The sequence below is a fragment of the Loxodonta africana genome, unplaced genomic scaffold (genome assembly GCF_030014295.1).
Source record: "Loxodonta africana isolate mLoxAfr1 unplaced genomic scaffold, mLoxAfr1.hap2 scaffold_55, whole genome shotgun sequence".
NCBI classification, from domain to species: Eukaryota; Metazoa; Chordata; class Mammalia; order Proboscidea; family Elephantidae; genus Loxodonta; species Loxodonta africana.
Genome location: NW_026975272.1, coordinates 533,117 through 605,205, shown reverse-complemented (window position 1 = coordinate 605,205; position 72,089 = coordinate 533,117). Strand labels below are relative to the sequence as shown.

At 39.2% G+C, this 72,089-nt stretch overlaps 1 protein-coding gene and 1 pseudogene across 1 annotated transcript in view; one reads left to right on the top strand and one right to left on the bottom strand.

Annotated features, from left to right (window-relative positions):
• Positions 1 to 5,135, top strand: part of LOC100660829 (olfactory receptor 2G3-like) — a 5,146-nt gene extending 11 nt beyond the window's left edge. The window contains exon 1 of the mRNA XM_064279095.1: positions 1 to 5,135. This exon is cut by the window's left edge and continues 11 nt beyond it. Within this exon, the coding sequence (XP_064135165.1) occupies positions 4,040 to 4,960 (921 nt within the window). The 5' untranslated portion in view covers positions 1 to 4,039 and the 3' untranslated portion in view covers positions 4,961 to 5,135.
• Positions 5,136 to 18,828: 13,693 nt separating this feature from the next.
• LOC100661116 (olfactory receptor 2B11-like) lies at positions 18,829 to 26,876 on the bottom strand (annotated as a pseudogene).
• Positions 26,877 to 72,089: the final 45,213 nt, after the last annotated feature.

Genomic DNA, 72,089 nt, shown 5'->3' with positions numbered 1-72,089 from the left:
CAAATGTGCTATTTTTTAAAACATTTTATTAGAATTAACCTACATTTGCACCTACCGATCACACTTGCTCAACGTGTTGACAAACCAATTGTTTAACAATGTTCTCAAGGTTTTCCCACTGTTGATCATCAGGTTCAGCAATATTTAATCCCAGGATTCTGCTTTCTCTCCTTCTGAAAATTGGCATAATGTTTGCCCCTGTTACTCGGTGGTACTTCTTTGTTCCACAATAGCTGTCCGTAAGGGTAATCGTTTGCAAGTTAATTCAACACGTCATGTTGTAATTTCTATGGATCTAAAGAATTAAAAAATGCAAGGTGCTCATTCTTAGAGTGGCTTAACAGTATGGCACTGAAATGTCCTCTGGGAAATCTCCCAGTTTAAAACTGCTCTCTTTTCTGAAGAAGATTGACTGTATTTAGCAAAAAATTTTGTTCCATATTTTTCTATCTTTCACTTCAAGCTTAAGTAAAATTGATACTGTTTTTTATTTTTCCAAAACCTTGGATCATGTTGTTTTTCCCAAGCTCCCTGAAATTATTTTTCCAAGTATATGGTATTTGTTTTATTGAATTTAGGTCATGTATTTTTATATCATGTACACACTTCCCATTTGTGGAATAAAATGTTCTTCAAAATTTGGGGCATATGAAAATACTTTCTGTGTAGCCAGGTTTTGTGGTGTATAGTAAAAGACAAAAGATTGAGATTAAAAGGATAGAAGAATGAATCAGAAAATAGAGAAATCAGACAATAAAGGTAATCATTGAGGTATTTAGAAAAAGTCAACCTGCTGGTTATATCAGAATGATTTTCATGTGGAAACCCAGAAGAACATGGGCAATATCAAACAATAGTGAAAACAGTACTATGGTGAAATAGCGACACTGATAATCTCTATAAAACATTGTCTAGCTATGTCTATGGAAAATCGATTTTGTTCAAGCAGTCTTTGTTTCTAAACATGGAAGGTAAAAGCTTCTTTGAGACATTGTCTTAGTTAATGTCCACGGAAATGTAAGAAGCAAAGAAATTAAAAAACCAAGATTATATTTAGTTACTCTGTCAGTCCGTTAGGTTTTAAATGAAAAAATTATGTGTGGAGATGAAGGGGCATTTATAATCCATCTCAGATATGACTCAACAGTTCAACAGGAAAAAATAAAAGAATACATTTATAGTACCTAAAATAAAACCTAAGGCTGGGAGAATGAAAAAACTAGTAAACAAAATCATGCAGTTGCTTTTGTTGGTTTTAATGTTGTTCACTAAGATTGAAGAGCAACACTGGGTAGATAGATGTTTTCCTCTTAAATATAAAGTCTGGAACTGCAATTAAAAGAAGGTGAATTCTTCAAAGGTCAGCAGAGCGAGGGCGGGGATTTGGGGACCATGTTTTGAGGGGACTTCTAAGTCAATTGGCAAAATAATTCTATTATGAAAACATTCTGCATCCCACTTTGAAATGTGGCATCTGGGGTCTTAAATGCTAACAAGCGGCCATCTAAGATGCATCAATTGGTCTCAACCCACCTGGAGCAAAGGAGAATAAAGAACACCAAGGTCACACGATAACTATGAGCCGAAGAGACAGAAAGGGCCACATGAACCAGAGACCTACATCATCCTGAGACCAGAAGAACTAGATGGTGCCCAGCCACAACCGATGACTGCCCTGACAGGCAGCACAACAGAGAACCCCTGAGGGAGCAGGAGATCAGTGGGATGCAGACCCCAAATTCTCACAAAAAGACCATACTTAATGGTCTGACTGAGACTAGAGGAATCCCGGCCATCATGGTCCCCAAACCTTCTGTTGGCCCAGGACAGGAACCATTCCTGAAGATAACTCATCAGACATGAAACGGACTGGACAGTGGGTAGGAGAGAGGTGCTGATGAAGAGTGAGCTACTTGTATCAGGTGGACACTTGAGACTGTTGACATCTCCTGTCTGGAGGGGGGATGGGAGGATAGAGTTGGAAGCTGGCAAAAATGTCACGAAAGAAGAGACTGGAAGGGCTAACTCATTAGGGGGAGAGCAAGTGGGAGTACAGAGTAAGGTGTATATAATGTGACAGTTTGACTTGATTTGTAAACGTTCACTTGAAGCTCAATAAAAGTTAATAAAAAAAAAAAAAGAAGGTGAATTCAGGTTGTAAGTAATGACGGTCAACATGACTTTGACGTCTGGAAAGGCAATCTTTTCAGCTACCCAAAATCTGTCCCTCTGAACAGTCAACTTTCCAAAAAAGTCAGTATTTTTTTTCTAAAAAGCCATTAGTCTGATAAACATCCACAAAACTGTAGCACTTACAGTTGTTATGAGTTGTTATAAGACAACTCCTTTGTTATCACCCACCATGAGTAAAATTTTGCAAGACAATAAAAATGAGCTAATATGAGAATAACAAACAGACTAATAAGGGAGATGAAATCAAGCAGTGTGGTATTCATGGCTTTTAAATTATAGCACAACTGTAAACTGCATTTCTGGCTTATTCAGGGGATAACACAATAAAGGAATTGGTGGAAAGTGCTTACCTTTTCACTAAGTGGTGGTAAGCTAAGTTTGGGATGTGCTAAGTTTGAGATATTGACGGGGCCCTAAGGAAGAAATCTCCTGTATGAGGTAGGAAATTTGAGATTTGAAATTTATACATCTTGAAAATCAAGAACCTAAGGATAAGAAATAATGCTGTTTTGGAAAGAATGTGGACAAATGCACAGGAAAATAAAATATGAAATGAACAGGCAAGGGGGAGTGAAATAAGGGATAAAGAGGTAAAAGAATAAAAGCAAATGAGTAAGGAGAAAAAAGCGCCATTGAAAAACTTGGAAGATAGGAGTTACATGAAAAATGAAGCAAGACAGGATTGCATAGAACAATCTAACATTTGCTGGTCTCTTCCCCACAGATAGAGTTCAGACCTTTACATTGCTGTGAGAGCACTGCCAACCTCTAATGTGTTTATCTGAGCATACAAATATCCTTCACCTAACTAGAGTGAAAGGAAACATTGAGTAATATTTCATTTAAGAATTCTGTAAAGGAGAGTGCCAGATGCAAAGAACCCCATGTTCCTTTCATCATGACATGAGAACAATATATTTTATGAATGAAGGGATAGATGAAAGAGAGCTGGGGAGAGGATGATGGAGGGAGTAAGAGAGACAACTAGGTAGATATAGATACAGTGGTAGATTAGATATAGATGACTTAACACTTACATGGAAGCCTTGATGGCACAGTGGCTATGCACTTGGCTGCTAACCAAAAGGTCAGGGGTTCAAACTCACCAGCTGCTCCATGGAAGAAATATGTGGCAGATTGCTTCTGTAAAGATTACAGCCTTATTAACCCTCTGGGGCATTGCTACTCTGTTCTATAGGGTCACTAGGAGTTGGAATCAATTCAACAGCAACACGTTTGTTTGGTTTTCTAACACTTAAACAGAGCTCACCATGTGATACATGATTGCTAGATAGGTAGGTGGATAAAATTAATTTAAAATTTTCAAACATTTGTACAAATCCATATAAGACTATTCTTAATTTTAAAATGAGGAAATTGAAACACAGAGAAGTTCAATGACTTGGCCAAGAATGAAGTGATGGAGCCATAAACTCGGCAGACCACTCCTGATTTTTCACGCTTAACACTCCACTATATGGCAGACAGATTTGAGAAGCTAGGTAGATAAAGAAGAGGGAGGGAGGAAGGGAGAGAGAAATAGAGATGAGATAGAGAGAGAGAGAGATCTTCATATAAACAGATACTTAAATGATTAGGTTTCATATAGAAGATCTCATCATATCTAGGGTATTCCAGCTCAATGGCCACTGCTGGGGCAGTGTTTATATAAATCAGTCTTCTTTTGTGAAAATTTCTAATGATTTTGAAAATTATCTCAACAGCATATTGAAGGTTGGAAATGTTGCCATGGAGTGACTGAAGCAAAAAAGTCAGGCTTATCCTTCACATCTTGTCTCTTTCATTGCAGCTGTACATAAGATAGCAGCCATGGAAGGAGAAAAATATGAGTTCCCCAAATGCGTACATCTTGTTGGGCTTCTCAGATCATCCGTGGCTAGAGATGCCCCTCTTTGGAGTGGTCTTAGTCTCCTACATCCTGACTCCGATGGGAAACAGCTCCATCATCCTTCTCACCCTGCTGGATCCTAGACTCCATACTCCTATGTACTTCTTCCTAGACAATCTCTCTGCGCTGGACCTCTGTGTCACCACCACCATTGTACCCCAGCTGCTGGTCAACCTCTGGGGAACAAAAAAGATGATTACTTACTGGAGCTGCTTCTCACAGGCCTACCTCATCCACTGGACAGGAAGCACTGAATGCATCCTGCTGGCAGCAATGGCCTTTGATCGCTACGTGGCTCTCTGCCAGCCACTCCACCACACTGTCATCATGCATCCCCAGATGTGTGTGAAGCTGGCATTTGCCACCTGGTCCAGTGGCTTAGCCAATTCTCTGCTCCAAGCCACCCTTACCTTTCAACTTCACTGCTGCGGTCACCACACCGTAGACCACTTCTTCTGTGAGGTGCCTGTTCTGATCAAGCTAGCCTGTGAAGACACCACTGCTAATGACCTGTCCTTAGCCATGGGAGCTATCCCCGTTGCACTGGTAGCTCCATTTCTTGTGCTGGTCTCCTATACCTTCCTTGCTAGGGCTGTGCTAAAGTTATCTTTGGCTGAAGGAAGGCACAAGTTTTTCAGCACCTGCAATTCCCACGTGGTCGTCGTCACCATGTATTATGGGCCTGCCACCTACCTGTACCTCCAGCCCCCAGCCAAGAGCACCCAGGCCAAATTCATGTCCTTCATCTACTGTATTATCACCCCACTTCTGAATCCACTTATCTACACCTTAAGAAACAAGGATGTGAAGAGGGCATTGAAGAGGATTCTACAATTCCATGGAGGGATAAAATCCTAAAAAGTGTAAAAGTCATAAAAATCCTGCCTCTTGGAACAGCCACATGCAAACTTTCAATGAGTACTGCTGCTTCTGTGCTTCCAAAGGAATGTCCAAGAACTTCAGGGAAAGATGCCCCTATCTCATCAACCATCCTGATGTTTGGGGAAACTCATCTTATCAGAAAATGCTATCTTCTAAAAGCTCAGATAGAGCCATTGTATCCCAGCTGTTACCAAATGCCCTGTTTTCAGTGGACAGAACAATCAGGAATGTTCACGCCTCTGTGGGAGGATGAATGACACCATCTTTTTCAAGTTTCCTCCTACAACAGCTCCTATTTGCCTGGCACTCTCCAAGTAAATGTGATTTTAAAAAACAAGATTTTTAAAGGACACTTGCATTGGATTTATCACATCTCCTACACAAGTTTCTTTTAGACCTCTCCTGGTTTATCTGCTCTTGGTCACTCGCAAACTCTTCCCTTCCTCAAACACCAGGCTACCCCACATTTTACCACAGTCTTACTTCATCAATTCCCCCTACTCCTTTTTGATCATTTGTTTAAGACAATAATTTCACCTTCAAGACAAAAATAATTTAATTTTCTTTCAATTAATGTAGGATGGATAAAATATGATTCAACATGCATTCATATTGCATACATGTGTATGAATCATCACCTGCATTTGTCTAGTTTCTACATTTCACTGTAAGCTTTTAAACATTCAGGGAATCTCTCTTCCTTGGGATACTAATCAATAAATATTAAGCTCTAAATACTTAAAACTATAATGTGGATCTGTGATTAAATAGAGGTTTAAACTAAGGGTTAACTAAGTACAAAGGTGGTGTGAACAAGAAGCACAGAATGTTCCTTTTGGATTTGTTTTACACACCGGGTAAAACTATGGGTGACCCTCTTTGCTAGATGATGTCTACTTTTGATCTCTGGTTACAAAGAAAGAGGTAGAGATTTTAGTTAATAAAGAAATGTGAACCAGGCTTTTTTTTTTAATTAATTTTTATTAAGCTTGAAGTGAACGTTTACCATTCCAATCAGTCTGTCATATGTAAGTTTACATACATCTTACTCCCTTCTTCCACTTGCTCTCCCCCTGTTGAGTCAGCCCTTTCAGTCTCTCGTTTCGTGCCAATTTTGCCGTCTTCCCTCTCTCTCTATCTTCCCATCCCCCCTCCAGTCAAGAGTTGCCAACACACTCTTCAGTGTCCACCTGATTTAATTAGCTCACTCTTCATCAGCATCTCTCTCCCCCCCGCTGACCAGTCCTTTTCATGCCTGATGAGTTGTCTTCGGGGATGGTCCCTGTCCTGTGCCATCAGAGGGTCTGGGGAGCATTGCCTCCAGGATTCCTCTGGTCGCAGTCATACCATTAAGTATGGTCTTTTTATGAGAATTTGGGGTCTGTATCCCATTGGTCTCCTGATCCCTCAGGAGTTGTCTGTTGTGCTCCCTGACAGGGCAGACATCGATTGTGGCCGGGCACCAACTAGTTCTTCTGGTCTCAGGATAATGTAGGTCTCTGGTTCTTGTGGCCCTTTCTGTCTCTTGGGTTCTTAGTTGTCGTGTGACCTTGGTGTTCTTCATTCTCCTTTGATCCAGGTGGGTTGAGACCAATTGATGTATCTTAGATGGCCACTTGTTGGCATTTAGGACCCCAGACACCACATTTCAAAGTGGGATGCAGAATGTTTTCATAATAGAGTTATTTTGCCCATTGACTTAGAAGTCCCCTCAAACCATGTTCCCCAGACCCCAGCCCCTGCTCCGCTGACCTTTGAAGCTTTCATTTTATCCCAAAAACCTCTTTGCTTTTAGTCCGGTGCAATTAGGCTGACCTTCCTTGTATTGAGTGTTGTCTTTCTCTTCACCCAAAGCAGTTCTTATCTAGTGATTGATCAATAAAAAACCCTCTCCCTCCCTCCCTCCCTCCCTCCCTCCCCCCTTTGTAACCACAAAAGTATGTGTTCTTCTCCGTTTTTTCTATTTCTCAAGATCTTATAATAGTGGTCTTATACAATATTTGTCCTTTTGCCTCTGACTCATTTCGCTCAGCATAATGCCTTCCAGATTCCTCCATGTTATGAAATGTTTCAGAGATTCGTCACTGTTCTTTATTGATGCGTAGTATTCCATTGTGTGAATATACCACAATTTATTTACCCATTCATCCATTGACGGACATCTTGGCTGCTTCCAGCTTTTTGCTATTGTAGACAGAGCTGCAATAAACATGGGTGTGCATATATCTGTTTGTGTGAAGGCTCTTGTATCTCTAGGGTATATTCCGAGGAGTGGGATTTCTGGGTTGTATGGTAGTTCTATTTCTAACTGTTTGAGATAACGCCAGATGGATTTCCAAAGTGGTTGTACCCTTTTACAATCCCACCAGCAGTGTATGAGAGTTCCAATCTCTCCGCAGCCTGTCCAACATTTTTTATTTTGTGTTTTTTGGATTAATGCCAGTCTAGGAATCTCATCGTAGTTTTAATTTGCATTTCTCTAATGGCTAATCATCGGGAGCATTTTCTCATGTGTCTGTTGGCTGCCTGAATATCTTCTTTAGTGAAATGTGTGTTCATATCCTTTGCCCACTTGTCTGAGATGTCATAGCTGAATATTCTTTCCCAGTCTGTAGGTGGTCTTTTTACTCTTTTGGTGAAGTATTTTATCTTCTTGGGGGCTACTGTGAATGGTAATGATTTGGTTTTTTCCTCTTCGGTGTTCTTTTTGTTGATGTAGAGGAATCCAAGTGATTTTTGTATGTTTATTTTATAACCTGAGACTCTTCCAAACTCTTCACCTTTTTGATAGGATTCTTCTATAGAATCTTTGATTAAAAAGTTTAGTAATGGCAGCTGGGGCACCTTCCAGTTCTTCTGTCTCATGACAAAGGGGCGATGTTCTAGAGGAAATTAGCAAAGCATTTCATATTCTCCTCCTATTCCTGAGTCCCCTTCTTCCTCTGTTGCTGTAGGTGAATAGAGATCAATTGTCATGCATGGGATGGCTGCTTGCAAGCTTTTAAGACCCCAAGCACTACACAGCCAACTAGGAGGTAGAATAGAAGCACTAAACACATTCTTAGGACAATTAGCTGGGATGTCCTGTGAATCACTAAACCTCCAAACCAAGGAGCCAGATTCCAGGAGAATTTTAGTTGTACATAAGCAGCCTCAGGACTTACTCTTTGTGTGTGTGTGTGTGTGTGTGTCATTGTTGTAAATATAGCTAGTACACAATTTTTGCCAATTCAACTTTAAATGGGCATACAACTTATTGACATCAATTACAGTAACTAGATGTGCAACCTTACCCTTAATCAATGCTATTTTTCCATCACCATTAATCCCAGTTCTTCCTACTTCTCATTCTGGTAGTTGCTGTTAGGTGCCGTTGAGTTAGTTCTGACTCATGGCAACTCTATGCACAATAGAACAAAAGAGTGCCTGATCCTGCACCATCCTCACAGTCATTATGTTTGACCCCGTTATTGCAGCCACTTTTCAGTCCATCTTATTGAGGGTCTTCCTCTTATTCACTGACCCTCTATTTTACCAAGCATGATGTCCTTCTCCAGTTACTGGTCCATCCTGATAACATGTCCAAAGGACATGAGATGATGTCTTGCCATCCTTCCTTCTAAGGATCATTATGGCTACGCTACTTTCCAGATAGATTTGTTTTTTGTTCTGGAAACCCATGGTATATTCATTACTCTTTGCCAGCACCATCATTCAAAGGCATCATTTTTTTCCTTTGGTCTTCCTTATTCATTGTCCAGTTTTTGCATGTATATGAGGAGACTGAAAATACCCTGACTTCGGTCAGGCACACCTTAGCCCTCAAAGTGACATCTTTGCTTTTTAACACTGTATTTATTTTTTTCTTTAACTTTTATTGAGCTTCAAGTAAACTTTTACAAATCAAGTCAGACTGTCACATATAAGTTTATATACACCTTACTCCATACTCCCACTTGCTCTCCCCCTAATGAGTCAGCCCTTTCAGCCTCTCCTTTTGTGACAATTTTGCCAGCTTCCAACTCTCTCTATCCTCCCATCCCCCCTCCAGACAAGAGATGCCAACACAGTCTCAAGTGTCCACCATCACAAATAGCTCACTCTTCATCAGCATCTCTCTCCTGCCCACTGTCCAGTCCCTTCCATGTCTGATGAGTTGTCTTCGGGAATGGTTTCTGTCCTGGGCCAATAGAAGGTTTGGGGACCATGACCGCCAGGATTCCTCTAGTCTCAGTCAGACCATTAAGTATGGTCTTTTTATGAGAATTTGGGGTCTGCATCCCACTGATCTCCTGTTCCCTTAGGGGTTCTCTGTTGTGCTCCCTGTCAGGGCAGTCATCGATTGTGGCCGGGCACCAACTGGTTCTTCTGGTCTCAGGATGATGTAAGTCTCTGGTTCCTGAGGCCCTTTCTGTCTCTTGGGCTCATAGTTATCATGTGACCTTGGTGTTCTTCCTTCTTTGATCCAGGTGGGTTGAGACCAATTGATGCATCTTAGATGGCCGCTTGTTAGCATTAAGACCCCAGACGCCACATTTCAAAGTGGGATGCAGAATGTTTTCATAATAGAATTATTTTGCCAATTGACTTAGAAGTCCCCTTAACCCATGGTCCCCAAACCCCGCCCTTGCTCCGCTGACCTTTGAAACATTCAGTTTATCCCAGAAACTTCTTTGGTTTTGGTCCAGTCCAGTTGAGCTCACCTTCCATGTACTGAGTATTATCCTTCCCTTCGCCTAAAGCAGTTCTTATCTACTAACTAATCAGTAAAAAAACCCTCTCCCACCCTCCCTCCCTCGTAACCACAAAAGTATGTGTTCTTCTCAGTTTATACTATTTCTCAAGATCTTCTAATAGTGGGCTTATACAATATTTGTCCTTTTGCATCTGACTAATTTCACTCAGCATAATGCCTTCCAGGTTCCTCCATGTTATGAAATGTTTCACAGATTCTTCACTGTTCTTTATTGATGCGTAATATTCCATTGTGTGAATATACCATAATTTATTCATCCATTCATCCGTTGATGGACACCTTGGTTGCTTCCATCTTTTTGCTATCGTAAACAGAGCTGCCATAAACATGGGTGTGCATATATCTGTTTGTGTGAAGGCTCTTATTTCTCTAGGATATATTCCGAGGAGTGGGATTTCTGGGTTGTATGGTAGTTCTATTCTAACTGTTTAAGATAACATCAGATAGATTTCCAAAGTGGTTGTACCATTTTACATTCCCACCGGGAGTGTATAAGAGTTCCAATCTCTCCGCAGCCTCTCCAACATTTATTATTTTGTATTTTTTGGATTAATGCCAGCCTTGCTGGAGTGAGATGGAATCTCATCGTAGTTTTAATTTGCATTTCTCTAATGGCTAAAAATCGACAGCATTTTCTCATGTATCTGTTAGCTGCCTGAATATCTTCTTTAGTGAAGTGCGTGTTCATATCCTTTGCCCACTTCTTGATTGGGTTGTTTGTCTTTTTGTGGTTGAGTTTTAACAGAATCGTATAGGTTTTAGAGATCAGGCACTGGTCGGAGATGTCATAGCTGAAAACTCTTTCCCAATCTGTAGGTGGTCTTTTTACTCTTTTGGTGAAGTCTTTAGATGAGCATAGCTGTTTGATTTTTAGGAGCTCCCAGTCATCTGGTTTCTCTTCGATATTTTTGGTAATGTTTTGTATTCTGTTTATGCCTTGTATTAGGGCTCCTAAGGTTGTCCCTATTTTTTCTTCCATGATCTTTATCGTTTTAGTCTTTATGTTTAGGTCTTTGATCCACTTGGAGTTAGTTTTTGTGCATGGTGTGAGGTATGGGTCCTGTTTCATTTTTTTGCAAATGGATGTCCAGTTATGGCAGCACCATTTGTTAAAGACTATCTTTTCCCCAATTAACTGACACTGGGCCTTTGTCAAATATCTGCTGCTCATATGTGGATGGATTTATATCTGGGTTCTCAATTCTGTTCCATTGGTCTATGTGCCTGTTCTTCTCCCAGTACCAGGCTGTTTTGACTACTGTGGCTGTATAATAGCTTCTGAAATCAGGTAGAGTGAGGCCTCCCACTTTCTTCTTCTTTTTCAGTAACGCTTTACGTATCCGAGGCTTCTTTCCCTTCCATAGGAAGTTGGTGATTTGTTTCTCCATCACATTAAAAAATGACATTGGAATATGGATCGGAAGTGCATTGTATGTGTAGATGGCTTTTGGTAGAATAGACATTTTTACTATGTTAAGTCTTCCCATCCATGAGCAAGGTATGTTTTTCCACTTAAGTAGGTTCTTTTTAGTTTCTTGTAGTAGTACTTTGTAGTTTTCTTTGTATAGGTCTTTTACATCTTTGGTAAGATTTATTCCTAAGTATTTTATCGTCTTGGGGGCTACTGTGAATGGTACTGGTTTGGTTGTTTCCTCTTCGATGTTCTTTTTGTTGATGCAGAGGAATCCAAGTGATTTTTGTATGTTTATCTTATAACCTGAGACTCTGCCAAACTCTTAGTTTCAGTAGTTTTCTGGAGGGTTCCTTAGGGTTTTCTGTGTATAAGATCATGTCATCTGCAAATAGAGATAATTTGACTTCCTCCTTGCCAATCCGGATGCCCTTTATTTCTTTGTCTAGCCTAATTGCTCTGGCTAGTACCTCTAGCACAATGTTGAATAAGAGTGTTGATAAAGGGCATCCTTGACTGGTTCCCGTTCTCAAGTAAAATGCTTTCAGGCTCTCTCCATTTAGAGTGATGTTGGCTGTTGGCTTTGTATAGATGCCCTTTATTATGTTGAGGAATTTTCCTTCAATTCCTATTTTGCTGAGAGTTTTTACCATAAATGGGTGTTGGACTTTGTGAAATGCCTTTTCTGCATCAATTGATAAGATCATGTGGTTTTTGTCTTTTGTTTTATTTATATGGTAGATTACATTAATGCTTTTTCTAATATTAAACCAGCCTTGCATACCTGGTATAAATCCCACTTGGTCAGGGTGGATTAATTTTTTGATATGTTGTTGAATTCTATTGGCTAGAATTTTGTTGAGGATTTTTGCATCTATGTTCATGAGGGATATAGGTCTACAATTTTCTTTTTTTGTGATGTCTTTACCTGGTTTTGGTATTAGGGAAATGGTGGCTTCATAGAATGAGTTAGGTAGTATTCCGTCATTTTCTATGCTTTGAAATACCTTTAGTAGTAGTGGTGTTAACTCTTCTGTGAAAGTTTGGTAGAACTCTGCAGTGAAGCCGTCCGGGCCAGGGCTTTTTTTTGTTGGGAGTTTTTTGATTACCATTTCAATCTCTTTTTTTGTTATGGGTCTATGTAGTTGTTCTACTTCTGAATGTGTTAGTTTAGGTAGGTAGTGTTTTTCCAGGAATTCATCCATTTCTTCTAGGTTTGCAAATTTGTTAGAGTACACTTTTTCGTAATAATCTGATGTGATTCTTTTAATTTCAGTTGGGTCTGTTGTGATGTGACCCATCTCGTTTCTTATTCGGGTTTTTTGTTTCCTTTTCTGTATTTCTTCAGTCAGTCTAGCCAATGGTTTATCAATTTTGTTAATTTTTTCAAAGAACCAGCTTTTGGCTTTGTTAAATTCTTTCAATTGTTTTTCTGTTCTTAATTCATTTAGTTCAGCTCTAATTTTTATTATTTGTTTTCTTCTGGTGCCTGATGGATTCTTTTGTTGCTCACTTTCTATTTGTTCAAGTTGTAGGGACAGTTCTCTGATTTTGGCTCTTTCTTCTTTTTGTATGTGTGCATTTATCGATATAAATTGGCCTCTGAGCACTGGTTTTGCTGTGTCCCATAGGTTTTGATAGGAAGTATTTTCATTCTCGTTGCATTCTATGAATTTCGTTATTCCCTCCTTAATGTCTTCTATAACCCAGTCTTTTTTGAGCAGGGTATTGTTCAGTTTCCAAGTATTTGATTTCTGTTCCCTAATTTTTCTGTTATTGATTTCCCCTTTTATGGCCTTGTGGTCTGAGAAGATGCTTTGTAATATTTCAATGTTTTGGATTCTGCAAAGGTTTGTTTTATGACCCAATATGTGGTCCATTCTAGAGAATGTTCCATGTGCGCTAGAAAAAAAAGTATACTTTGCAGCAGTTGGGTGGAGAGTTCTGTATAAGTCAATGAGGTCAAGTTGGTTTATTGTAGTAATTAGGTCTTCTGTGTCTCTGTTGAGCTTCTTACTGGGTGTCCTGTCCTTCTCCAAAATTGGTGTGTTGAAGTCTCCTACTATAATTGTGGAGGTGTCTATCTCCCTTTTCAGTTCTGTTAAAATTTAATTTATGTATCTTGCAGCCCTATCATTGGGTGCATAAATATTTAATATGGTTATTTCTTTCTGGTCAATTGTCCCTTTAATCATTATGTAGTGTCCTTCTTTATCCTTTGTGGTGGATTTAACTTTGAAGTCTATTTTGTCAGAAGTTAATATTGTTTCTCCTGTGGTTTTTTGATTGTTCTTTCCTTAATACATATTTTTCCATCCTTTGAGTTTTAGTTTGTTTGTGTCTCTAAGTCTAAGGTGTGTCTCTTGTAGGCAGCATATAGATGGATCGTGTTTCTTTATCCAGTCTGAGACTCTCTGTCTCTTTATTGGTGCATTTAATCCATTTACATTCAGCATAATTATAGAAAAGTATGTGTTTAGTGTTGTCATTTTGATGCCTTTTTATGTGTGTTGTTGACAATTTCATTTTTCCACTTGCTTTTTTGTGCTGAGAAGTTTTTCTTTGTGAATTGTGTGTTTCTCATTTTCATAGTATTTGACTTTATGTTTGCTGAGTCGTTACGTTTTTCTTGGTTTTTGTTTTGAGTTATGGAATTGTTAGACCTCTTTGTGGTTACCTTAATATTTACCCCTATTTTTCTAAGTAAAAACCTAACTTGTATTGTCCTATATCGCCTTGTATCCCTCTCCATATGGCAGTTCTATGCCACCTGTATTTAGTCCCTCTTTTGGATTATTGTGATCTTTTACATATTGACTTCAATGATTCCCTGTTTGAGCTTTTTTTTTTAATTAATCTTAATTTTTTTTTTATTTCCCTATTTGAGTTGATATCAGGATGTCCTGTCTGTGACCTTGTTTTTTGCTCGTATCTGAAATTATTGGTTTTCTGGCCAAACTATTTCCTTTAGTATTTCTTGTAGCTTTGGTTTGGTTTTTGCAAATTCTCTAAGCTTGTGCTTATCTGTAAATATCTTAATTTCGCCTTCATATTTCAGAGAGAGTTTTGCTGGATATATGATCCTTGGCTGCCAGTTTTTCTCCTTCAGTGCTCTGTATATGTCATCCCATTGCCTTCGTGCCTGCATGGTTTCTGCTGAGTAGTCTGAACTTATTGATTCTCCCTTGAAGGAAACCTTTCTTTTCTCCCTGGCTGCTTTTAAAATTTTCTCTTTATCTTTGGTTTTGGCGACTTTGATGATAATATGTCTTGGTGTTTTTCTTTTTGGATCAATCTTAAATGGGGTTCGATGAGCATCTTGGATAGATATCCTTTCGTTTTTCATGATGTCAGGGAAGTTTTCTGTCAGGAGTTCTTCAACTATTTTGTCTGTGTTTTCTGTCCTCCCTCCCTGTTCTGGGACTCCAATCACATGCAAGTTATCCTTCTTGATAGAGTCCCACATGATTCTTAGGGTTTCTTCATTTTTTTTAATACTTTTATCTGATTTTTTTTTTCAGCTATGTTGGTGTTAATTCCCTGGTCCTCCAGATTTCCCACTCTGCATTCCAATTGCTCGAGTCTGCTCCTCTGACTTCCTATTGCGTTGTCTAATTCTGTAATTTTATTGTTAATCTTTTGGATTTCTGAATGCTGTCTCTCTATGGATTCGTGCAACTTCTTAATTTTTCCACTATGTTCTTGAATAATCTTTTTGAGTTCTTCAACTGTTTTATCAGTGTGTTCCTTGGCTTTTTCTGCAGATTGCCTTATTTCATTTCTGAGGTCATCCCTGATGTCTTGAAGCATTCTGTAAGTTAGTTTTTTATATTCTGTATCTGATAATTCCAGGATTGTATCATCATTTGGGAAAGATTTTGATTCTTTTGTTTGGGGGGTTGTAGAAGCAGTCATGGTCTGCTTCTTTATGTGGTTTGATTTCAACTGCTGTCTCTGAGCCATCACTAAGATATTGTGGTGATTTATTCTATATTTGCTCACTGAGTCTTATCTTGTTTTGTTTTCTTTCAACATACGTGGATGGGCTATTAGATTGCGCTGTCTTGATTGTTGTAGCCCTTGACTTACTTATGACCTATTACCAGCTGGTTTGGGCTGTTACCAGACATATATGCCTGAGTCCATTCACTATTCTTGAGTAGACTCTGATTTTGGGTCATCAAGTGTGTGATGCACCCTGTCACCTATCCACCTTCAGAAGTAGTGGTGATAGTTGTGTGCACCAGATTCTAGTAGCAGATGGGGTTCACACTCCAGGGGGGGCAGGATGCTGACAGGCTTCCCCCAAGTGTCAGTGAGGTAGGTGTGTCTCTATTCCTAAAGCACCTTGGTGGGTGGGCTCTGCCTCTGTACCTTAGTCCCCCAATGCAAGTACCTCTACAGATTGGTAGGTGTCACCCTCTTTAGACCCCTAAGGCGGGAGGCTAGGTGGTCTGGGGGAGCTTCAGCCCTCAGTTCCCTGTTGTGGGTCAGTGAGGGCTTTGTTGAATACGCAGAGATATCAGACCTGGAAAACTTGTCTTTCCAGTAAATCCGCTGACTGGGACGCTGGTTCCAGGATCCGAAAACAGCCGCTGCTTCCCCGTAGTTGTTCACTCTTGGTCTCTGTCACTCAGATCAACTCTTTAAATCTGTGTTTGTTGGTCAGGGTTCATAGATTGTTATGTGTGTGATCGATTCACTTGTTTTTCCGAGTCTTTGTTGCAAGAGGGATCCGAGGTAGCATCTACCTAGTCAGCCACCTTGGCCCCCCTCCACTCTTTAACACTTTAAAGAGGTCTTTTGTAGGAGATATGCCGAATATAATATGTCATTTGATTTCTTGACTGCTGTTTCCATGGGTGTTGATTATAAATCCAAGTAAAACGAAATCCTTGACAACTTCAACATTTTGTCTCTTTATCATGATGTTGCTTATTGGTCCAGCTGTGAGAATTTTTGTTTTCTTTATGTTGAGGTGTAATCCGTACAGAAGGCTGTAGTTTTTGATCTTCATTATTAACTGCTTCAAGTCCTCTTCGCTTTCAGCAAGCAAGGTTATGTCAGCCACATATTGCAGGTTGTTAATGAGTCTTCCTCCAATTCTGAAGCCACATTCTTCTTCATATAGCCCAGCTTCTCAGATTATTTGCTCAGCTTACAGATTGTAAAAGTATAATGAATGATATAACCCTGATACATTGGAATATCTAGGACATCATTTTCACTTCATCTAATGGTCAATCAAGTCACTAAGGCCAGCCCTGATTTAAAGGAAGGGTTATTAGTTTTCACTTCTTACTGCAAGGAATAGAAATAAATTTGAGGCTGTCTTTCATCTGACACATCTATTTTGAGAAACATAGTCCTAACAATCTCAAATGTGTCCTAGTATTAAATCATACCATTATACATAGCTGCATGTATGGATCAACTTTCTTTGCATCAATGTGAAATTGCTTTTATCAACCTGCATCTGAGACCTATACTATTAAGAACATTTATAATAATAATAAAACTCTTTTAGATCTTTCTGTATGTTTAGTAAGGTTGTTCTAAGGACTTTGTGTTATTACACAGTGTCTGCTCTATGGCATCCATGGGAAAAATTCCTAAGAGGTCTTGATATCAGAAATATCGTTCTTTTACTTTTCTTAGAGAAACTCCTGTAATTCCTATTGCCTTTGTGCGTTGACTTTCAGAAAACCTTCCTTCATTTTTCTTTGTCTTAATTTTTATATGTTCAATATTTCAATTTTATATTTGGCTATGTCAATGTTTGGCATATACAAGACAGGGAGACAAAAACAAACAACTGAAGTGTAAATGAATCTAGAAAATGTAAAAAATATGTATGTATTTTATATGGTATTAGTATCATGGCTCCATTCTACTCAAGTACCGAACTTGGTGCTAGTCTACATGTCCTCATTTACTAGATGGATGACCTTGGTCAAGTTATTGTAATCTTTCTAACGATCAAATTCTTATATAAAACGGGGAAATAATATATGCAATTACATTGTGGGATTATTTTTAGATTGCATGAGGTGATGCATCTGCATCTGGTAAACCGTTAACAAATATTAGCTATTTCAATTACCTTAGACTTGTTATTTAAAGTTTTATTGTCTTTAACTCTGATCGTATTTATTTTTCGTTTTCCCATCTAAAATAAAATTTTGGGGGGAAAATAAGAAACGTTGCTATTTTTATTTGTGCCCATGTGTCTTAGTTATCTATTGCTGCTGTAACACACATACTACAAGTGGTGGCTTTAAAGAACAGGAATTTATTATCTCACAGATTTGGAGGCTAGAATTCCAAATCAGGGCATTGGCTCTAAGGGAGGGTCTTTCCTTGTTGGTAGCCCTCGGAGTTCTTTGGCTTTCCTTGATGTTTCTTGGTATTGCTTGGTATTCCTTGTTCTCTATCTTCCCTCTCTGTGCAGCTCTATGTTTATTCTGCTTTTTTCATAAGACACTGATTAGATGTGATTAGATTTAGGACCCAACCTACTCTGGTATGACCTAATTAAATTGACAAAAGAAAACCATTTCCAAATAGGGTAATATTTACAGGTACAGGAATTAAGATTGCACTTTTTTTTTTGGTGGGGGGAGGAGACACAATTCGGTCCATAGCACCATGAAACCTGGTATTAAAAAAAACCGTTGCCATTGAGTTAATTCTGACTCATAGCAACCCTATATGACACAGTAGAACTACCCCCATAGGGTTTCCAAGGAGCAACTGGTGGATTTGAACTGCTGACCTTTTGCTTAACAGCTGAGCTCTCATCACTGTGCCACCAGGGCTCCAAACTTAATATAGCCTTGCACATTTTAGCCATCTGTGATAGATGTAAGAAGTCTTGGTGACTCAATAAGGGCCATGGTGGTGCAGTGGTCAAAGCATTTGGCTGCTAACCAAAACGTTGGTGGCTCGAATCCACTAACCACTCCGTGGGAGACAGATGTGGTAGTCTGCTTATGTAAAGATTTACAGCGTTAAAAATCCTATGGGGCAATTCTCCTGTGTCCTGTAGGGTTGGTATGAGTCAGAATTGACTCGAAGGCAGTGTTTTGTTTGTGTGTGTGTGTGTGTGTGTGTGGCTCATGGTTCAGTGCTTGGCTACTAATGAAAAGTCAGTGGTTTGAACCCACCAGTGGCTCCATGGGAGAAAGACCTGGTGATCTGCTCCTGTAAAGATTACAGCATAGGAAACCCTATGGAGCAGTTCTACCCTGTCCTATAGAGCTGGTATGAGTTGGAATTGACTCAACAGCAGTGGATTTGGGGTATGATACATATGCTTGTACTTTTTGGTGTTAGGTGCTGTTGAGTGGGTTCTGACTCAGCAACCCATGTACAACAGACCAAAGCACAGCCCGGTTATGTGCCATCCTCAATAGTTGCTGTGCTTGAGCCCATTGTTGCAGCCACTATGTCAATCCATCTCATTGAGGGTCTTCCTCTTTTTTTGCTGACATTCTACCTTACCAAGCATGATGTCTGTGTCCAGGGACTGGTCCATATCCAAAATACAGAAGTCTCACCATCCTCGCTTCCAAAAAGCATGCTGGCTGTACTTCTTCCAAGACAGACTTCTTTGTTCTTCTGGAAATTCATGGTTTTTTCAATATCTTTTGCCAACACCATAATTCAAAGACATCAATTTTTCTTTAGTCTTCCTTATTCATTGTCTAGTTTTTGTATGCATATGAGAAAATTGAAAATACCATGGCTTGGGTCAGGTGCATCTTAGTCCTCAAGGTGACGTCTGCTTTTTAATACTTTGAAGACATCTTTTGCAGCAGATTTGCTTAATGCTTGTACTAGTTCCCAATTAATGGGGGAAATTTTCTATAGAAAGAAATTTGAACTACAGGAAAAGGCATCGTCTAAAGTCAAAGTAAGAAGAAAGCATACATCACATTCCTGAAAGTTTTTGAGAGTCATATAATTCATGGAGAGGAATATAAATTCATTTTAAGTGATATATGTTTCAATTTCATAACATGCATACAAAGTAGTAAGAGGGAAACTATGAGAGAAGATTTGAAAGAGACAAATGGAAGAAAAATAGGGAGATGAGAAGGGAGAAGGATAAGGAAATTAGAAATCAAGTAATTTGACAAATACTTATTAAACTCCAAGTCTATATAAACAATTCTGAAAACATATGGCATTTTAGAAGTAAAGAATTAATTGCAGAGGTGGAATTTTAGGCACTCTTATCACCTAGGAGGTAAAATGTTTTGGATGGGGTTTTGGGGCTCTCAGATCTCTCAAAAACCTACACTGTTTCATTATTAACTCATTAAGTGAAAGGTGTTTTAAGCACACAATACACCTATTAAGTGTACTTCAACAAATGGAAATGGCCACATCTCAGTTCATCTACAGATCCCCCAGATCCTTTCCAGGAGTCTTCTGAGGGCTCCTTTCACATCCTTATTCCTCAGGGTGTAGATGAAGGGATTGAGAGTGGGGGTGACTATGGAATAGCAGAGGGAGATAAACTTGCCCTGCTCTTGGGAGTAACTGGAAGGTGGCTGCAGATACATGTAAATGGCAGATAGGTAGAAGAGTGAGACCACCACCAGGTGGGAAGAACAGGTTCCAAAAGCCTTGTGCCATCTCTTGGAGGACTGGATCCTGAGCACTGCATGGGCAATGAAGGCATAGGAGAGAAGGATGAGAGCTAGGGGGACTAGCACAAAGAAGGCCACTAGTACAGCCAATGTCGCATCATTCATAGTCGTGTCAGCACGTGACAGCTTGATCATGGCTGGCACCTCACAGAAAAAGTTGTTTAGTACCTGCTGGCCACAGAAAAGCAACTGCACTGTCAAGACCACCTGAACTAGAGAGTTGCAGAAACCACAAACCGAGACCACAGCCACAAGCTGCTGGCAGAGAGGGCAGTGCATGATAACAGCATACCGGAAGGGCTCACAGATGGTCACATAACAGTCTAGGGCCATGGCGGCTAAGATGATGCACTCAGTGCAGCCCAACCAGTGGAAGATAGCATACTGCACTGTGCAGCCACCATAGCTGATGGTCTTCCTGGAGCTGCCCATGTTGAACAGCATCTATGGGACTGCGGTGGTGGTGTAGCAGAGATACAGGAAGGACAAGTGGCTGAGAAAGATGTGCATGGGGCTATGGAACAGGGCTTCTAGCTGGGACACCAAGACGATGGCAATTTTGTCCAAAATGGCCAGAATGTAGGAAACTAGAAGGACCACAGAAAGAGGAAGTTCCAGCCATGGTCTGTCAGAGACATCCAGCAGGATAAAGTTCTTAGGGGAATTCCCCAAGAAACTCTGGTTGCCACTTCTCATGCTGATGCATTATGCGACACCTGTAAAGAATTGAGAACATAGGAATGAAGCAAACCTGAGAGGAGGAATTAATGCTGGTCTTCATTCCTGCATCCATGTTTTCTTACTAAGGCGAGACCCTGTCTGATCTTCTTTACCTCTGTAGAGACTTGAATGTAGAAGTCAGACCAAGAGCCAGAACACCTGCAAATGTGTCCTTTCTCTACCTTCTACTCTGTGACTTTGAAAATGCTGTTTAATCTTTGTGAACCACAATTTTTCCATCTGTAAAATGGGGAGAAAATTCCTACTTTAACTACAAAGACTTGGGAAGGATAAAAGACATTATGTATGTGATAAGAGGAACATTATCATCTGGATAACAAGTTTCTTTCAATTCGGTCAAAGCCTGACATAGCTCCCATCATCATCAGGATGTCTGACTTCTCCCTGAAAACACATGGCACGAATTGTCCACTTTCTCAGGCTTTCTCATTTTGTCTTTTTGAGGCAGCGGTGGGAAGAAGGTGGGAGGTGGCATAAAGTAAGTGTAAGGGCTTTGTGAACAGTTAGAAGCTTTATTGATGTCAATACACCTTACTCACCTCCTAAGCTTTCATCTGGTTTCATCACCTCAAGGAGCTGCACCCTGGCTCTCTGGATCACACTGACTTCTCCCGTATGTAACTTATCTCACACAGGCATTCCTAGGTCTTGCTTTGGCAGTGACATTAGCACAAGTCAAGATTTTCTGAATCCCTTGAGTGGAGCAGCCAAGTCGTGTGTCTCTTCACCCCTGACTTGGTTATGGAGCTGAACTAGACCCTAAAACATAGAATTTTGACCACCAGAAGAAAGGCCTTGATTGGTATAAGAAATGTAGCTCCTAGAGTTGTTCACTAAAGGACCAGACTGCCTCTTGTTGTTAGATGCAGTCAAGTCAATTTCGATTTATAGAGACCTCATGTGACAGAGTAGAAGTGCCCCACAGGGATTTCTTGGCTGTGATTTTTATGGGAGCAGATCATTAGGTTTTCTCTCAAAGAGAAACCTGCTGGGTAGATTCCAACAGGCAACCTTGTGCTTAACAGCCAAGCACTTAACTGTTGTGCCACCAGGGCTCCTTAAACTGTCTCTAGAGCTAATGTTTGTCTGTCAGTTTGAGTGACATTTGAATTTCCTGAGCAACTTCTTTGCAATGAAACCGTCCCCTCTCAGTGATAGAAAACACAGTCAGCTTCATTTTTGGATGCCCTTATTGTTAGTGGGTATTGGTTTGCCAACAACTGACTCGCATGGCCTTTCACTGTGCTCTGTTGGCCTCCAACTCATACTGTTTCCCAACACTCTCTGCCCTGCTGAGAATTTATGGGTGTGGTTTCAAGGTTATGATGGGGATGATACGGTTTACGAAAGAATTGAAAAGAAATTAAATCCTGTATGCAGATAATTCATGATATTTTGTGCTTTATGCATAAACTGTGATCTGTTCAGCTTAGACGCTGTGACAAATACATTCCCTCTCTCTCTGGTCCTATATTTTAAAGCACTCTGCTACTTTTTGAAGGAAGAAAAGAAAATTACTCAAATCCAGGCTTTAAATCAATAAACTAGTGCAAATCTGCTTTCTTCCTTCTATTGTTTCAAAATTACATACTGTTTGTTATAAAGTTTCTGATATTCTGTGTTGTTGTTGCTGTTAGGTGCCGTTGAGTCGGTTCCGACTCATAGCGACCCTATGCACAACAGAACGAAACACTGCTGGGTCATGCATCATCCTTACAATCGTTGTTATGCTTGAGCTCATTGTTGCAGCCACTGTGTCAATCCACCTCATTGAGGGTCTTCCTCTTTTCCGCTGACCCTGTACTCTGCCAAGCATGATGTCCTTCTCCAGGGACTGATCCCTCATGAAAACATGTCCAAAGTAGGTAAGGCACAGTCTCACCATCCTTGCCTCTAAGGAGCATTCTGGCTGCACTTCTTTCAAGACAGATTTGTTCATTCTTTTGGCAGTCCATTCAATATTCTTTGCCAACACCACAGTTCAAAGACATCAACTGTTCTTCAGTCTTCCTTATTCATTGTCCAGCTTTCACATGCATACGATGCGATTCAAAATACCATGGCTTGGGTGAGGCACACCTTAGTCTTTGGGGTGACATCTTTGCACTTCAACACTTTGAAGAGGTCCTTTGCAGCAGATTTATCCAATGCAAAGCGTCTTTTGATTTCTTGACTGCTGCTTCCATGGCTGTTGATTGTGGATCCAAGGAAAATGAAATCCTTGACAACTTCAATCTTTTCTCTGTTTATCATGATGTTGCTCATTGGTCCAGTTGTGAGGATTTTTGTTTTCTTTAGGTGGAGGTACAGTCCATACTGAAGGCCGTGGTCTTTGATCTTCTTTAGTAAGTGCTTCAAGTCCTCTTCACTTTCAGCAAGCAACATTGTGTCTGCATAACACAGGTTGTTAACGAGTCTTCCCCCAAGCCTGATGCCCTGTTCTTTTTCATATAGTCCAGCTTCTCGGATTATTTGTTCAGCATACAGATTAAATAGGTAAGGTGAAAGAATACAACCGTGATGCACACCTTTCCTGACTTTAAACCAATCAGTATCCCCTTGTTCTGTCTGAACAACTGCCTCTTGATCTATGTAAAGGTTCCTCATGAGCACAATTAAGTGTTCTGGAATTCCCGTTCCTTGCAATGTTATCCATAATGTGTTATGATCCACACAGTCGAATGCCTTTGCATAGTCAATAAAACACAGGTAAACATCCTTCTGGTATTCTCTGCTTTCAGCCAGGATCCATCTGACATCAGCAATGATATCCCTGGTTTCATGTCCTCTTCTGAATCCAGCCTGAATTTCTGGCAGTTCCCTGTCGATATACTGCTGCTGCTGTTTTTGAATGATTCTGTGTATCACCCAATTATTGCACTTCTTCCCACTATTCTACCGGAAATATTTCTGGGATAAGCCTCATACAATACAGTTTTCCTTCTAACGAGAACTCATGATTCTCATTTTGACTCAATGAGCTATGGCAGGGAAAAGTCAGTCTAGACTACTTTTGAAGTTCAAAAGGCATAGTGTAGAGGCGGGGCCAAGATGGCAGACTAGGTAGACGCTACCTCGGATCCCTCTTGCAACAAAGACTCGGAAAAACAAGTGAATCAATCAAGTACATAACAATCTACGAACCCTGAATAACAAACACAGATTTAGAGATGGAAAACGAACAAATATGGGGAAGCAGCGATTGTTTTCAGAGCCTGGAGCCAGCGTCCGAGTCAGCGGATTTTCTGGAAAAACTAGTTTCCCAGTGATGGCTCGGAGACAGCAGTCCATATCAAACCACATAAAGAAGCAGACCATGACAGCTTCTACAACCCCCCAAACAAAAGAATCAAAATCTTTCCCAAATGAAGATACAATCCTGGAATTACCAGATACAGAATATAAAGAAACTAATTTACAGAATGCTTCAAGACATCAGAAATGAAATAAGGCAAACTGCAGAAAAAGCCAAGGAACACACTGATAAAACTGTTGAAGAACTCAAAAAGATTATTCAAGAACATAGTGGAAAAATTAATAAGTTGCAAGAATCCATAGAGACACACCATGTAGAAATCCAAAAGATTAACAATAAAATTACAGAATTAGACAACGCAATAGGAAGTCAGAGGAGCAGACTCGAGCAATTGGAATGCAGACTGGGACATCTGGAGGACCAGGGAATCAACACCAACATAGCTGAAAAAAATCAGATAAAAGAATTAAAAAAAATGAAGAAACCCTAAGAATCATGTGGGACTCTATCAAGAAGGATAACTTGCGTGTGATTGGAGTCCCAGAACAGTCAGGGAGGACAGAAAACACAGACAAAATAGTTGAAGAACTCCCTACAGAAAACTTCCCTGACATCATGAAAGATGAAAGGATATCTATCCAAGATGCTCATCGAACCCCATTTAAGATTGATCCAAAAAGAAAAACACCAAGACATATTATCATCAAACTCGCCAAAACCAAAGATAAAGAGAAAATTTTAAAAGCATCCAGGGAGAAAAGAAAGGTTTCCTTCAAGGGAGAATCGATAAGAATAAGTTCACACTACTCAGCAGAAACCACGCAGGCAAGAAGGGAATGGGACGATATATACAGAGCACTGAAGGAGAAAAACTGGCAGCCAAGGATCATATATCCAGCAAAACTCTCTCTGAAATATGAAGGCGAAATTAAGATATTTACAGATAAACACAAGTTTAGAGAATTTGCAAAAACCAAACCAAAGCTACAAGAAATACTAAAGGATACTGCTTGGTCAGAAAACCAATAATATCAGATACCGGCACAACATAAGGTCACAAAACAGAACATCCTGATATCAACTCAAATAGGGAAATCACAAAAACAAATTAAGATTAACTAAAAAAAATACTCATAACAGGGAATCAAGGAAGTCAATATGTAAAAGATCACAATAATCAAAAAGAGGGACTGAATACAGGAGGCAAGAACTGCCATATGGAGAGTGATACAAGGCGATATAGAATGATACAAGTTAGGTTTTTACTTAGAAAAATAGGGGTAAATAATAAGGTAACCACAAAGAGGTATAACAACTCCATAACTCAAGATAAAAGCCAAGAAAAACGTAACGACTCAACAAACATAAAGTCAAACACTACGAAAATGAGGATCTCACAATTTACTAAGAAAAACGTCTCAGCACAAAAAAGTAAGTGGAAAAATGAAACTGTCAACAACAGACATAAAAAGGCATCAAAATGACAACACTAAACACTTATTTATCTATAATTACGCTGAATGTAAATGGACTAAATGCACCAAAAAAGAGACAGAGAGTCACGGACTGGATAAAGAAACACGATCCATCTATATGCTGCCTACAAGAGACACACCTTAGACTTAGAGACACAAACAAACTAAAACTCAAAGGATGGAAAAAATATATCAAGCAAACAATAAGCAAAAAAGAAGAGGAGTAGCAATATTAATTTCTGACAAAATAGACTTTAGACTTAAATCCACCACAAAGGATAAAGAAGGACACTACATAATGATAAAAGGGACAATTGATCAGGAAGACATAACCATATTAAATATTTATGCACCCAATGACAGGGCTACAAGGTACATAAATCAAATTTTAACAGAATTGAAAAGTGAGATAAACACTTCCACAATTATAGTAGGAGACTTCAACACACCACTTTCGGAGAAGGACAGGACATCCAGTAAGAAGCTCAATAGAGACACGGAAGACCTAATTACAACAATCAACCAACTTGACCTCATTGACTTATACAGAACTCTCCACCCAACTACTGCAAAATATACTTTTTTTCTAGTGCACATGGATATTCTCTAGAATAGACCACATATTAGGTCATAAAACAAACCTTTGCAGGGTCCAAAACATTGAAATATTACAAAGCATCTTCTCAGACCACAAGGTAATAAAACTAGAAATCAATAACAGAAAAACTAGGGAAAAGAAATCAAATACTTGGAAAATGAACAATAACCTCCTGAAAAAAGACTGGATTATAGATGATATCAAGGAAGGAATAAGGAAATTCATAGAATGCAAAGAGAATGAAAATACTTCCTATCAAAACCTCTGGGACACAGCAAAAGCAGTGCTCAGAGGCCAATTTATATCGATAAATGCACACATACAAAAAGAATAAAGAGCCAGAATCAGAGAACTGTCCCCACAACTTGAACAAATAGAAAGTGAGCAACAAAAGAATCCATCAGGCACCAGAAGAAAACAAATAATAAAAATTAGAGCTGAACTAAATGAATTAAAAAAATTAGAGAACAGAAAAACAATTGAAAGAATTAACGAAGCCAAAAGCTGGTTCTTTGAAAAAATTAACAAAATTGATAAACCATTGGCTAGACTGACTAAAGAAATACAGAAAAGGAAACAAATAACCCGAATAAGAAACGAGAAGGGCCACATCACAACAGAACCAACTGAAATTAAAAGAATCACCTCAGATTATTATGAAAAAGTGTACTCTAACAAATTTGCAAACCTAGAAGAAATGGATGAATTCCTGGAAATACACTACCTACCTAAACTAACACATTCAGAAGTAGAACAACTACATAGACCCATAACAAAAAAAGAGATTGAAACGGTAATCAAAAAACTCCCAACAAAAAAAAAGCCCTGGCCCGGACGGTTTCACTGCAGACTTCTACCAAACTTTCACAGAAGAGTTAACACCACTACTACTAAAGGTATTCCAAAGCATAGAAAATGACGGAATACTACCCAACTCATTCTATGAAGCCACCATCTCCCTGATACCAAAACCAGGTAAAGACATTACAAAAAAAGAAAATTACAGACCTGTATCCCTCATGAACATAGATGCAAAAATCCTCAACAAAATTCTAGCCAATAGAATTCAACAACATATCAAAAAAATAATTCACCATGATCAAGTGGGATTTACACCAGGTATGCAAGCCTGGTTTAATATCAGAAAAACCATTAATGTAATCCATCACATAAATAAAACAAAAGACAAAAACCACATGATCTTATCAATTGATGCAGAAAAGGCATTTCACAAAGTCCAACACCCATTTATGATAAAAACTCTCAGCAAAATAGGAATTGAAGGAAAATTCCTCAACATAATGAAGGGCATCTATGCAAAGCCAACAGCCAATATCACTCTAAATGGAGAGAACCTGAAAGCATTTCCCTTGAGAACGGGAACCAGACAAGGATGCCCTTTATCAACACTCTTATTCAACATCGTGCTAGAAGTCCTAGCCAGGGCAATTAGGCTAAACAAAGAAATAAAAGACATCTGAATTGGCAAGGAGGAAGTAAAATTATCCCTATTTGCAGATGACATGATCTTATACACAGAAAACCCTAAGGAATCCTCCAGAAAACTACTGAAACTAATAGAAGAGTTTGGCAGAGTCTCAGGTTATAAAATAAACATACAAAAATCACTTGGATTCCTCTACATCAACAAAAAGAACACCGAAGAGGAAATAACCAAATCAATACCATTCACAGTAGCCACCAAGAAGATAAAATACTTAGGAATAAATCTTACCAAGGATGTAAAAGACCTATACAAAGAAAACTACAAAGCTCTACTACAAGAAATTCAAAAGGACATACTTAAGTGGAAAAACATACCTTGCTCATGGGTAGGAAGACTTAACATAGTAAAAATGTCTATTCTACCAAAAGCCGTCTTTACATACAATGCACTTCCGATCCAAATTCCAATGTCATTTTTTAAGGTGATAGAGAAACAAATCACCAATTTCATATGGAAGGGAAAGAAGCCTCGGATAAGCAAAGCATTACTGAAAAAGAAGAAGAAAGTGGGAAGCCTCACTCTACCTGATTTCAGAAGCTGTTATACAGCCACAGTAGTCAAAACAGCCTGGTACTGGGAGAAGAACAGGCACATAGACCAATGGAACAGAATTGAGAACCCAGATATAAATCCATCCACATATGAGCAGCAGATATTTGACAAAGGACCAGTGTCAGTTAATTGGGGAAATGATAGTCTTTTTAAAAAATGGTGCCGGCACAACTGGATATCCATTTGCAAAAAAATGAAACAGGACCCATACCTCACACCATGCACAAAAACTAACTCCAAGTGGATCAAAAACCTAAACATAAAGACTAAAACGATAAAGATCATAGAAGAAAAAATAAGGAAAACCCTAGGAGCCCTAATACAAGGCATAAACAGAATACAAATCATTACCAAAAATGATGAAGAGAAACCCGATAACTGGGAGCTCCTAAAAATCAAACACCTATGCACATCTAAAGACTTCACCAAAAGAGTAAAAAGACCACCTACAGACTGGAAAAGAATTTTCAGCTATGACATCTTTGACCAGCGCCTGATCTCTAAAATCTACATGATTCTGTTAAAACTCAACCACAAAAAGACAAACAACCCAATCAAGAAGTGGGCAAAGGATATGAACACACACCTCACTAAAGAAGATAATCGGGCAGCTAACAGATACATGAGAAAATGCTCTCGATCATTAGCCATTAGAGAAATGCAAATTAAAACTACGATGAGATTCCATCTCACACCAACAAGGCTGGCATTAATCCAAAAAACACAAAATAATAACTGTTGGAGAGGCTGCGGAGAGATTGGAACTCTTATACACTGCTGGTGGGAATGTAAAATGGTACAACCACTTTGGAAATCTATCTGGCGTTATCTTAAAAAGCTAGAAATAGAACTACCATACAACCCAGAAATCCCACTCCTCGGAATATACCCTAGAGAAACAAGAGTCTTCACACAAACAGATATATGCATACCCATGTTTATCGCAGCTCTGTTTACAATAGCAAAAAGCTCGAAGCAACAAAGGTCTCCATCAACGGATGAATGGGTAAATAAATTGTGGTATATTCACACAATGGAATACTACGCATCGATAAAGAACAGTGATGAATCTGTGAAACATTTCATAACATGGAGGAACCTGGAAGGCATTATGCTGAGCGAAATTAGTCAGAGGCAAAAGGACAAATATTGTATAAGACCACTATTATAAGATCTTGAGAAATAGAAAAAACTGAGAAGAACACATACTTTTGTGGTTACGAGAGGGGGAGGGAGGGACGGAGGGAGAGGGTTTTTTATTGATTAATTAGTAGATAAGAACTGCTTTAGGTGAAGGGAAGGACAACACTCAATACATGGAAGGTCAGTTCAACTGGACTGGACCAAAAGCAAAGAAGTTTCCAGGATAAAATGAATGCTTCAAGGTCAGCGGAGCAAGGGAGGGAGGTTGGGGACCATGGTTTAAGGGGACTTCTAAGTCAATTAGCAAAATAATTCTATTATGAAAACTTTCTGCATCACACTTTGAAATGTGGCGTCTGGGGTCTTAAATGCTAACAAGAGGCCATCTAAGATGCATCAATTGGTCTCAACCCACCTGGAGCAAAGGAGAATGAAGAACACCAAGGTCACAGGACAACTAAGAGCCCAAGAGACAGAAAGGGCCACATGAACCAGAGACCTACATCATCCTGAGACCAGAAGAACTAGCTGGTGCCCGGCCACAATCGATGACTGCCCTGACAGGGAGCACAACAGAGAACTCCTGAGGGAACAGGAGATCAGTGGGATGCAGACCCCAAATTCTCATAAAAAGACCATACTTAATGGTCTGACTGAGACTAGAGGAATCCCGGCGGCCATGGTCCCCAGACCTTCTGTTGGCACAGGACAGGAACCATCACTGAAGACAACTCATCAGACATGAAAGGGACTGGACAGTGGGTGGGAGAGAGATGCTGATGAAGAGTGAGCTAATTATATCAGGTGGACACTTGAGATTGTGTTGGCATCTCCTGTCTGGAGGGGGGTTGGGAGGATAGAGTGGGAAGCTGGCAAAATTGTCACAAAAGGAGAGACTGGAAGGGCTGACTCATTAGGGGGAGAGCAAGTGGGAGTACAGAGTAAGATGTATGTAAACTTATATGTGACAGACTGACTTGATTTGTAAATGTTCACTTGAAGCTCAATAAAAGTTAATAATAATAAAAAAAGGCATAGTGTCATTTCCCTTTCTGTCCTGTGCTAGATTTCTGATTTCAAGGTTTCTTCTCAGAGTCTCAACTGAGGAAGAAAGGGAGAAGTTACAAGGGTAGTGAAGAAAAAAAAGGGGGATGGAAAAAACAGAAAAGAGGTGTAGATAAAAGTCATATTTAATAAAACATGCAAATTGTTTAGCACTCACTGTGAGCCAGGAACCTTGCTAATAAATTTATACAATTATCCTATTCAGTTTTTTAATGACCCAGTGAGGTAGATACTTTCTTTTCCATTTTACTGTAATTCATGTTGGCTCAGAGAGGTTAATTGTTCTGTCTTAATTGATTTACAAAACAGTAAGTGGTAAGGCTGGAACTACTCTCTCCGTATTCTCTCCAGCACTTGGCTTTTGAAAAAGCAGCTGGTGACTTGGAATGCAGAAAGAACATCTGTGCATATATCTGAGGCAGAAGAGGCTGCAGAAAAAGGAAGGTGAAGGAAAGCCCTATCAAGGGAGAGGAAGAGACCAGGAGCTGGCTGCAGAGGGGCTTGAGGAGAGAGACTTCATTTTTTTTTTTTTTAATGTTTCTTCATATATTTCATTTTTTTTATTGTATATTAAGTGAAAGTTTACAGTTCAAGTTAGTTTCTCACACAAAAATTTATATACACTTTGTTATGTGACCCTAGTTGCTCTCCCTAAAAAGTGACAACACACTCTTCCTCACCATCCTGTATTTCCTGCGTCCATTCAGCCATCTTCTGTTCCTTTCTACCTTCTCATCTTGCCTCCAGACAGGAGCTGCCCATTTAGTCTCATGTATCTACCTGAGCTAAGAAGCACAATCTTCTCAAGTATCATTTTATGTTTTATAGTCCAGTCTAATCTTTGTCTAACGAGTTGGCTTCAGGAATAATTTTAGTTTTGGGCTTACAGAAAGTCTGGGGGCCATGTCTTCTGGGGTCCTTCCAGCAGAGACTTATTTCCAAATTACTTGTTCAATGTATGGGTCACATACACATGGCTTCTATTCATGCTACCATACAGAATTATGTGTAATTTCTAGAATCAAGCTTATGATACAGGCAAATAAGAGCTTCCCCATGAGGTTTTATTATCTATTAGTGCAAAGGATCTCTTTCTCCAATCTAAAATTTAATGTAACATTCTTGCCACCTGGGCCACAATGTCAAGGCACAGCTTAACTGCTAAGGATATAACTGGGATTATAGTGCAAAAGACTGAATCTTGGGGATACAGTTTACAGATGGCAATGTTTTCCTTAACTGATATTGACAGGTATCATTCATCACAAAAGGAAAAAGAATATTTTCTCATCATTTCTTTGTATTCCCAGTCCTGTTCAGGTGGCACTCTTGCTATTGGTCATAAATTCCAGTTAGAGTAAAATTAACATCTGAAGAGGCACAATGAGGGAAAGTCCAACAATAAAATGTCTACTGTCTACTTTGCCTTCTTCGATGTTATTCTGTTTTAATGTAGCTGAATCCCAGGCCCAGCCCCAGGTTCCAATCACCCTGGCCCAGGCCTTTGCTCTTTCCACATTGTTGTGTCTGCAATGCCTCTTGTTATCTCCTTTCCCTCCACACTCTACCTCTGATTTCATGCTAGCTCAGCTTCCATGCCTTTCACAAAACCTTCCTCTTCAGTTCATCATGTATTGGTCATCTTTTATAAGCTCCCCTAGTATAAAGGATTTTTAATGACCATCAATAGCCATATTCCTAAAAGGGCCCCGAGACATAATATTTCATAATGCTTTAATACACAATTAAAAAAAAAAATCCTAACAAACACTGAGAGAAAGGAAGTAAGTCAACATTTAATAAGCCAGCTACCTCTCGGTACCTGTGCCGGGTGCTAGGTATATACATATTGTATCATGCCCTACTTCAAATAACTCTGGAAAAACTGAGAACTTCATAAGGTTAAGAATGCCCACCTTTTTCAGATTAGAGCTAGAGTGTGACTCCATGGGGTGAGCTTGTTTAACAACCTGATGCTGCTTCACACTAGGTGATTAGCTGCCCATAGGCCCCCAGATGTCTGAACCCCCCACCCAGCATGGCATTGACACCAGATATCTAACGGTCACTTCTTACAAGCACATGCATGATTCTGTTGATCACCCTATAAGCTGAAACCTACTTGCCTAATGGAAAACTTAATAATGTGCTATCTTGTTTGCTAGCCATTTCCAATATGTTAGTTTTTGCTTTCTGTGTAGACTGTACTTTTTAAAAACAGGAATCTGTCTTATACACAGTCATCCACAGTCATTACACAGATGAGAAATACAATTCATTCACAAAAAAATGCTGATTTAATTAACAGTTCTAATGAGCTAAAGTCAATCCCCAAATGACTTCTTATTCTAGACTGTACATAGAGTCCTTTGCCCCCTCTGTTACTCTTTTTAGGGGTGGGGGAGAAGGAAAAGGGAACCGGAAGGAGCTGGGACACAGCAGTGACGGGACAGCGACTTGGTGAGTGTGCTGGCTGCTCTGAGCAGACCTGTGCAAGGGATGCTAACACCTGCCGTGCCTGCTCCCCACTCACATTCCAGGGCCTTTTTATCTTGTCTGAATATTTCAATTTGCTACTAAAATTTACCTCAAAACTTTCTTTTTCTGGGGTCTGATATTGTTTGGCCTTAATTATCTAGTCCTCTATTGCCACCAGTATGCTGGGCTTAATATTGCTTTTGTGGTTAGGATTCAGCATCATCAAAAATATTGGGTTGCAGAGGAAAAGAGGCTCAGGATCCTGATACACTGTAGGTAACATCCACTCTTCCAGATGAGTATCGAGTGACTTTCCTGCCTAAAGGCAGGGATGATCTGCTTTGTTTCGAGTTATTTTCTAACTTGAAGTATAAGACTTTAACTATGTTGCATAATCAATTAACCAGTGGTCAATATTCATTGGCCTGCCTGTCCTCTATCCCAGCACAAATTATTGTTAGTTTTTGGTACTGGGTAATGCCACAGACTACCGACCTCTACTTCACTTTGAAGATTTTAGTTTGTCAATGATTGAGGGCTAACCACTTACCTCCATGGCTCACTGGCTTGTATCAAAGGCCTTGGTTGAGGAATGGAGGTTTTATTAGCAGTTGGAGGTCTTAGCTGGGGAGAGACATCTTGGGATTGAGTCACTGGGAATGCTCTTCCTCTTCTAGGAGGACACAGCCCAGTTTCTCTGATGAGGCTGCTGGGACTGCCCTTACCTGAAACTTGCCTCTGAGCAAATGTAGACAGGTTATTCCCAATCTAGAAGAAAAACCTGCCTTCCATTGCAGCACACTCACTGGGGAGGCTCAGTGCTTGTCTGGACTTTTCCTGGTTGGCTGGTAAACTTGAGGTTTTGTTCTAGCTATGGCCCCAGGAGCCCCCTCAGGGACATTGAATACTGGTGCATGAACCTTAGGTCAAGATGGCCTCAGATAATGAGATTTTAAGTGGCAAACCATCTGCACGACCTTCCCCCTGCCCGTTTCAAAATTAACCCTCAGGTTAAACTTGATCTGATCTTCTCCACTCTACCCCATAAGGACTTCGCTGTTTCTCCCCAGGCTTCCCATTGAGAATAGTACCTAGTTCTCATATGGTTGGGAAGTTAACCCTGGTGTTTTCTTTAATTAGTGTCTGAGAGGTTAGCCGATAATTGATGTAGTGTGTGAGCCTGGAGTACTTGCAATTAAATGATAAATCCTAGAAGATGAGAAGAACGGAGGCAATGCACCAATAATGGTGAATGAGAAGTGTGTTTTTAAACTCTGAGAGGAGAGATGGGGTGTTCTAAAGTTACAGCAAACAAATACTCTGAGAGGAGAGATGGGGGTGCTTTAAAGTTACAGCAAACAAATAACTTGTATAGCATGCAGTTCACTTATAGTGTGGGTCTCGAAGCAGGCTTCAACACCAAGTTTAGGCACTCACTGTCCATGTGTCTTCTAACAAGTGAACCAACCTCTCTGCCCTGCAAAGTAAAAGAACCGTTAGTATTGCCCTCCAGAGATATAACTGATTAAAAATTGAACAAAGAGTGAATAATCTTAACGGTCAAATAAATGATAATGAATACTTAATGCATTTATAGTCAGCAGAGATTACAGATGAGGGCGTCAGAAGATATTGATGGTTTCAAGTACTCTAGAATGAGAAGGAAGAAGTCTTGGTCCGCTTGGAACAAACTGAAGGGTTCTGTTGTGGGAATGGGGGTATGATAAGGATTCCTCGTGTTTCTAGATTTAAATGCCCTTTCAGCTGTAGTTAGGGTTAGAGCGAAGAGGTGAAAGATTTATGTTTATAATCAAAAGAAACAACTCTACACCAATATTTATTTAACATGGGAACAACAGATGGTAGTGGTAAAATGAACAAACAACAAAAAGAACAACAACAGAAATGGACCTTTGCATTCAAATGAACTAGATTTAAATCCCAGATCCATTCATTAATCATTTACCTTGAATGAGTTACATAAGTCTACTGAGATTTAGTATCCACTGCTTATCTGTCAGTTCGTCATACTGTGGTGGTTTGCATGTTACTGATATGCTAGAAGCTATGCCACTGGTATTTCAAATACTACCAGGGTCACCCATGGCAGACAAGTTTCAGAGGAGATTCCAGACTAAACAGACAGGAAGAAAAACCTGGTGGTCTACTTCTGAAAAAATTGGCAAGTAAAAACCTTATGAATAGTGGCGGAACTTTGTCTGATATAGTGCAGAAGATGAGCACCTCAGGTTAGAGGCCATCTCAAGAATAGGTTTGACACATTGAACACTAATGACCAAAGACCATACGAGTTGTAGGATCATATCATGGACATCATCATACACAAAAAAAGCAAAAGGTCTTTGAAAAGACAAGAAAGAAAGAAAAGACCAAAATGGATGTCAGAAGACTCTGAAACTTGTCCTTGGACTTAGAGTAGCTAAAGTGAATGGAAAAAGTGAAGTAAAAAAGTTGAAGAGAAGATTTCAAAGGCCAGTTCAAGAAGACAAAGTAAAGTATTATGATGAAATGTGCAAAAGCCTGAAGTTAGAAAACCAAAAGATAAGAACATGCTCAGCATAACTCAAGCTGAAAGAACTGAAGAAAAAATCCAAGCCTTGACTTGCAGTATAGAAGGGCTCTATGGGCAAAATATTGAATGATATCAGAAGCATCAAAAGAAGATGGAAAGAATACACAGAGTTCCTGTACCAAAAAGAATTGGTTGGCATTCAACCATTCCAGGAGGTAGCATATAATCAAGAGCATATAGTACTGAAGGAAGAAGTCCAAGCTGCACTGAAACCATTGGTGAAAAACAAGTCTCCAGGAATTGACTGCATATCAATTGAGATGTTTCAACAAATGGACACAAATGTCAAGAATTTGGAAGACAGGTACTTGGCCAACTGACTGGAAGAGATTCATATTTGTGCCTAGTCCCAAGAAAATGATCCGAAGAATGCAGAAATTATATAACAATATCATTAATATCACAAGCAAATAAAATTTTGCTGAAGATCATTCAAAAATGGTTGCAGCAGTGCATTGGCAAGGAACTGCCAGGAATTCAGGCTGGATTCCAAAGAGGACATGTAATGAGAGATGCTGTTGCTGATGCCAGATGAATCTTCACTGAAAGCAGAGAACACCAAAAAAAAAAAAAAAATGAAAAAAGCTGTTTATTGACTAAGCAAAGACATCCAACTATAAGGGTCATAACAAATTATGGATAACATCGCGAAGAATAGGAATTCCAGAACAGTTAATTGTGTCTTGAGGAACCTGTACATAGATCAAGAGGCAGTGATTCAAAGAAAACAAAGGGATACTTTGTGATTTAAAGTCAGGAAAGATATGCGTCGGGGTTGTATCCTTTCACCATACTTACTCAATCTGTGTGCTGAGCAATTTGAGAATCTGGATTAAGGAAGAAGGTGGCATCAGTATTGGAGGAAGATTCATTAACAACCTGTGATATGCAGATGACACAACATTGCTTGCTGAAAATGAAGAGCAGTTGAAGCACTCACTGTTGAAGATAAAAGACTAGTGTTCAGTATGGATTACACCTCAACACAAAGAAAACAAAAATCCTCACAATTGAGCCATTAAGCAACATCAGGATAAACAGAGAAAAGGTCGAAGTGGTCAAGGATTTAATTTTACTTGTACCCACAATCAAAGCCCATGGAAGTAGCAGTTAAGAAATCAAATAGAGGCGGGGCCAAGATGGCTGACTAGGTAGAAGCTACCTCAGGTCACTCTTGCAACAAAGACTTGGAAAAACAAGTGAGTTGATCACATACAGGACGATCTACGAACCCTGACCATCAAACACAGATCTAAAGAGTTGACCTGAGAGAGAGGGGAGCAAAAAGCTGTGCCCTGATTCAGCTACCGCCTCTGGAACCAGCATCCCGCTCCACAGTCTTGAGCCCTCGTGGTTCTCTGGTGCTGAGAGGGGGGCTGATTGCCGCTTGCTGAGGCGGGGCAGGCACGGGACACAGCCCTAACCCCTAGCCCCCTGGGGTAACCTCAGTAGAGACTCAGCCAGCGCAAGCAGGCTGCACACTGATGCAGCTAACGAGAAAACGAGCAACCACGGGGAAGGAGTGACTGTTTTCGGAGCCTGGAGCCAGAGTCCCAGTCAGAAAAATTTGGCGTTGGACTTTGGGCTGGGCACAGGGAAGCTGAGCACGGCTCCTGAGACTGCGCAAACATGGGATGAAGCCCTAGGCCCCTGAAGTGACCACGGGGGAAGCTCAGCCAGCGCAGGCAGGCAGTGCAACGACACGGCTGACAGGAGAAGTCACCAGGAGGCAGTGACTGGTTTTGGAGCCTGGAGTGCGGTGTCCCAGCTGGGGAATCTTGGCACTGGGCTTTGGACTGGAGCGGAGGAGCTGACCACGACTTCTGAGACAATACAAGCACGGGACTCGGGCCTGACCCTCAGGGGCAATCTTGACCCAGCCAGCACACAAAGGCTACACGCCCCTCGGGAATCTCAGATAAAACAGTCAGCACCAAGCAAGATAAGTACCTTTGTCTATATTGTTGGGTGCTACTCTCTTCTATCAATCTGATCCCTCCCCTCCCTGCCCCAGGCGGCTTCATTAACATTGGAATTTCCTGGGCCAGAGAGTGAAGAGCTCTGCAGGTTTTTTTTTTTTTTTTTGTCTTTTCCTAACCCATTCTCCTGGCCGAAGAGAAGCTGCTCTTAAAAACCCAGGGACCAAAAGCCCTTCCCTGACTTCCGTAAATTAGAATAAAAATACAGAACCAGCTCCAGCCAAGCAATAGAGATCCACAGTCTTTCGCTTTCATCTCTACAGGAAACAAGGTGGCTATTGTAATGCAAAGGTGATTCTGATAGAGATCTGACTGTAACTGTTTTAGCTGATCACTGGAAAGACAAGTTTTCCAGGTCTGATATCTCTACCTATTAAACACAGCCCTCACTGATCCACAACGGGGAATTGAGGGCTGAAGCTCCACCCAAACCACCTAGCCACCTGCCAAAGGGGTCTGAGGATACTGACACTGACCAATCTTTAGAGGTACAAGCATTGGGTGCCTAAAGTACAGCTGCAGAGCCCACCCACCAAAGTGCTTTAGGAATAGAGACATACCTACCTCAATGGCACATGGCGGAAGGCTGTCAGAATCCTGCCCCCCCGAAGTGTGACCCCCTTACTGCTAGTAGAATTTGTTGCACACAACTATCACCACTACTCCTCTAACTTAATAAGTGACATTCTACACCACACAATTGGTGACCCAAAATCAGAACACCTAAGCTGATTCTATTCAAGAAAAGTGAGTAGACTCTTAGGCTTATATATCTGGTAACAGCTCAAACCAGCTGTTAATAGGACATAAGTGATTCAAAGGCTACAACAATCAAGAAAGTGCAATCTAGTAGCCCATGTATGTATACTGAAAGAAAACAAAACAAGATAAGACTCAGTGAGCAAATATAAAATGAATCATTACAATATCTTATAGATGACTTGGAGACAGCAGTCAATATCAAAACATATAAAGAAGCAGACCATGATTGCTTCTACAACTCCCCACACTAAAGAATCAAAATCTTTCCCAAGTGAATCCTGGAATTGCCAGACGCAGAATATAAAAAAATAATATACAGAATGTTTCAGGACATCAGGGATGACCTCAGAAATGAAATAAGGCAGTCTACAGAAAAAGCCAAGGAACACACTGATAAAGCAGTTGAAGAAATCAAAAAGATTGTTCAAGAACATAGTGGAAAAATTAATAACCTGCAAAAATCCATAGAGAGACAGCATTCAGAAATCCAAAAGATTAACAGAAAAATTACAGAATTAGACAACTCAATAGGAAGTCAGAGGAGCAGACGTGAGCAATTGGAATGCAGGGTGGGGGATCTGGAGGACAGGGAAATTGACACCAATATAGCTGGGAAAAAAATCAGATAAAAGAATTTAAAAATGAAGAAACCCTAAGAATCATGTGGGATTCTATCAAGAGAAATAACTTGCATGTGATTGGAGTCCCAAAACAGGGAGGAATAACACAAAATACAGAGAGAGTAGTTGAAGATCTGTTGGAAGAAAACTTCCCTGACATCATGAAAGACGAAAGGATATCTATCCAAGATGCTCATCAAACCCCATTTTTGATCCAAAAAGAAAATCACCAAGACATATTCATATCAAACTTGCCAAAACCAAAGATAAAGAGAAAATTTTAAAAGCAGCCAGGGAGAAAAGAAAGGTCTCCTACAAGGGAGAATCAATAAGTTCAGACCACTCAGCAGAAACCATGCAGTCAAGAAGGCAATGGGATGACATATATAGAGCACTGAAGGAGAAAAACTGCCAGCCAAGAATCATATATCCAGCACAAATCTCTCTCAAATATGAAGGTGAAATTAAGACATTTACAGATAAACACAAGCTTAGAGAATTTGCAAAAACAAATCCAAAGCTACAAAAATTACTAAAGGAAATTGTTTGGCCAGAAAATCAATAATATCAGATACCAGCACAACACAAGGTCACAGAACAGAGCATCCTGATGTCAACTCAAATAGGGAAATCACAAAAACAAATTAAGATTAATTTTAAAAAGAAAAAAGCTCAAAACAAGGAATCACTGAAGTCAATATGCAAAAGACCACAATAATCAAAAAGAGGGACTAAATGCAGGTGGCATAGAACTGCCCTATGGAAAGGGATACAAGGCGATATAGGACAATACAAGATAGGTTTTTACTTAGAAAAATAGGGGTAAATACTAAGGTAACCACAAAGAGGTCTAACAATACCATAACTCAAAATAAAAACCAAGAAAAACATAACGACTCAGCAAACATAAATTCAACTACTATGAAAATGAGGAACACACAATTTACAAAGAAAAACATCTCAGCACAAAAAAATGGAACAATGAAATTGTCAACAACACACACACACAAAGGCACCAAAATGATAACACTAAACACATAAAAAAACATTTTTTTATACTTATCTATAATTACATTGAATGTAAATGGACTAAATGCACCAATAAAGAGACAGAGAGTCTCAGACTGGGTAAAGAAACACGATCCATCTACATGCTGCCTTAAAAGACACACCTTAGACTTAGAGACACAAACAAACTAAAACTCAAAGGACGGAAAAAAATATATCAAGGAAACAACAATCAAAAAATAGCAATGTTAATTTCTGACAAAAAAGATTTCAAAGTTAAATCCACCACAAAGGATAAAGAAGGACACTGCATAATGATTAAAGGGACAATTGATTAGGAAGACATAACCATATTAAATATTTATGCACCCAATGACAGGGCTACAAGATACATAAAACAAACTTTAACAGAACTGAAAAGTGAGATAGACACCTCCACAATGATAGTAGGAGACTTCAACACACCACTTTCAGAGAAGGATAGGACTTCCAGTAAGAAGCTCAATAGAGACACAGAAGACCTAATTGCTACAATCAACCAATTTGACCTCATAGACCTATATAGAACACTCCACCCAACAGCTGCAAAGTACACTTTTTTTTCTAGTGCACATGGAACATTCTCCAGAATAGATCACATATTAGGTCATAAAGCAAACCTTTGCAAAATTCAAAACATTGAAATATTACAAATCATCTTCTCAGACCACAAGGCCATAAAAGTAGAAATCAGCAAGAGAAAAATCAGGGAAATGAAATCAAATACTTGGAAACTGAACAATACCCTGCTCAAAAAAGACTGGGTTATAGTAGACATTAAGCAGGGAATGAAGAAATAAAACACTTCCTATCAAAACCTCTGGGACACAGCAAAAGCGGGGCTCAGAGGTCAATTTATATCGATAAATGCACACATACAAAAAGAAGAAAGAGCCAAAATCAGAGAACTGTCCCTACAACTTGAACAATTAGTAAGCGAGCAACAAAAGAATCCATCAGGCACCACAAGAAAAGAAATAATAAAAATTAGAGCTGAACTAAATAAATTAGAGAACAGAAAAACAATTGAAAGAATTAACAAAGCCAGAAGCTGGTTCTTTGAAAAAATTAACAAAATTGATAAGCCATTGGCCAGACTGACTAAAGGAGTACAGGAAAGGAAACAAATAACCCAAATAAAAAATAAGATGGGCCATATCACAACAGACCCAACTGAAATCAAAAAAATCACATCAGATTATTATGAAAAATTGTACTCTAACAAATTTGCAAACCTAGAAGAAATGGATGAATTCCTAGAAAAACACTACCTACCTGAACTAACACAATCAGAAGTAGAAGTACATAGACCTATAACAAAAAAAGGGATTCAAAAGGTAATCATAAAAACTCCCAACAAAAAAAAAGCCCTGGTCCGGACGGCTTCACTGCAGAGTTCTACCAAACTTTCAGAGAAGAGTTCACAACACTACTATCAAAGGTATTTCAAAGCATACAAAATGATGGAATACTACCTAACTCATTCTATGAAGCCAGCATATCCCTGATAGCAAAACCAGATAAAGACACCTCAAAAAAAGAAAATTACAGACCTATATCCCTCATGAACATAGATGCAAAAATCCTCAACAAAATTCTAGCCAATACCCTGTCAGGGAGCACAACAGAGAACCCCTGAGGGAGCAGGAGAACAGTGGAATGCAGACCCCAAATTCTCATAAAAAGACCAGACTGAATGGTCTGACTGAGACTGGAAGAATCCAGGCGGTCATGGTCCCCAAACCTTCTGTTGGCCCAGGACAGGAACCATTCCCGAAGACAACTCATCAGACATGGAATGGACTGGACAATGGGTTGGAGAGAGATGCTGATGAAGAGTGAGCTACTTGTATCAGGTGGACACTTGAGACTGTGTTGGCATCTCCTGTCTGGAGGGGAGATGGGAGGGTAGAGAGGGTTAGAAACTGACAAAACGGTCATGAAAGGAGAGACTGGAAGGAGGGAGCGGGCAGACTCATTAAAAGGAGATTAAATGGGAGTATGTAGTAAGGTGTATATAAGTTTATATGTGACAGACTGACTTGATTTCTAAACTTTCACTTAAAGCACAATAAAAATTATCTAAAAAAAAGAAATCAAATGAAATATTGTCTTGGGCAGAGCTTCTGCAAAGGACCTCTTTAAAGGACCTGTTAAAAAGAAAAGATGTCACTTTAAGGTGTTCCTGACGGAAGCCATGGTATTTTCAGTCACCTCATATGCATTCAAAAGCTGGATAATGAATAAGGAAAACCAAAGAAGAATTGATGCCTTTGAATTGTGGTATTGGTGAAGAATATTGAATAGAACAAAAAGTCTGTCTTGGAAGAAGTACAGCCAGAATGCTCAGAGGAAGGATGGTGATACTTCCTCTCTCACGCTTTGGACATGTTAACAGGAGGGGACAGTCCCTGGAGAAGGACATCATGCTTGGTAAAGGAGAGGGTCAGCAAAAAAGAGGAAGACCCTCAAGGAGATGGATTAACATAGTGGCTGCAATGATGGGCTTAAGCATAACAATGTTTGTGAGGGTGGTGCAGGACCAGGCGGTGTTTCATTCTGTTGTACATAGGGTAGGTATGAGTGAGAACTGACTCGACGCATTTAACAACAACATATTTGCAACACGTACAGATATATATGTAGGAATATCTGCTGCCATCCCTATATATGCGGGTGAGTGTACTTCCATATGCTTTCCTGCTGCAATTAATGAGCAAAGTAAGTCCTTATTTGCTTGCAGTTTCTGATTTAAAGAATATGTCTCTGTGTATCAATGTCTACAGTTGCCTTTTGTAAGAGAAAAACAGAGGTAATCTCACATAAGAATGGAAGTAAGATCAACTAAGAAAGTAGATGAATAAAAGGATGAAAAGATAAGGTGCATTTATTTTTAAAATTGTTGAATATTAATAACATTTAAAAACTGTGGCAGGTATGCCTGGGAGATATAAACAAACTGCATACTGGCTAGAAATGCAAGTATTTGGAACGTGGTTGAAGAGAGAAATTACATATATTAAACGGTTAGGTAGCAGGCAAGACAGAATTTTCCTTCAGTCCAAGAAACTGATACGAAATTAATTTCTGTAAGACCTCCACAGTGACAGACACCTTGATGACATGGTGATTGGAGTATCCAGAAGGTGGAATAGACTGTTGATGCAAGTGGGGGATTGGGTTAGGGGAGAACCATCATTCTGCTGGGAGCACTTGCATGTGGAAATGTTTGGAGTGGCTGATGCCAGCAGACTCTGCCTGGAGCAGAGATCACAAGTTGGGGACTACCCAGAAATCGTTGTATGTTGTTGGGGGGTGGGGAATGGGGAACTTGGTTGTGAATGTTCAACTAATTTTAAATTTACATTATGATGCAGTCTGTAAAAGAAGATTCTGACCCAAACAAGGAAGTCAAAGGGGATGTTTGTTAGAGGGAAGGTGTGAGATGTCAGGGGCCTATTGAAGCATCCAGCATGACGGAAGCTGGACCTTGGCTGCAGTTAAAGAGTGAGTAGCAGAAAGGAAGGACCATGGTACACTGTCAACAGCAGAAGGGAAAGTATGGACATAGGATGCGTGCACAGCAGGGGGAGGCAGGACAGGTTCGCAACTTCATTACATCCCCTATGCTATAGCTTCATATCCTTACGTCCATTATGTCCTGCACAGAACCATTTTAGCTCTGTGCACAAGGGCAGTTTGTACAAAGTCTACAGGAGACATTGTCTTAACCTCAATCTACACTCCTTTGTTGCTATTCTGTTGTTTTTTTAACGTACCCTGACCAGGAATTTACTTCACTTCGTGATTTTTCTCCACCCCGTCTAACTACTACTTCCTTTAGTATAGGTTTTTTTTTTTAATAATTTTTATTGTGCTTTAAGTGAAAGTTTACAAATCAAGTCAGTCTGTCTCTTATAAGCTTATATACACCTTACTCCATACTCCCACTTACTCTTCCCCTAATGAGTCAGCCCACTCCCTCCTTCCAGTCTCTCCTTTCGTGACAATTTTGCCAGTTTCTAACCCTCTCTACCCTCCCATCTCCCCTCCAGACAGGAGATGCCAACACAGTCTCAAGGGTCCACCTGACACAAGTAGCTCACTCTTCATCAGCATCTCTCTCCAACCCATTGTCCAGTCCCTTCCATGTCTGATGAGCTGTCTTCAGGAATGATTCCTGTCCTGGGCCAACAGGAGGTTGGAGACCATGACTGCTGGGATTCCTCTAGTCTCAGTCAGACCACTAACTATGGTCTTTTTATGAGAATTTGCGGTCTGCATCCCACTGATCTCCTGCTCCCTCAGGGGTTCTCTTTTGTGCTCCCTGTCAGGGCAGTCATCGGTTGTGGCCGGGCACCATCTAGTTCTTCTGGTCTCAGGATGAAGTAAGTCTCTAGTTCATGTGGCCTTTTCTGTCTCTTGGGCTCTTAGTTATCGTGTGACCTTGGTGTTCTTCATTCTCCTTTGATCCAGGTGGGTTGAGACCAATTGATGCATCTTAGATGGCTGCTTGTTAGCATTTAAGATCCCAGACGCCACATTTCAAAGTGGGATGCAGAATGTTTTCATAATAGAATTATTTTGCCCATTGACTTAGAACACCCCTTAAGCCATAGTCCCCAAACCCCTGCCCTTGTTCCTCTGACCTTTGAAGCATTCAGTTTATCCCGGAAAATTCTTTGCTTTTGATCCACTCCAGTTGAGCTGACATTCCGTGTATTGAGTATTGTCCTTCCCTTCACCTAAAGCAGTTCTTATCTACTAACTAATCAGTAATTAACCCTCTCCCACCTTTCCTCCCTCTCCCCCTTGTAACCACAAAAGTATGTGTTCTTCTCAGTTTAAACTATTTCTCAAAATCTTATAATAGTTGTCTTATACAATATTTGTCCTTTTGCCTCTGACTAATTTCACTCAGCATAATGCCTTCCAGGTTCCTCCATGTTATGAAATGTTTCACAGATTGGTCACTGTTCTTTATCGATGCGTAGTATTCCATTGTGTGAATATACCACAATTTAACCATTCATCCGTAGATGGACACCTTGGTTGCTTCCAGCTTTTTGCTATTGTAAACAGAGCTGCAATAAACATGGGTGTGCATATATCTGTTTGTGTGAAGGCTCTTATTTCTCTAGGGTATATTCCGAGGAGTAGGATTTCTGGGTTGTATGGTAGTTCTATTTCTAACTTTTTAAGAAAATGCCAGATAAATTTCCGAAGTGGTTGTACCATTTTACATTGCCACCAGCAGTGTATAAGAGTTCCAATCTCACCGCAGCCTCTCCAACATTTATTATTTTGTGTTTTTTGGATTAATGCCAGCCTTGTTGGAGTGAGATGGAATCTCATGGTAGTTTTAATTTGCATTTCTCTAATGGCTAATGATCGAGAGCATTTTCTCATGTATCTGTTAGCTGCCTGAATATCTTCTTTAGTGAGGTGTGTGTTCATATCCTTTGCCCACTTCTTGATTGGGTTGTTTGTCTTTTTGTGGTTGAGTTTTAACAGAATCGTATAGATTTTAGAGATCAGGCACTGGTCGGAGATGTCATAGCTGAAAACTCTTTCCCAATCTGTAGGTGGTCTTTTTACTCTTTTGGTGAAGTCTTTAGATGAGCATAGCTGTTTGATTTTTAGGAGCTCCCAGTCATCTGGTTTCTCTTCGATATTTTTGGTAATGTTTTGTATTCAGTTTATGCCTTGTATTAGGGCTCCTAAGGTTGTCCCTATTTTTTCTTCCATGATCTTTATCGTTTTAGTCTTTATGTTTAGGTCTTTGATCCACTTGGAGTTAGTTTTTGTGCATGGTGTGAGGTATGGGTCCTGTTTCATTTTTTTGCAAATGGATATCCAGTTATGCCAGCTCCACTTGTTAAAAAGACTATCTTTTCCCCAATTAACTGACACTGGTCCTTTGTCAAATATCTGCTGCTTATATGTGGATAGATCTATGTCTGGGTTCTCAATTTTGTTCCATTGGTCTATATGTCTGTTGTTGTACCAATATCAGGCTGTTTTGACTAATGTGGCCGTATAATATGTTCTAAAATCAGGTAGAGTGAGGCCTCCCACTTTCTTCTTCTTTTCAGTAATGCTTTACTTATCCGGGACTTCTTTCCCTTCCTTATGAAGTTAGTGATTTGTTTCTCCATCACATTAAAAAATGACATTGGAATTTGGATCGGAAGTGCATTGTATGTATAGATGGCTTTTGGTAGAATAGACATTTTTACTATGTCAAGTCTTCCTATCCATGAGCAAGGTATGTTTTTGCACTTATGTAGGTCCTTTTTAGTCTTGCACTGGTACTTAGTAGTTTTCTTTGTATAGGTCTTTTACATCTTTGATAAGATTTATTCCTAAGTATTTTGTGTTCTTGAGGGCTACTGTGAATGATATTGATTTGGTGATTTCCTCTTCGAAGTTCTTTTTGTTGATGTAGACGAATGCAAGTGATTTTCGTATGTTTATCTTACAACCTGAGACTCTGCCAAACTCTTCTATTAGTTTCAGTAGTTTTCTGGAGGATTCCTTAGGGTTTTCTGTGTATAAGATCCTGTCATCTGCAAATAGAGATAATTTTACTTCCTCCTTGCCAATCCGGATGCCCTTTGTTTCTTTGTCTAACCTAATTGCTCTGGCTAGTACCTCTGGCACAATGTTGAATAAGAGTGTTGATAAAGGGCATCCTTGTCTGGTTCCCGTTCTCAAGTGAAATGTTTTCAGACTCTCTCCATTTAGAGTGATGCTGGCTGTTGGCTTTGTATAGATGCCCTTTATTACGTTGAGGAATTTTCCTTCCATTCCTATTTTGCTGAGAGTTTTTATCATAAATGGGTGTTGGACTTTGTCAAATGCCTTTTCTGCATCAATTGGTAAGATCATGTGGTTTTTGTCTTTTGTTTTATTTATATGGTGGATTACATTAATGGTTTTTCTAATATTAAGCCAGCCTTGCATACCTGGTATAAATCCCACTTGGTCAGGGTGGATTAATTTTTTGATATGTTGTTGAATTCTATTGGCTAGAATTTTGTTGAGGATTTTTGCATCTATGTTCATGAGGGATATAGGTCTGTAATTTTGTTTTTTTGTGATGTCTTTACCTGGTTTTGGTATCATGGATATGGTGGCTTCATAGAATGAGTTGGGTAGTATTCCGTCATTTTCTATGCTTTGAATCACCTTTAGTAGTAGTGGTGTTAACTCTTCTCTGAAAGTTTGGTAGAACTCTGCAATAAAGCCTTCCAGGCCAGGGCTTTTTTTTTGTTGGGTGTTGTTTGATTACCGTTTCAATCTCTTTTTTTTTGTTCTGGGTCTATTTAGTTGCTCTACTTCTGATTGTGTTAGTTTAGGTAGGTAGTGTTTTTCCAGGAATTCATCCATTTCGTCTAGGTTTGCAAATTTGTTAGAGTACACTTTTTCATAATAATCTGAGGTGATTCTTTTAATTTCAGTTGGGTCTGTTGTGATGTGGCCCATCTCGTTTCTTATTTGCTTATTTGTTTCCTTTCCTGTATTTCTTTAGTCACTCTGGCCAATTGTTTATCAATTTTGTTATTTTTTCCAAGAACCAGCTTTTCTCTTTGTTAATTCTTCCAATTGTTTTTCTGTTTTTTAATTCTTTTAGTTCAGCTCTAATTTTGATTATTCGTTTTCTTCTGGTGCCTGATGGATTCTTTTGTTGCTCGCTTTCTATTTGTTCAAGTTGTAGGGACAGTTCTCAATTTTGGCTCTTTCTTCTTTTTGTGTGTGTGCATTTATCGATATAAATTGACCTCTGAGCACTGCCTTTGCTGTGTCCCAAGGGTTTTGATAGGAAGTATTTTCATTCTCATTGCATTCTATGAATTTCTTTATTCCCTCCTTAACGTCTTCTATAACCCAGTCTTTTTTCAGCAGGGTATTGTTCAGTTTCCAAGTATTTGATTTCTTTTCCCTAATTTTTCTGTTATTGATTTCCCCTTTTATGGCCTTGTGGTCTGAGAAGATGTTTTGTAATATTTCGATGTTTTGGATTCTGCAAAGGTTTGTTTTATGACCTAATATGTGGTCTATTGTAGAGAATGTTCCATGTGCCCTAGAAAAAAGTATACTTTGCAGCAGTTGGGTGGAGTGTTTTGTACAAGTCTATGAGGTCAAATTGGTTGATTGTAGCAATTAGGTCTTCTGTGTCTCTATTGAGCTTCTTACTGGAAGTCTTGTTCTTCTCCGAAAGTGGTGTGTTGAAGTCTCCTACTATAATTGTGGAGGTGTCTATCTCAATTTTCAGTTCTGTTAAAGTTGTTTTATGTATCTTGCAGCTCTGTCATTGGGTGCATAAATATTTAATATGGTTACATCTTTCTGGTCAATTGTCCCTTTAATCATTATGTAGTGTCCTTCTTTATCCTTTGTGGTGGATTTAACTTTAAAGTCTATTTTGTCAGAAGTTAATATTGCTACTCCTGCTCTTCTTGATTGTTGTTTGTTTGATATATTTTTTTCCGTCCTTTGAGTTTTAGTTTGTTTGTGTCTCTAAGTCTAAGGTGTGTCTCTTGTAGGCAGCATATAGACGGATCGTGTTTCTTTATTGTCTGCGACTCTCTGTCTCTTTATTGGTGCATTTATTCCATTTACATTCAGTGTAATTATAGATAAGTATGTGTTTAGTGCTGTCATTTTGATGCCTTTTTGTGTGTGTTGTTGACTATTCATTTTTCCACTTACTTTTTTGTGCTGAGATGTTTTTCTTTGTGAATTGTGTGTTTCTCATTTTCATAGTAGTTGAATTTATTTTTGCTGAGTCGTTATGTTTTTCTTGGTTTTTATTTTGAGTTATGGAATTGTTAGACCTCTTTGTGGTTACCTTAGTATTTACCCCTATTTTTCTAAGTAAAAACCTATCTTGTATTGTCCTATATCGCCTTGTATCCCTTTCCATAGGGCAGTTCTATGCCACCTGCATTTAGTCCCTCTTTTTGATTATTGGGATCTTTTACATATTGACTTCAGTGATTCCCTGTTTTGAGCTTTTTTTTCTTTTTAAAATTAATCTTAATTTGTTTTTATGATTTCCCTATTTGAGTTGGTATCAGGATACTCTGGTCTGTGACCTTGTGTTGTGCTGGTGTCTGATATTATTGATTTTCTGAGCAAACAATTTCCTTTAGTATTTCTTGTAGCTTTGGTTTGGTTTTTGCAAATTCTCTAAGCTTCTGTTTATCTGTAAATGTTTTAATTTCATCTTTATATTTGAGAGAGGGTTTTGCTGGATATATGATCCTTGGCTTGCAGTTTTTCTCCTTCAGTGCTCTATATATGTCATCCCATTGCCTTCTTGACTGCATGATTTCTGCTGAGTAGTCTGAACTTATTGAATCTCCCTTGTAGGAGAGCTTTCTTTTCTCCCTGGCTGCTTTTAAAATTTTCTCTTTATCTTTGGTTTTGGCGAGTTTGATGATAATATGTCTTGGTGTTTTTCTTTTTGGATCAATCTTAAACAGGGTTCGATGAGCATCTTGGATAGATATCCTTTCATCTTTCAGGATGTCAGGGAAATTTTCTGCTAACAGATCTTCAACTATTCTCTCTGTATTTTCTGTTGTCCCTCCCTGTTCTAGGACTCCAATCACATGCAAGTTATTCTTCTTGATAGAGTCCCACATGATTCTTAGGGTTTCTTCATTTTTTTAAATTCTTTTATTTGATTTTTTTCTTGCTATATTGGTGTCAATTCCCCTGTCCTCCAGATCCCCCACCCTGCATTCCAATTGCTCACGTCTGCTCCTCTAACTTCCTATTGAGTTGTCTAATTCTGTAATTTTATTGTTAATCTTTTGGATTTCTGAATGCTGTCTCTCTATGGATTCTTGCAGGTTATTAATTTTTCCACTATGTTCTTGAATAATCTTTTTGATTTCTTCAACTGCTTTAATAGTGTGTTCCTTGGCTTTTTCTGTAGACTGCCTTATTTCATTTCTGAGGTCATCTCTGATGTCTTGAAGCATTCTGTAAATTAGCTTTTTATATTCTGCGTCTGGCAATTCCAGGATTGTATCTTTATTTGGGAAAGATTTTGATTCTTTAGTTGGGGATTTGTAGAAGCAATCATGGTCTGCTTCTTTATGTGGTTTGATATTGACTGCTGTCTCCGAGCCATCACTAAGAGTCTTATCTTGTTTTGTTTTCTTTCAATATATGTAGATGGGCTACTGGATTGCACTGTCTTGATTGCTTTAGCCCTTGAAACACTTATGCCCTATTACCAGATGGTTTGGGCTGTTACCAGATATATAAGCCTAAGAGTCCATTCACTATTCTTGAGTAGAATCTAATTTTGGGTCATCAAGTGTGTGGTGCAGACTGTCACCTATCCACCTAGAGAAGTAGTGGTGATAGTTGTGTGCACCAGATTCTAGTCGCAGCAGAGGTTCACAATGCAGGGGGGACAGGATGCTGACAGACTTCCCCCAAGTGCCAGTGAGTTAGGTTGTCTCTATTCCTAAAGCACTTTGGTGGGTGGGCTCTGCAGCTGTACCCGAGGCCCCCAATGCAAGTACCTCTACAGATTGGTAGGTGTCACCCTCCTTAGACCGCTAAGGCAGGAGGCTAGGTGGTCTGGGGGGTGCTTCAACCCTCAGTTCCCTGTTGTGGGTTAGTGAGGGCTCTGTTGAATATGCAGAGATATCAGACCTGGGAAACTTGTCTTTCCGGTAGTCCGCTAAAACAATACAGTCAGATCCCTATCAGAATTGCCTTTGCATTATAATAGCCACCTTGTTCCCTGTAGGGATGAAAGCCCAAGACTGTGGGTCACATATGTTTGTCTGGAGCTGGTTCTGTGTTTTTAGTCCAATTTTGGTCCCCGGGTTTTTTTGTAGCTGCTTCTCTCATGCCAGGAGAATGGGTTAGGAAAAGACCAAAAAGAAAAACTGCAGAGCAGTTTACTGTCAGGCTCAGGAAATTCCAATGTTAATGAAGCCACCTGGGAAGGGGAGGGGAGGGTTCAGATAAACAGGAGAGAGTAGCACCCCGGAATATAGACAAAATTACTTATCTTGCTTGGGATGACTGTTTTATCTGAGATTCCCTAGGGGCGTGTTGACTGTGTGTGCTGGCTGGATAGAGATTGCCCCTGAGGGTCAGGCCCGTGTCCTGTGCTTGTGCTGTCTCAGAAGCGGTGGTCAGTTCCTCCGCTCCCAGTCCAAAGCCCAGTACCAAGTTTCCCCTTCTGGGACGCCACACTCCCAGCTCCAAAACCAGTTGCTGCCTCCCAGTGACTTCTCCTCCTTTCAGCTGTGTCACTCTGCTGCCTGCGTGCACTGGCTGGGCTTCCCCCGAGGTCACTTCTTGGGGCTAGAGCTGCGTCCCATGTTTGTGCCGCCTCAGGATGCCGTGCTCAGCTCCCCTGTGCACAATCCAAAGCCCAGCGCCAAGGTTTCCTGACTGGGATGCTGGCTCCAGGCTCCAAAAACAGTCGCTGCTTCCCCATGGTTGTTTGTTCTCAGTCTCTGTCACTCAGGTCAACTCTTTAGATCTGTGTTTGATGGTCAGGGTTCATAGATTGTCATGTATGTGGTCGATTCACTTGTTTTTCTGAGTCTTTGTTGCAAGAGGGATCTGAGGTAGCTTCTACCTAGTCAGCCATCTTGTCCCCCTAATATAGGTTTTAATTAGTATTTTTCATGAACTATCAAGACTTAATGGAGTCAAAAGATGACATAGAAAAATGCAAGGGTAGGGGTCAACTTTCAGAGGAATCTCCAAGCCAGTATCTCAGGGTTTTGAGGGAATACAGGTACAAAGAAAAATCCATTAGACTACCCAGTGCTGATTATAGAGGAAAGATTTGCAATAAACAGAATATTGGGTCCCTATATGTTTTTTTTCTTGTTGTTTTTCTGTTTTTTAGGAGTCCTGGTGGAGCAGAGGTTAAGAATTTGGCTGCTAACCCAAAGGTTGGCAGTTATAATCTACCGGCTGCTCCTTGGAAACCCTATGGGACAGTACTAATCTGTCCTAAAGAGTTGCTATGAGTCAGAATCCACTCAATGACAATGGGCTTTTTTTTTTTGGTTGATGCTTTTTTAAAGTCAGCTCCCTCACATGTGACTATCAGTAACAACAAATTACCAACAGTAACAGTGTCTTATATCCACAGACATTCTCATATGGGGTTGTAGTCCACCAAAGAAGTATCAAAGTCCCCAGGGCTATGTGAGCAGTTTAAATGTCTCTGAGGTCATTTTGATTTTCACTAACTCAAACGTATATCATTAGGGAAACTGCAGTCAAATCCCTGGAACTGAGGGAAAGAAGGGACAAACATGTTTGTTAAATTAAAAATCTATAGTGGAAGGTTAACTGGCACAGGCTTTGTGACAATACATGAGAAAAGAGCACCTTGCTACCAACCTCTGTCACAACACCCAATAGAACAGCACCTCGTAGTGAATGTCCTAATGTACACAGCATCTATTCAGGAGATCATGGTGGCATTATCACAGTTCAGTGTCAATGCCACCCAGTGACCCAACTTTAGAGGAAGAATGCTGTGCTTTAGGAAAGAAACAACACTGTTTATATGGAGCTAGAAAAATGCAAACTTTAAACATAAGTCACTTAAGGATAACTAAAGGTAGTTTTTCTCTAATGAAAAGAGTAAAAGAATCAAGTAATACCGTTGCCATTTTCAAGGAGCAGATTGAGAAGACAAAGTAAAGTATTATAATGAAATGTGCAAAGACTAGGAGTTAGAAAACCAAAAGGAAAGAATACAATTAACATTTCTTAAGCTAAAAGAACTTAAGAAAAAACTCAAGTCTCAAGTTGCAATATTGAAGGGCCCTAGGGACAAAATATTGGACAATGCAGGAAGCATCAAAAGAAGATGAAAGGAAAACATAGAGTCACTGTATCAAAAAGAATTGGTTGATGTTCAAATATTTCAGGAGGTAGCATATGATCAAGAACCGATGACACTGAAGAAGGAAGACCAAGCTGCACTGAAGGCTTTAGCAAAAATCAAGGCCCCAGGAAATGATAGAATACCAACTGAGATGTTTCAACAAACGGATGCAATGCTGGAGGTACTCACTCATCTACGCCAAGAAATTTGGATGACAGCCACCTGGCCAATTGACTGGAAGAGATCCATATTTGTGCCCATTCCAAAAAGAGGTCGTCCAACAGAATGTGGAAATTATTGAATAACTCAAAAATGGTTACAGCAGTACATTGACAGGGGACTGCCAGAATTTCAAGACAGATTCAGGAGAGGATATGGAACAAGGGATATCACTACTGCTGTCAGATGGATCCTGGCTGAAAGCAGAAAATACCATACAGATGTTGTCTTGGTCATCCAGTGCTGCTATAACAAATACCACAAGTGGATGGCTTTAACAAAGAGAAATTTATTTCTTCACAGTAAAGTAGGCTAAAAGTCCAAACTTGGGCTGTTGGCCCTGGGGGAAGGCTCTCTCTCTGTCAGCCTTCTCATCAATTTTTTTCGCAGACTAGGAGCTTCTCTGTGCAGGGACCTGGGGTCCAAGGCATGCGCTCTTCCTCTGGCACTGTTTTCTTGGTGGTATGAGGTCCTCCCTCTCTGCTAGCTTCCCTTTTCTTTTATCTCTTGAGAGATAAAATGTGGTGCAGGCCACACCTCAGAGAAACTCCCTTTACATTGAATCAGGGATGTGACTTGGTAAGGGTGTTACAATCCGGCACTAATCCTCTTTAACATAAAATTTCAATCACAAAATGGGGACAACCACAGAATACTGGGAGTCATGGCCTAACCAAGTTAATATACATTTTTTGGAGGACTCAATTCAACCCATGGGGACAGATCCAAATGAAATTGCAAAGGTTTTGAAAATGGAACTGCATGAAAATTGCAACACAGAGGAAGCTGGTAAGAACTTGCACCATAAGCCCCAGTGAGAATGCTGTTGTGAAAACAAACAAAAATATCTATATTATCTTAGAATCTAAGCAAAACCCAGAGTCACGTTATAAAGTATTCAAAAATGGCTAGTATACAAACTAAAATTACTTGGCCTACAAAGACCCAGGGAAACTTTAGCTTGCAAAAGAAAAGACAATAAATGCTAAAACTGAGATGACACAGAGGTTGGAATTATCCAGAAAAATAAAAAAAAAGCAGTTATTATAGTAAAAGGGCAAACCCTCTCGGAATGAATAGAAATTAGCAAGTTTAACCAAAAACTAAACAAATAAAAACAAAAAGTCAGGAATCAAATAGAAATTTTAGAACTGAGAAATATAATAAAAAATAAAGAAACCAACTACATTTGTTCAGTAACAAAGAGAAGAACAAAGATTTTAAAAAAGTTAAAAATTTAAAGATAGGTACGTAGATATTATCCAGTCTGAACAGTAGTGATATAAAATATTGTGGAAAAATAAGAACTGGGACTCTGGTACCTCTGGAAATGTAACAGAAAGTTTAACATTCATATTATTGGAGTCCCATAAGTAGAGGAGAAAAGTACAGTTTAGAAAAGAATGTATTTGAAAAAATTATTGGAAAAATATCCAAGATTTGGTGAAAGATACATGCATAGAGACTTGCAATAAAGCTGTTGAAATCTAAAGACAAAGAAAAAATCTTGAAAGCAATCTGAGAGCTATAACATATTACACAAGACAAATCAATCATTCACAATTTATTTAGGAAATAATATTGGAATCATTATTCCCTGTCCTTGAGCATACAAAATGTGACCCAGCTGGAGCTGGGCTCACAAGGACACATCAACTGGCCCCTGAGGTATAAAGACAATACCTAGGACACTCTTTGAAAACATCTTTTAGGGAACCTTCCACATAAGCTAATAAAAGGATATGAAATACTTTTCACTCATTATCTTTTTCTATTAGCATTTTGTGATTAGAAAATTTGTTTGACCAATGAAGACCCTCATGACTGTCATTACTGGAACCTATACCAATGGTTGTTAAGAGAGACAATTCAAAATGTGGGATCACAGTTTCTAACCAATCTGTGAAAAGATGAAGCTTTCAATGGTTTTGCCCATTTTGTAACATTAATATGTACTAATGACTCTGTAACATTCCTTGGACTTGGGCAGACATGGCAGTGGTGGTATGCTTGTCCATTTTCCCATTCTTGCTTATTCTGTAGTTTTCTTTGGACTCAGGCAGACATGGCTGTGGCAGCATGGTTGTCCGTTTCCCAGTTTCGTCTTTTTGAATATATGCCAGATAAAACTTTCTTTTTGCTTTACTTTACGATTTTTTTTAACCCTACAACAGCATGACTGTGGATTCTTGTTAGCATCCATAGAGCTGGAAGAAAGTGGAAATGTAAAGTGCTAGAAAACAATGAGTTTATCCAGAGTTTTTTATGCAAAACTATCCTTCAGAATTGAATGTAAAATAAAAAGGGAAATTTATTATTCATAACTCAAAATAGTGAAGGGAGAAGGAAAGCAAATAACATAACGATAGACTTATATGTACCAATAAGAACTTTAAATGTAAATGATATATAAACCAAACCCATTGCCATCAAGTTGATTCCGACTCATATATAATTGATACACAATAAGTAGATTAAAAGTAAAATGATAAAAAACTCACCATGCACACACCAAGAAAAAAAATGCATGTGGCAATATTGTTGTTGTTGGGTATCTTCAAGAAGGTACCGACTCATAGTGACCCTATGTACAACAGAATGAAACACTTCCCAGTCCTGCACCATTCTCACAATTACTGTTATGTTTGAGCCCATTGTTGCAGCCACTGTGTCAATTCATCTCACTGAGGTTCTTCCTCTATTTCGCTGACCCTCAGATTTATTAATCATGATGTCCTTCTCCAGGGACTCCACCCTCCTGATAACTTGTCTAAAATTCATTAGACAAAGTCTCACCATCCTCACTTGTAAGAATTCTGCTGTACTTCTTCCAGGACAGATTTGTCTGTTCTTCTGGCAGTCCATAGTATGTTCAATATTCTTTGCCAACACCATAATTCAAAGGTGTCAATTCTTCAGTTTCTATATTCATTGTCCAGCTTTCACATGCATATGAGGCAGTTGAAAATACCATGACTTGGCTCAGGCTCACTTTAGCTTCAAGGTATCATCTTTGCTTTTTAACACCTTAAAGAGTTCTTTTGCAGCAGATTTGCTCGATGCAATAGACAGTTTGATTTCTTAACTGCTGCTTCCATGGGTGTAAAATGAAATCTTTGACAAATTTAGTATTTTGTCTGTTTATCATGATTATGATTGCTGGTCCAGTTGGGAGAATTTTTTTTTATTTATTGAGGTGTAATCCATATATATATTTTTTTAATCCATACTGAAGGCTGTAGTCTTTGATCTCTTTCAGTAAGTGTTTCAAGTCATCTGTATAACACAGGTTGTTATGAGTCTTCCTCCAATCCTGATCCTGGGTTCTCCTTCATATTGTCCAGCTTCTTGGATTATTTGCTCAGCATACAGATTGAATACGTATGGTAAAAGGATATTATGCTCACACACACCTTTTTAAACCACTCAGTATCCCCTTGTTCTGTTCAAACTACTGCCCCTTTTTTTATGTTCAGATTCTGCCTGAACACAAGCATTCTAGAATCCCTATTCTTTGCAATGTTATCCAGAGTTTGTTATGATCCCCCCAGTGGAATGCCTTTGCATAGTCAATAAAATACAAGTAAACATCTTTCTAGTATTCTCTGTTTTCAACCAAGATCCATCTGACATCACCAATGATGTTCCTCATTCCACGTCCTCTTATGAATCCCACTTGAAATTCTGGAAGTTCCCTGTTGATGTAGTGCTGCACTTGCTTCTTAATTATCTTCAGCAAAACCTTACTTGTGTGTGATATTAATGATATTGTTCAATAATTTCCACATTCGTTGGACCACCTTTCTTTGGGAAGGGGACCAATAAGGATCTCTTCAGTCAGTTGGCCAGGTAGCTATCTTCCAAATTTCTTGGCATAGACATGTGAGCACTTCCAGTGCTGCATCAGTTTGTTGAAACATCTCAACTGGTATTCCATCAGTTCCTGGAGGCTTGTTTTTCACCAATGCCTTCAGTGCAGCTTGGACTTCTTCCTTCAATACCTTTGGTTCTTGATCATATGGTACCTTCTGAAACGTTGATCAACGTTGACCAATGTATAGTGACTTTGTGTATTCCTTACATTTTCTTTTCATGCATTTGTGGCTAAATTAATACAAAGTAGATGTCATTGCAATTAAAAATTGCCAGAGACAAAGTGGGACATTACATAATGATGAAAGAGTGAATTAGCCATGAAGGTATAACAATACTAAACACGAATGCATCTAACAATAGAGTATAAAAAAAACAGCAATGAATGATAAAACATTAAAGAGATAAATTCATATTGTATTTTTCTGAAGACTGTAACACTACTGTCTCAGTAATTGAAAGAAATAGTAGACAGAAAAACATCAAGAGATTAAAGGACCACATAAACTAGAGACTCCACCAGCCTGAGACCAGAAGAACTAAATGGTCCCCAACTACCACAAATGACCACAGTGAGGGGGAACACAACAGAAAGTCCCAGATGGAGTGGGAGAAAAGTGTGGAGCAGAACTCGAATTCTCATAAAAGACCAGACTTAATGGCCTGAAAGAGATTGGAGGAACACCCAAAACTATGGCCCCTGGACACTCTGTTAACCCAGAACTAAAACAATTCCTGAAGCCCTCTCTTCAGACAAAGATTAGACAGGACTATAAAACAAAAGGTAATACACGTGAGGCATGTGCCTCTTAGTTCAATCAGATACATGAGACCAAATGTGTAGCTTCTGTCCAGAGGCAGGATGAAAAGGCAGGAAGGGACAGGAACTGGATGAATGGACACAGGGAATCCCGGGGTGGAAAGAGGGAATGTGCTGTCACATTGTGGAGATTGCAATTAATGTCACAAAACAATATGTGAAAACTGTTGTATGAGAAAAAAATAAGAAAATTTTCAGATGCTCTATAGTCTTAAAAAAATAGCAATCTAAAAGTCTGTGTTAATTCAAGAAAATACTTATTAAAGTTTTTACCTACTAGTATTTTTATAACCAGAGAGGGTATGGATGTACACGTGAGAACATAGGTCACATATCTATGGTATTATATGCCCTTTGAAATTTCATTCACTGGTAGGTAGCAACAGGAAATATCTTCAGTGATGGCTTGGAAAGGAGCAGCCACTAGCCAAATTCAGTGCCCAAATGCATTCTGAAATCACATTTTTTAAAAAATAATTTTTATTGTGCTTTAAGTGAAAGTTTACAAATCAAGTCAGTCTGTCACATATAAACTTCTATACACCTTACTACATACTCCCATTTACATTCCCCCTAATGAGTCAGCCCACTCCCTCCTTCCAGTCTCTCCTTTCTTGACCGTTTTGCCAGTTTCTAACCCTCTCTACCCTCCCATCTCTCCTCCAGACAGGAGATGCCAACATAGTCTCAAGTGTCCACCTGATACAAGTAGCTCACTCTTCATCAGCATCTCTCTCCAACCCATTGTCCAGTCCCTTCCATGTCTGATGAGTTGTCTTCGGGAATGGTTCCTGTCCTGGGCCAACAGAAGGTTTGGGGACCATGACTGCCGGGATTCTTCTAGTCTCAGTCAGACCATTAAGTCTGGTCTTTTTATGAGAATTTGGGGTCTGCATCCCACTGTTCTCCTGCTCCCTCAGGGGTTCTCTGATATGCTCCCTGTCAGGGCAGTCATCGGTTGTGGCCAGGCACCATCTAGTTCTTCTGGTCTCAGGATGATGTAAGTCTCTAGTTCATGTGGCCCTTTCTGTCTCTTGGGCTCATAGTTACCTTGTGACCTTGGTGTTCTTCATTCTCCTTTGATTCAGGTGGGTTGAGACCAAATGATGCATCTCAGATGGCTGCTTGTTAGCATTTAAGACCCCAGACGCCACACTTCGAAGTGGGATGCAGAATGCTTTCATAATAGAATTTATTTTGCCAATTGATTTAGAAGTCCCCTTAAGCCATTATCCCCAAACCCCCACCCTTGCTCTGCTGACCTTCGAAGCATTCAGTTTATCCCGGAAACTTCTTTGCTTTTGGCCCAGTCCAGTTGAGCTGAACTTCCCTGTATTGAGTATTGTCCTTCCCTTCACCTAAAGTAGTTCTTATCTACTAGCTAATCAGTAAATAACCATCTCCCACCGTCCCTCTCTCCCCCCTTGCGTAACCACAAAAGTATGTGTTCTTCTCAGTTTGTACTATTTCTCAAGATCTTATGATAGTGGTCTTATACAATATTTGTCCTTTTGCCTCTGACTAATTTCTCTCAGCATAATGCCTTCCAGGTTCCTCCATGTTATGAAATGTTTCACAGATTGGTCACTGTTCTTTATCGATGCATAGTATTCCATTGTGTGAATATACCATAATTTATTTAGCCATTCATCCATTGATGGACACCTTGGTTGCTTCCAGCTTTTTGCTATCATAAACAGTGCTGCAATAAACATGGGTGTGCATATATCTGTTTGTGTGAAGGCTCTTATTTCTCTAGGGTATATTCCGAGGAGTGGGACTTCTAGGTTGTATGGTAGTTCTATTTCTAGCTTTTTAAGAAAATGCCAGACAGATTTCCAAAGTGGTTGTACCATCTTACATTCCCACCAGCAGTGTATAAGAGTTCCAATCTCTCTGCAGCCTCTCCAACATTTATTATTTTGTGTTTTTTGGATTAATGCCAGCCTTCTTAGAGTGAGGTGGAATCTCTTCATAGTTTTAATTTGCGTTTCTCTAATGGCTAATGATCGGGAGCATTTTCTCATGTATCTGTTAGCTGCCTGAATATCTTTAGTGAAGTGTGTGTTCATATCCTTTGCCCACTTTTTGATTGGGTTGTCTTTTGTGGTTGAGTTTTAACAGAATCATATAGACTTTAGAGATCAGGCGCTGGTCGGAGATGTCATAGCTGAAAATTTTTTCTCAATCTGTAGGTGGTCTTTTTCCTCTTTTGGTGAAGTCTTTAGATGAGCATAGGTGTTTGATTTTTAGGAGCTCCCAGTTATCTGGTTTCTCTTCGTCATTTTTGGTAATGTTTTGTATTCTGTTTATGTCTTGTATCAGGGCTCCTAACGTTGTCCCTATTTTTTCTTCCATGATCTTTATCGTTTTAGTCTTTATATTTAGGTCTTTGATCCACTTGGAGTTAGTTTTTGTGCATGGTGTGAGGTATGGGTCCTGTTTCATTTTTTTGCAAATGGATATCCAGTTATGCCAGCACCGTTTATTAAAAAGACTATCTTTTCCCCAATTAACTGACACTGGGCCTTTGTCAAATATCAGCTGCTCATATGTGGATGGATTTATATCTGGGTTCTCAATTCTGTTCCATTGGTCTATGTGCCTGTTGTTGTACCAGTACAAGGCTGTTTTGATTACTGTAGTTGTGTAATATATTCTAAAATCAGGTAGAGTGAGGCCTCCCACTTTCTTCTTCTTTTTCCGTAATGCTTTACTTATCTGGGTCTTCTTTCCCTTCCATATGAAGTTGGTGATTTATTTCTCCATCACATTAAAAAATGTCATTGGAGTTTGGATTGGAAGGGCATTGTATGTATAGACGGCTTTTGGTAGAATAGACATTTTTACTATGTTAAGTCTTCCTATCCATAGCAGGGTATGATTTTCCACTTATGTAGGTCCCTTTTCGTTTCTTGTACTAGTACTTTGTAGTTTTCTCTGTATAGGTCTTTTACATCTTTGGTAAGATTTATTCCTAAGTATTTTATCTTCTTGGGTGCTAGTGTAAATGGCATTGATTTGGTGATTTCCTCTTTGATGTACTTTTTGTTGGTGTAGAGAAATCCAACTGATTTTTGTATGTTTATCTTGTATCCTGATACTCTGCTGAACTCTTCTATTAGTTTCAGTAGTTTAGTAGTTTTCTGAAGGATTCTTTAGGGTTTCCTGTGTATAAGACCATGTCATCTACAAATAGAGATAATTTTACTTCTTCCTTGCCAGTCCGGATGCCCTTTATTTCTTTGTCTAGCCTAATTGCTCTGGCTAGGACCTCTAGCACAATGTTGAATAAGAGCGATGATAAAGGGCATCCTTGTCTGGTTCCCGTTCTCCAGGGAAATGCTTTCAGGCTCTCTCCATTTAGAATGATGTTGGCTGTTGGCTTTGTATAGATGCCCTTTATTATGTTGAGGAATTTTCCTTCAATTCCTATTTTGCTGAGAGTTTTTATCATGAATCGGTGTTGGACTTTGTCAAATGCCTTTTCTGCATCAATTGATAAGATCATGTGGTTTTTGTCTTTAGTTTTATTTATATGGTGGATTACATTAACACTTTTTCTAATATTAAAACAACCTTGCATACCTGGTATAAATCCCACTTGGTCGTGGTGGATTATTTTTTTGATACGTTGTTGAATTCTATTGGCTAGAATTTTGTTGAGGATTTTTGCATCTATGTTCATGAGGGGTATAGGTCTGTAATTTTCTTTTTTGTGATATCTTTACCTGGTTTTGGTATCAGGGATATGATGGCTTCATAGAATGGGTTAGGTAGTATTCCAATATTTTCTATGCTTTGAAATTCCTTTAATAGTAGTGGTGTTAACTGTTTTCTGAAAGTTTGGTAGAACTCTGCAGTGAAGCCGTCCGGGCCAGGGCTTTTTTTTATTGGGAGTTTTTTGATTACCATTTTAAACTCTTTTTTTGTTATGGGTCTATTTAGTTGTTCTACTTCTGATTGTGTTAGTTTAGGTAGGTAGCGTTTTTCTAGGAATTCATCCATTTCTTCTAGGTTTGCAAATTTGTTAGAGTATTATTTTTTGTAATAATCTGATATGATTCTTTTAATTTCAGTTGGGTCTGTTGTGATATGGTCCATCTCGTCTCTTATTTGGTTATTTGTTTCCTTTCCTATATTTCTTTAGTCAGTCTGGCCAATGGTTTATCAATTTTGTTAATTTTTTCAAAGAACCAGCTTTTGGCTTTGTTAATTCTTTCAATTGTTTTTCTGTTCTGTAATTCATTTAGTTCAGCTCTAATTTTTATTATTTGTCTTCTGGTGCCTGATGGATTCTTTTGTTGTTCACTTTCTATTTGTTCAAGTTGTAGGGACAGTTCTCTGATTTTGGCTCTTTCTTCTTTATGTATGTGTGCATTTATCGATATAAATTGGCCTCTGAGCACTGCTTTTGCTGTGTCCCATAGGTTTTGATAGGAAGTATTTTCATTCTCGTTGCATTCTATGAATTTCGTTATTCCCTCCTTAATGTCTTCTATACCCCAGTTTTTTTGAGCAGGGTATTGTTCATTTTCCAAGTATTTCATTTCTTTTCCCTGATTTTTCTGTTATTGATTTCCACTTTTATGGCCATCTGGTCTGAGAAGATGCTTTGTAATATTTCGATGTTTTGGATTCTGAAAAGGTTTGTTTTATGAGCTAATATGTGATCTATTCTAGGGAATGTTCCATGTGCACTAGAAAAAACAGTATACTTTGCAGCTGTTGGGTGGAGTGTTCTGTATAAGTCTATGAGGTCAAGTTGGTTGATTGTAGCAATTAGGTGTTCGTGTCTCTATTGAGCTTCTTACTGGAAGTCCTATCCTTCTCCAAAAGTGGTGTGTTGAAGTCTCCTACTATAATCGTGGAGGTATCTATCTCACATTTCAGTTCTGTTAAAGTTTGTTTTATGTATTTTGCAGCCCTGTCTTTGGGTGCATAAATATTTAATATGGTTATATCTTCCTGGTAAATTGTCCCTTTAATCATTATGTAGTGTCCTTCTTTATCCTTTGTGGTGGATCTAACTTGAAAGTCTATTTTGTCAGAAATTAATATTGCTACTCCTGCTGTTTTTTGATTGTTGTTTGCTTGATATATTTTTTCCATCCTTTGAATTTTTGTTTGTTTGTGTCTCTAAGATGTGTCTCTTGTAGGCAGCATGTAGACGGATGTTGTTCCTTTACCCAGTCTGAAACTCTCTGTCTCTGTATTGGTGCATTTAGTCCATTTACATTTAGCGTAATTATAGATAAGTGTGTGTTTAGTGCTGTCATTTTGATGCCTTTTTGTGTGTGTTGACAATTTCATTTTTCCACTTACTTTTTTGTGCTGAGACGTTTTTCTTTGTAAATTGTGTGTTCCTCATATTCCTAGTAGTCAAATTTATGTTTGCTGAGTCGTTATGTTTTTCTTGGTTTTTATTTTGAGTTATGGAATTGTTCGACCTCTTTGTGGCTACCTTAATATTTACCCCTTTTTTCTAAGTAAAAACCTAACTTGTATTGTCGTATATCGCCTTGTTTTCCTCTCCATATGGCAGTTCTATGCCTCCTCTATTTAGTCCCTCTTTTTGATTATTGTGATCTTTTACATAATAACTTCAGTGATTCCCCGTTTTGAGCATTTTTTTCTTTTTAAAATTAATCTTAATTTGTTTTGTGATTTTCCTATTTGGGTTGGTATCAGGGTGTTCTGTGAACTTGTGTTATGCTGGTATCTGACATTATTGATTTTCTGACCAAACAATTTCCTTTAGTATTTCTTGTAGCTTTGGTTTGGTTTTTGCAAATTCTCTAAACTTATGTTTATCTGTAAATGTTTTAATTTCTCCTTCATATTTGAGAGAGAGTTTTGCTGGATATATGATCCTTGGCTGGCATTTTTCTCCTTCAGTACTCTATATATGTCATCCCATTGCCTTCTTGACTGCACGGTTTCTGCTGAGTAGTCTGAACTTATTCTTATTGATTTTCCTTTGTAGTAGACCTTTCTTTTATCCTTGGCTGCTTTTAAAATTTTCTCTGTATCTTTGGTTTTAGCAAGTGTGATGATAATATGTCTTGGTGATTTTCTTTTTGGATCAAACTTCTATGGGGTTCGATGAGCATCTTGGGTAGATATCCTTTTATGATATCTTTCATGATGTCAGGGAAGTGTTCTGCCAACAGATCTTCAACTATTCTCTCTGTATTTTCTGTTATCCCTCCCTGTTCTGGAACTCCAATCACACGCAAGTTATTCTTCCTGATAGAGTCCCACATGATAGGGTTTCTTCATTTTTTTAAATTCTTTTATCTGATTTTTCTTCAACTATATTGGTGTCAATTACCTTATCCACCAACTCCCCCACTCTGCAATCCAATTGCTCGATTCTGCTCCTCTGACTTCCTATTGAGTTGTCTAATTCTGTAACTTTACTATTAGTCTTTTGGGTTTCTGAATGCTGTCTCTCTATGGATTCTTGCAGCTTATTAATTTTTCCACTATGTTCTTGAATAATCTTTTTGATTTCTTCAACTGCTTTATCAGTGTGTTCCTTGGCTTTTTCTGTAGATTGCCTTATTTCATTTATGAGGTCATCCCTAATGTCTTGAACCATTCTGTATATTAGTTTTTTATATTCTGCATTTGGCAATTCCAAGATTGTATCTTCATTTGGGAAAGATTTTGATTCTTTAATTCGGGGAGTTGTAGAAGGAATCATGATCTGCTTCTTTATGTGGTTTGATATCGACTGCGGTCTCCGAGCCATCTATAAGATATTGTAATGATTTATTTTATATTTGCTCACTGAGTCTTATCTTGTTTTGTTTTCTTTCAATATACGTAGATGGGCTACTAGATTGTGCTGTCTTGATTGTTGTAGCCTTTGAATCACTTATGTCCTATTACCAGGTGGTTTGGGCTGTTACCAGATATATACGCCTAAGAGTCCATTCACTACTCTTGAGTAGAATCTGATTTTGGGTCACCAAGTGTGTGGGGTAGACTGTCACCTATTCACTTAGAGGAGTAGTGGTGATAGTTGTGTGCACCAAATTCTAGTAGCAGTAGGGGTCACACTCCAGGAGGGACAGAATGCTGACAGGCTTCCCCCAAGTGCCAGTTAGGTAGGTGTGTCTGTATTCCTAAAGCACTTTGGTGGGTGGGCTCTGCAGCTGTACCTTAGGCACCCAATGCATGTACTTCTACAGACTGGTAGGTGTCACTATCCTCAGACCCCTATGACAGGAGGCTAGGTGGTTTGCATGGAGCTTCAGCCCTCAGTTCCCCTTTGTAGGTCAGTGAGGGCTCTGTTTAATAGGTGGAGATATAAGACCTGGGAAACCTGTCTTTCCAGTAATCTGCTAAAACATTTACAGTCAGATCACTATCAGAATTGCCTTTGCATTATAATAGTCACTTTGTTCCCTGTAGAGGTGAAAGCTCAAGACTGTGGATCTCAAATGCTTGGCTGGAGCTGGTTTTGTATTTTTGGTCTGATTTTGGGAAGTCAGGGAAGGATTTTTGATCCCTGGGTTTTTTTGTAGCTGCTTCTCTCAGGCCTGGAGAATGGGTTAGGAAAAGATAAAAAAAAAAAAAAATGCAGAGCACTTCACTCTCTGGCCTAGGAAATTTCAACTTTAATGAAGCTGCCTGGGAAGGGGAGGGGAGGGATCAGGTAGATAGGAGAGAGTAGCACCCAACAATATAGACAAAGTTACTTATCTTGCTTGGTGATGACTGTTTTGTCTGAGATTCCCGAGGGGCCTGTAGCCTGTGTGCATTGGCTGGGTTGAGATTGCCCCCGAGGGTCAGGCCCTCATCCTGTGCTTGTGCTGTCTCAGAAGCCGTGGTCAGTTCCTCTGCTCCCAGTCCAAAGCCCAGCGCCAAGGTTCCCTGGCTGGGACGCCACACTCCAGGTTCTGAAACCAGTCGCTGCCTCCCTGTGACTTCTTCTCCTGTCAGCCGCGTCACCTCGCTGCCTGCGTGCACTGCCTGGGCTTCCCCCAAGGTCACTTCTTGGGGCTAGGGCTGCGTCCCATGTTTGTGCTGTCTCAGGATGCCGTGCTGCACTCTCCTGCTCCCACTCCAAAGCCCGGCGCCAAGGTTTTCTGACTGGGACACTGGCTCTAGGCTCCAAAAACAGTCGCTGCTTTCCCGTGGTTGCTCCTTCTCTCCTTAGCCATGTCAGTGTGCAGCCTGCTTGTGCTGGCTGAGTCTCTGTCACTCAGGTCAACTCTTTAGATCTGTGTTTGATGGTCAGGGTTCATAGATTGTCACGTATGTGATTGATTCACTTGTTTTTCTGAGTCTTTGTTGCAAGAGGGATCCAAGGTAGCTTCTACCTAGTCAGCCATCTTGGCCCCACCTCCCATGATAGATTTTTTAACTACTTGAAATTGTACTCCTTCAGGAAATTTTGAAGAGCAAAAATAGCATCTATTTTGCAGATTATTAAAGAAACCGGCATGTAGATTTGTCATCTAGCCACATGATGTTAGCAAAAATTGTTGGACTGACTGTGTTCTCTTTCTGACTGAATGTAGAGCAAAACTGAGAGTTGAAGAAATGAAAGTACTGGAACACATTCTTGATAAATAAACACTTGTGATCATTCAGTTTATGATCTTTTTAGTAGTCAAGGAATAAAACAAAAATGGCTGCTATCCTTGACTTCAGATTTTGAGATTTACTGAAATCATTAGTTCAAATCTATCTGCCAATGCATCCGTCCGTCTCCCAAACTATCATCTAGCTGTCTATCTAATCTATTTTCCAAAGCCAAAAACAAAAAAATTCTTTGTCATCTAGTTGATTATGACTCATAGCAACCCTATAGGACATAGTAGAACTGCCTTATAGGATTTCCAAGGAGTGATTTGTGGATTCAGCATAGCTCTTAATCACTGTGCCACCAGGGCAATTTGAATCTATATCTATCTATCTATCATCTAACTATCTATCATCTATCTATCTATCTATCATCTATCTAACTATCTGTCTATCTATCCGTCTGTCTGTCTGTCTGTTGGTCTGTCTGTCTGTCAGTCTATCATCTATCTATCTATCTATCTGTCTATCTATCTATCATCTGTCTATCTATCATCTGTCTATCTAATCACCTATCATCTCTCTAACTATCATCTAACCTATTTTCCAAAGCCAAAAAGAAACTCAAATATAAATATAAAATATTGGGGAAAAATACTTGAAAATAGGAACATAGTAGATTATTATTGCTATAAATTGCTGTAAAACCATTGCCGTTGAGTTGGTTCCAACTCACAGCGACCCTACAGGACAAAGTAGAGCTGCCCCGTAGGGTTTCCAAGGAGTGTCTGGTGGATTCGAACTGCTGACCTTTTTGGTTAAGAGCCATAGCTCTTAAACAGCATGCCGCCAGTGTTTCCTATAGCACCTCAGATTGTCAATAGCTGTCATTCAAAACACAAAACAAAAATTTTATAAGAAAATACACATTTTTGCTCCATTAACTCGAGTGAGAAAAAATGAAATTAGGGAAAACACATCCTTCTATGCAAGGGTAAAACATTTTTATTCAAGTGAGATGCATAGATGCATATATTAATAACCTAATGGAATGATTTTTAAAATGAATAAGGTAATTGATTTAGAGATAAAAAAAATGATTTAGAGATACCCTAATTTAAATACCCAGTGGGACCTGTATATTAACTCTGAAATTAAATACATGAATGTTTAGATAGCACTTCAACACCTTCATTAAAATAAACAGAAAGTATCTCTTTTCCACCACGGATATACATACAAGACAGTAGTCTACTGAACATAAAGTATACGATTAACTATGCAGCAAAAAATGGGCCTATTCATCTATAGAGAAATTTTTTACTTATGTATTTAAGAAAAATGAAATTGAGTGTCAGAAATAATATAATTAGGATCACAAGTGACTACTGACTCTCACTTCTATACTAGTCCTAGACTAACCAAAAGATTTAACGAAACTCCTTATTCCTAGTAATTAATATCACCCTCATCTTTAGACTAAGAAGACAAAATTATTTACTGTAGTCTGCACAAACAAGAAAAAAGTAATATTTAAGAATTTATAAATTGTCTGAATCCAAGACAAAGATCAAGTAAGAAAATAATTGATTGTGTTTGGTTTTCCTATAGCTATATTTCTTTCCCTACTTTATTTAGACTTTTGAAATTACTAACTGTATTTTGAACATATTTCAAAATGATGAGTTCAAATGCAACAGATTACGAGAAGACTGATGATTTGGAATCAGAAAAAAATAATCATTGAAGAAAATAAGTCAAAGGAACAATGTAGCAGTACTGCATCAAAGCTAAAATATTAATGGCATATACTGGAGAATTTTGATCATACTTACGGAAAATATATAACTCCTAATAATTCTATATGTTTGATAGATTTAAAAAGTCTTTTCATAAAGTAAAAGATGTTGAACATGCGTAGTAAATTGACACTGGCAAAGTTGTCAAAATTTTATAAAAACTTATTGCAATAATTTATTAAACGTACACAGAAAACACATCTCAATACTTATCCTCTCTCTTTTTAGCACATTTAAGCAGAATTCATATTATTTGGAAATGATTAGCCAAGATTTAAATCAGCTTTCAAGTCCAAAGGAGAAAGAGAAGAAAGAACTTAGTATTGTAATAAGTAAAACTTTAATGTATACGGTACGGTGAATTAGAAGATGTTTAGGCTGATCTGTACTATAATTTTAGGGATCACGTGCCTTATCAAACTGTGACAAATATTTACACTTGTTTACATTTCTGGTTATCAAGTTTTTTCCTGATGGTAGCTTTAAAAAAAATCCTGTTAGTTCTGCTTTTGTGTTTTTTTCCCAATGTCGGTTTAATAGGATTCATAAGTGAAATGAAGAACCAGTCAAAGGAGATAGAGTTCATTCTCTTGGGACTGACAGATGACCCAGAGTTGCAAATTGTGATTTTTATATTTCTCTTTCTCAATTATATTTTGAGTGTGATGGGGAACTTATCTATCATCCCCCTCACGCTGTTGGATCTTTGCCTCAAGACTCCAATGTATTTTTTTCTCTGAAATTTCTCCCACTTGGAAATCTCATTGACAACAATATCTATTCCTAGATTTCTGACAAGCATTGTGACTAAAAACAAAATCATTTTCTGCAATGATTGTGCATCTCAATTGTTCTCTTTCCTCTTAATATGTGTTACAGAGTTTCACCTTCTGCCTGCCATGTCTTATGACCCTTATGCAGACATCTACAAACCGTTGCGTTATCCCATCATTATGAGAAGCCAAGTGTGCTACCAACTGGTACTCATTTCATGGACAGCTGGCTTTCTGATTACCTTTCCACCATTGGTCATAGGGCTGAAACTAGAATTCTGTGCTTCCAAAGTAATTGATCATTTCATGTGTGACACTTCTGTCTTGCAGATGTCTTGCATAGACACTCACTTCCTAGAATTAATTTCATTTGTTTTTATCAGCTATAATACTTGTGGTCACATTGCTGTTAGTGCTTTTTCCTATACGTATAAGACCATTCTAAAAATCCTTCCTGCTCAGAAAAGAACAAACGCTTTTTCCACTTGTTCTTCCCACATGATTGTAGTTTCCCTTACTTATGGTAGCTGTATCTTCATTTACATGAAGCCATCAGCAAAGGAAAGGGTGACGTTATCCAAAGGTATAGGTGTTATCTATACTTCATTTGCTCCTTTATTAAATCTCTTCATTTATAGTCTAAGGAACCAGCAAGTGAAACAAGTTTTCAAGGATATATTCGAAAAGATTTTCACTGTTTTCAACAAATGAGGAAAAAAATTTTAAATCTTGATGTAAACATTAAATAAAGATTATTGCTCCTATGTTCCTGTTTACTTAATCTGTTCTTTCAATTAACTTTCTTATAGCATTTTAAACAAATTCAGTGTGATTCACTCTTTCCTACTTCTCTTTATGATTAATATTTCCTGCAGTTTCATAGAATTCTCCCTTTTAGATTTCTTGTTTTTTAATTAACTTTTATTAAGCTTCAAGTGAACATTTACCATTCCAATCAGTCTGTCACATGTAAGTTTACATGCATCTTACTCCCTTCTCCCACTTGCTCTCCCCTTATTGAGTCAGCCCTTTCAGTCTCTCGTTTCGTGCCAATTTTGCCATCTTCCCTCTCTCTCTATCTTCCCATCCCCCCTCCAGACAAGAGTTGCCAACACACTCTCCCGTGTCCACCTGATTTAATCAGCTCACTCTTCATCAGCATCTCTCTCCCCCCCGCTGACCAGTCCCTTTCATTTCTGATGAGTTGTCTTCGGGGATGGTTCCTGTCCTGTGCCGACAGAAGGTCTGGGGACCATGGCCGCCGGGATTCCTCTAGTCTCAGTCAGACCATTAAGTATGGTCTTTTTATGAGAATTTGGGGTCTGCATCCCACTGATCTCCTGCTCCCTCAGGAGTTGTCTGTTGTGCTCCCTGACAGGGCAGTCATAGATTGTGGCCGGGCACCAACTAGTTCTTCTGGTCTCAGGATGATGTAGGTCTCTGGTTCATGTGGCCCTTTCTGTCTCTTGGGTTCTTAGTTACCTTGGTGTTCTTCCTTTGCCTTTGCTCCAGGTGGGTTGAGACCAATTGATGCATCTTAGATGGCCGCTTGTTAGCATTTAAGACCCCAGACGCCACATTTCAAAGTGGGATGCAGAATGATTTCATAATAGAATTATTTTACCAATTGACTTAGAAGTCCCCACAAACCATGTTCCCCAGACCCCAGCCCCTGCTCCGCTGACCTTTGAAGCATTCATTTTATCCCGGAAACCTCTTTGCTTTTAGTCCAGTCCAATTGAGCTGACCTTCCTTGTATTGAGTGTTGCCTTTCCCTTCACCCAAAGCAGTTCTTATCTACTGATGGATCAATAAAAAACCCTCTCCCTCCCTCCCCCCTTTGTAACCACAAAAGTATGTGTTCTTCTCCGTTTTATCTATTTCTCAAGATCTTATAATAGTGGTCTTATACAATATTTGTCCTTTTGCCTCTGGCTCATTTCGCTCAGCATAATGCCTTCCAGATTCCTCCATGTTATGAAATGTTTCAGAGATTCGTCACTGTTCTTTATCGATGCGTAGTATTCCATTGTGTGAATATACCACAATTTATTTACCCATTCATCCGTTGATGGAGACCTTGGTTGCTTCCAGCTTTTTGCTATTGTAAACAGAGCTGCAATAAACATGGGTGTGCATATATCTGTTTGTGTGAAGGCTCTTGTATCTCTAGGGTATATTCCGAGGAGTGGGGTTTCTGGGTTGTATGGTAGTTCTATTTCTAACTGTTTAAGATAACTCCAGAGAGATTTCCAAAGTGGTTGTACCATTTTACATTCCCACCAGCAGTGTATAAGAGTTCCAATCTCTCTGCAGCCTCTCCAACATTTCTTATTTTGTGTTTTTTGGATTAATGCCAGCCTTGTTGGAGTGAGATGGAATCTCATCGTAGTTTTAATTTGCATTTCTCTAATGGCTAATGATCGGGAGCATTTTCTCATGTATCTGTTGGCTGCCTGAATATCTTCTGTAGTGAAATGTGTGTTCATATCCTTTGCCCACTTCTTGATTGGGTTGTTTGTCTTTTTGTGGTTGAGTTTTGACAGAATCATGTAGATTTTAGAGATCAGGCGCTGGTCTGAGATGTCATAGCTGAATATTATTTCCCAGTCTGTAGGTGGTCTTTTTCGTCTTTTGGTGAAGTCTTTAGATGAGCATAGGTGTTTGATTTTTAGGAGCTCCCAGTTATCTGGTTTCTCTTCATCATTTTTGGTAATGTTTTGTATTCTGTTTATGCCCTGTATTAGGGCTCCTAGGGTTGTCCCTATTTTTTCTTCCATGATCTTTATCGTTTTAGTCTTTATGTTTAGGTCTTTGATCCACTTGGAGTTAGTTTTTGTGCATGGTGTGAGGTATGGGTCATGTTTCATTCTTTTGCAAATGGATATCCAGTTATGCCAGCACCATTTGTTAAAAAGACTATCATTTCCCCAATTGACTGACACTGGTCCTTTGTCAAATATCAGCTGGTCATACATGGATGGATTTATATCTGGGTTCTCAATTCTGTTCCATTGGTCGATGTGTCTGTTGTTGTACCAGTACCAGGCTGTTTTGACTACTGTAGCTGTATAATAGGTTCTGAAATCAGGTAGAGTGAGGCCTCCCACTTTCTTCTTCTTTTTCAGTAATGCTTTGCTTATCTGGGGCTTCTTTCCCTTCCAGATGAAATTGGTGATTTGTTTCTCTATCCCCTTAAAATATGACATTGGAATTTGGATCGGAAGTGCGTTGTATGTATAGATGACTTTTGGTAGAATAGACATTTTTACTATGTTAAGTCTTCCTATCCATGAGCAGAGTATGTTTTTCCACTTAAGTATGTCCTTTGGAATTTCTTGTAGTAGAGCTTTGTAGTTTTCTTTGTATAGGTCTTTTACATCCTTGGTAAGATTTATTCGTAAGTATTTTATCTTCTTGGGGGCTACTGTGAATGGTATTGATTTGGTTATTTCCTCTTCGGTGTTCTTTTTGTTGATGTAGAGGAATCCAAGTGATTTTTGTATGTTTATTTTATAACCTGAGACTCTGCCAAACTCTTTTATTAG